The 72089-nt window shown below is 42.6% G+C and overlaps 1 protein-coding gene across 1 annotated transcript; it reads right to left on the bottom strand.

Moving 5' to 3' along the window:
• Nucleotides 1-20505: 20505 nt before the first annotated feature.
• LOC126994758 (zinc phosphodiesterase ELAC protein 1-like) lies at nucleotides 20506-68863 on the bottom strand. The gene is made up of 6 exons (XM_050854039.1): nucleotides 68195-68863; nucleotides 55667-55824; nucleotides 46853-46989; nucleotides 33870-34026; nucleotides 25826-26006; nucleotides 20506-21702 (listed from the first exon to the last, which is right to left on the bottom strand). The coding sequence occupies exons 1-6, from the start codon at nucleotides 68564-68566 to the stop codon at nucleotides 21583-21585; spliced, it is 1125 nt and encodes a 374-aa protein (XP_050709996.1). The 5' UTR covers nucleotides 68567-68863; the 3' UTR covers nucleotides 20506-21582.
• Between the last annotated feature and the right edge of the window lie 3226 nt (nucleotides 68864-72089).

The following is a 72089-nucleotide window of genomic DNA, read 5'->3' as shown; positions in this document are numbered from 1 at the left end:
CACATATGTGGGAAACTGTGGTCCAATGTGTCTCATGGTTCTGTTGTTTGTTAGATGGAAAAGCTGTCTGCCTTTGACATTGGTGGTTCTGTACCCCAGGAACGGATGGTTAGCGTTCAGATCGGTTATCATGTACACGGGGATGTGGCGTCGAAAGAGGGAGAAGAAATCTGGCACAGGGAGGTAGTCTCTCGCCGGCGGTTGGTAGAGGGTGGCTATGATGATTTTACCGGTGGAGGTTTGGATCTCTGCAGCAAGGACGTCTGACATGAAGTCATCAAGTATTCGGTGTTGCACTCCGTGTTTGATGGCTATGGCAGTGCCATCGTTGTGGGTGTTTGATTCGTTCTTTTTATGTATGACGTACCCGTGGATCTTTAAGGGTTCGTCGTTCTTCAAACCGTGGCTGTTGATTAGAATGACTTCCGGGTCTAATGATTTGTACATGTGTGTGAGACCGAATTTTCTGTTTCTCCAATGAAGTACGTTATGCTGAATTATTTTGATTTGTTCCATGTGTGTGAGTTAGGTTTCGGCTTTCTTTTTCTTTGTCTTCTTCTTGGGTTTCAGGCTCTGGGAAGGAATCTCTGGGAGGTTGATGGTGCGGGTAGTAGCGTGTGATGTGGAGGTGGAGGGCTTGTTACTGCCGCTCACTTCTTGTGTGCTTGAGCGTGTCACAGGATGGGGTGTTGGTGTGTTGACCTCGTTCTTGCTGGAAGTGGGGAGTTGTTGTTGCTGAGAGCCGTCTGCGCCCTCATCGTCGTCGCTGGAGGTCTCTGGAGCATCGCTGTCGTCTTCTGAGTCGGTAGTACTTGCAGGAGATTGGGGCATGTCACTCGCGGTAGGTGTTGGGGTGATATGTTGAGAGGGGATTGTTTTCTGGATGATCTTGCTTGAGTCGGGAGGGTTAGGGATCACTGGTGGGAGTCCGTTGGCTGTGAGGGTGTCATGGAGTTCCTGGGCGTATGTTCCTGGGGATCCAAGATCAGCAACTAGAGAATGCAAGATGCATGTCATGATTTTTGTTGTTTTTTTCTGGTTCCAGGAAAATGGCTGGTGGTGAGGATGGAAGGAGGTTGGTGGATGCGACGGAGCCGTATGATTGTGTCTTCTTTTGCGTCAGGGCTTCTTTCACTCGCTGAGTGGCTGCCTTGCGTACGGGGCACTTGTGGGCTAGTGATCTGTGCTCTCCTCCGCAGTTGATGCATTTCTTGGTGGTAGACTGACAAGCTTGCCAGACGTGACCCTCCGCGCTGCATTCTGAGCATATCTGGTAATTCTTGTCCTTGATGCAATTGCTTGTGTGGTGGTCTTCAACTTTGTAACATCGCATACATGTCTGTATCGGGATGTACTCCTCCTGCTTGATGTTATGGCCAGGGATCCGCAGATTGAATAGTTTGAGGCCACCTTCAATACACTTCTGGGCGGGTGGAGTTTCCAGGAATGTTATTTTCAGAACTGGGGCGTTGTTTGGGAATTTAGTGATTGTATCCACATTGTTGGCCGTGAACTCGTTGACTCGTTGTAGTTCCTCCTGTATTTCCCTCGGGGTGTGTTGGAGGATGTGTGTATCGACTCCAAACAAGAGGACTGTCCGTTTCGCCTTGATGTCTAGGGGCAGGACTGGGATGAACTGTTCTTCTGATAGGTCTTTCAACGTGGCTTGTTTGAAGAGGTTGTCGGCGTCTTGGGGGTCGTTGAGGATGGTGAGGAAGCCATCTCGTACAGGAATGGCTCTTGTTAGGTAGACGTTGTTCTTGCCGAGGATACGAAGGAGAGCAGCTTTCGTTTCGGTTGATTGGGGGTTAGAGTGTTTTATCTTTACTTTCGTCATCTTGCATCGTTCGTGAGTTGTTGTCAGAAGAAGAAGCCCTACCTACCTGCTCCCGTTTGTAAAAACCGGTGCCCCTACTTCTAAAAGCAGTCGTAGGCACCCAGGAACAGCTCCTATCCCTAAGAGTCCCTATTCGTGTGTGTATACCGGACCCGCACCTGCCGCTGGACCCGCACGATCACGGACTTCAGCAGGGCATCGCGGTTTGCCCCTGCTTCAGGGCTTCTGAGGGCTTTTAAGGTCCCCCAGGCCCCTCAACCAGGAGCGGAAAGGAATGAAAGATGTTAGGGGAAGGAAAAAGCCTGTCTTAACCACTCGCTTCCAGTAGTTCACAAGGAGACGTTCCTCAAGTCTAGGGGGTTACCTCCAGTCCGGACCCGTGTGGGAACGTCACTTGTGTCTACAGGAGCAAGCTCGAGACCGTAGTGGATTCTCTTTTGTGTCACCCAGTACGGGGACGGAGTGGCTGGATTGCCGGGTGGCTGCAGAAGCAGCAGCAGAAGATGCAGCAGCAGGGGAAGCAGCAGCAGCAACAGCAGCAGCAACAGAAGCAGCAGCAGCAGCAGCAGCAGCAACAAGCAGCAGCAGCAGCAGCAGAAGAAGTGAGACAGCTGCAGTATGGGTGGCAGCAGGAGAGGAATATAAGTGTTACCCCTCGCAGGTCTCGGCCGGGTGGCTGGAGCAGCGAGCCAATGAGAGAGCTCGATTGGCGAGGAGAGGAGACGAAGCTTAGCCTCTCAGCCGGAGTCCGCACGCAGCCTCTTGGGTGGCAGCCAATGGGATGGCATGCGGGGTCCTGGTCCGTCTTCTTTCTTCTTTCTTCTTCCTGGGAGCGCGGGGTGGAGGTCCTTCCTCTTCCAAGGCAGGAGCGGGAGTGGAGTTGAATGATGCCCGGGTTTTTTTTTTTTTTTTTTTTTTTTAGAGAGTGGGGGTGAAGGGAAGAAGAGGGGGGGTGGAGAAGGAAAGGGGAGAGAGAGAAGTACAGGAGGAGAAGTGGTCCCCATATACAAAAGTGGAAGGAAGGAAGAACCCCTGAACTACAGACCTGTATCATTGACCAGTGTAGTATGTAAAATATGTGAGAAAGTGATAAAGAAACAATGGACGCAATTTCTAGAGGAGCAAAATTTAATCACAAGTAAACAGTATTGATTTAGTAAAGGGCGCTCATGTGTGACAAATTTACTGAGCTTTTACTCAAGAGTGACAGATAAAATACAGGAAAGGGACGGATGGGTTGATTGCGTTTACCCAGACCTGAAGAAGGCGTTCGACAAAGTTCCAGATACAAGACTGCTATGGAAACTAGAAAATAAAGGAGGATTGAAAGGGAAAATGAAGAACTGGATGGAAAGCTACCTAAGGGGAAGAGAGATAAGAACAGTGGTTAAGGACTTAAAATCGGAATGGAGAACTGTAGAGAGTGGAGTGCCTCAGGGATCGGTATTGGCACCAATACTTTTCCTAGTATATATTAATGACGTGCCAGAGGGAGTAAATAGTTACATTAGCCTGTTCGCAGACGATGCAAAGCTGCTAATACATATAAGAAACAGTAAAGATTGCGAAATTCTGCAAGAAGACCTAAACAAGATTTGGAAGTGGAGTATGGAATGGGAGATGAAATTCAATGTAAAGAAATGTCATGTTATGGAAATGGGATAAAGTGAAGCAAGACCAAAATGGACATATAAAATGGGGGATGGTGAAACATTAAAGAAAGTACACGAAGAGAGAGATCTGGGAGTAATAATGCAAGATAACAAACAGCCAGAGAGTCATGTTAATCGAATATTCGGTGATACGTATAACATGGTGAGAAATATAGGAATAGCATTCCGCTACATGGATAAGGATATGATGAAAAAATTAATTACCACTATGATTAGACCAAAGTTGGAATATGCGGAGGCAGTGTGGTCTCCCCCATAAGTAGAAACACATAAAGAAACTAGAAAGAATACAATGGAACAAAAATGGTTCCAGAGCTGGAGGGATTGACATAAAAGGAAAGACTAAAAGAAATGGACTTACCAACACTAAAACAAAGAAGAGAAAGGGGAGACCCAATACAAATTTACAAATTATTGAGCAAAAAATTTACAAATTATTGAGCAAAATGGAAGAAGTAGATAACGAGGAGTTACTACTAAAAGAAGAAATTACCACCAGGAACACAAAAGGACATAGTAAAAAACTGAGGAAGGGAAGATGCTTGAGAGACAAAGAAATATAGCTTCCCGCAAAGAAATATAAAGGTCTGGAACAGACTAAGTGAGGATGTAGTATCGGCGAGGAGTGTGCAAAGCTTTAAGGAAAAGTTGGATAAATGTAGATACAGAGGAGCGTAAAGCCCAGGCCCTGTAAAACTACAGCTAGGTAAATACAACTAGGTAAATACACACACACACACACACACACACACACACACACACACACACACACACACACACACACACACACACTTGTCCGTCAGGATTCCTACAATTTACTTTCCCCAAGTTTCCCCAGGTACCGGTTTAATGACCAACCCGAAAGGAAGGATGAACAGGAGCAATAGCTGGGTGGGCTGTGCGCCGAAGGCACCTAGGTAATTGGACTCGAACCGGTGCCCCGAGGAGAGGTAGGCGGTCACAGAAACCACTCGGCTACGGAGGTTTAGGGGCTGGAGTGTAGAGAAAGCCCATTTTAACTCTCACTCTGCCCGGGAATAGAACCCAATATCTCTATTCAACTGAGAAATTTCGGTTGCGAGCCGAGTGCCTAGTGCCCCCCCCCAAAAAAATATTTTCTAGATCCGCCACTGACTCTCTTTACCCTTAAGGCCAAGTTATTAATCCGAGATGTAGTTATGGAAGGTACTGGAAATCAACCAAGAGGATGGGATGGACCCATTAATGAAACTTTGTATAAGAGGACAAAATCACTATTAAAGGAAATGTTTCTGTTAGAAGATATGGAGTTTCACAATGTGTAAAACCATCAATGGCAGTGGGTCATCCAGAACTAATAATCTTCTGTGATGGCAGTAACAAAACATATGGAACTGTGGCCTACATCAGAAGGGAATTGTCTGATGGTTCAGTCAGCTCACTTATTGTGCTCTAATAACAATCTACTAGATAGATCAGTATGCCAAGACTAGAATTATGTGGGGCTGTTGTAGCTAGTCGTGTAAGATCTACAATTGAAAGTGAAATTAAATTTAATATATGGCTGAAATACAATCCCGGGCAGACCCAACAGAATGGTACTGGGTTCCATATGAAGATAATGTAGCGGACTTAACTACAAGGGGGTGGGCTCCGTCAGAATTAGGACCAGAATCTGTGTGGCAAAGAGGTCCAGAATTTCTTAACTTGGATCATAATAAATGGCCGTTGAAGCAAAACTTTGAGGAGGAATTGCCTGACACTGTGTTTGCAAAGGCGACTGCTAATGCATGTGAAGTTATGGATGTAAAGCCAATTATAGATATCAGTAAATTTAGCAGCTACAAGAAATTGCTGTTAGTTACAGCTCGGGTATTGCAAGTAGTGGAGACAAGGTCGTTCAAAGGATTGAGTGAAGAGCCTTCAGCTGAAGGCCTGCAAGTAGCTGAGAATTATTGGATCAGACAAGTGCTGAGTCCGGTCAATCCAGATTGGGAATAAAGATTTAAACGATTGGGGCCAAAACTCAATGATGAGAAAGTAATAGTGGTGGGAACCAGAATATCAAAATGGATGAAAGATAACTGGGTCTGTGATGAATTCATTCTTCTAACAGCAGATCACCCTTTCACCAAACTATACCTTAGGAAGATACATCAGGTAGATCATGCGGGTGTTGAGACATGTCAGACTGCAGCTGAAATTTTGGGTGCCAGGAGCTCGTAGAGTTCTTAAATATGTGAAACGACAGTACGTTACCTGTCGTATGATTGACAATAAATGTGCCTCTCAATGTATGGGTGAACTGCCAAAAGAGAGACTTGAGCCTTCACCTCCTTTTTTTTTTTTTTTTTTTTTTAATGTAGCCCTTGATCTTTTTGGACCTTTTGTTGTGTGCGACACCGTGAAGCGAAGAGTGAGAAAGGTATATGGAGTCATTTAACTGTATGGCTACTAGAGCTGTGTACCTCGATATTGCAAAAGGCTATATGATACTGAAAGGTTCCTTAAGGTATTTAAAAGGTTCACATCCATAAAAGGTTTTCCCCGAAAGGTGTTCTTGGACAATGGTACACAGTTGGTATCAGCCAATAAGGAACTGAGAAATATAATCTTCAATGGAATCTTAAGGAAACAACTAATTTTGGTCGATTTGAAGGCCTTTCCTGGGAATTCAACAAGTCCGCGGGTGCACCGTTGGAGGAAGGTTGCAGTGAGGCATTGATCAGATTAGTGAAGAGATCCCTGGGGAGAATTATCGGCTACTCTGTTTTGTCATATGGTGAGTTGCAAACGGTTATGTACGACCAATCTCCTAAATGAAAGACCAATTGGGTACAAGAAAATATCTGATCTCGATAGCGGTTCTGCCCTTCGTCCTAATGATCATCTTTTGGGTCGTTCCACAGTTGTAGTGCCTCCTGCACTGTGTGATGAAAGTACGTAGTAGTTTTAGTAAGAGATATGCATTTAAGGATAAGATAACTGATGCATTCTATAATAAATGGATACGCAACTACTTTCCCAGCCTTATAGTTTGGCAGAAATGACACGTTGATGTGCGAAATGCTCAATCTGGAGACATAATATTGGTAAACGATCCTAATGTTTTGAGGAGGAATGGAAAATTGCACAGGTAATAAATGCTCTCAGAAGTAAAGATGGAAAGGTTAGAGATGTTTTGCTTCGGTACATAATTAGTAAGCCAGGAAATGAATATTCAGGACAAGGATTTACATAGATAGATTTACATAGAAAATCAGACCACACAGACCCCATGGTCCAGACTTGGTGGTCTGTCCTTAAACCTAAGTGATTTTACATTAATCAGAAGACTCCAAAACGTTGCATTTCTACTCTAGTTGATATTAAGTTGAAGGAAGTGACGGTCGAGCTTATTTTTGAAGGAGTCAATCGTGTTACACTGGACCACTGATGATGGGATGGGATGGGATGATGGGATGGGTAATATAACTAGATCTGTTCATAGCTTAGTAATACTTCCTCCTGTAGAAGAGCAGTAATTAGTTGTAAGTTTGTGGTGGGGAGTGTATCGTGATTATGGTAAAATTCACGATATATATATTGAAAATTTACTTTTGAATACAGTTCATGTTATAATGCTGGGACCACACATCTGCGATTTTGCCTCTGCGGGTAACTGCGATACCGAAAACGTTGGAGTCTCAGCTCGGTCACCACCCGACAAGCGCGATTTGTTGCAACAAGAAAGATTTCGCGATCCATTACGACGTGTGCTCAATCTTCGCTCGCTTAGTCGTAGACCTTTGCCACCTCTTGGATTCTTTTTAGGAGCAGCAAGTAGTGGGCTTTTTTTATTATTGTTTCCTTTTTTTGTGCCCTTGAGCTGTCTCCTTTGTTGTAAAAAAAAAAAAAAATCATTGCAGGCGAAGTGAGGAAATATCGAGTGCGTATCGCAGCTTACTGAAATTATCACAAACTCATGCAGGGATTCATCGTGAGCACCTGCGACGTACACACGATTATTGCAATGGATAAAGAATGCTGCTCGACTGGCTCTCATTTCCAGTTTGACTTCGCAACGATGTACTGCAATTAATCGTGACCACCTGCTGGGTGTCTCCACAGGGATATGAATGAGGGGTGGGTCCACCTGCTTGTGCACTAACCAATCTACCTCTCCAGTAGCAACGCCAACACCATGAACCTCATTGACTTTATCGACTGTGACATTGTGAAGAATCCTCAGCTAGTTGCAGCTATAGTGGCCTTTGAGAGATTGCCCATAATAACCCTCCAATATGTTGAACAGCTGATACAGAAAAGGGAGAAAAGGAAAGCCCGAAGTACTTGGGTACGTGGATACCTGACACGACAAGCCACCAAAGGCCACTATCAAAACCTGATGCGTGAGCTGGCTGACGAGGACCCTCTGCTCTTCCAGAACTTCATCTGAATCACTGAGACCATGTTTAACGAGATAGTAGAGCGTGTTCGACCCTACATCGAAAAGAAGACAACGTTCTGGAGGAAGCCCTTGGACCCTGGCTTACGTGTTGCTTTAACCCTCAGATTCCTCGCAACAGGGAATTCCTACAAGAGCCTTGGTTATGCATTCCGTGTGGCACCCAACACCATCTTCCTTGTTGTTCCTGAGATGTGCAGAGCCATAGTTGCTGCGTTTGGAGATGAATTCCTGCAAATGCCAGACTCAGTGGAGGGTTGGAAGGAGATTGCCAGTGGGTTCCAAGAAAGCTGGAATTTCCCCCACACCCTGGGTGCAATAACGGGAAACACATACGCATCAGGAATCAGGAATCCTCCGATCACAATCTTATTTCTGCATCCTGTCCTATCGCTCCTGTACACCCTCTGGACCCACCGAAGAGGCGATGCTTCTGGCATTTTGCTTCAGCTCGGTGGGACGACCTGAGGATGTACTTTTCCGATTTCCCGTGGAATGATTATTGCTTCCAGGATAGAGACCCCTCTGTGTGTGCTCAGCGCATCACAGAGGTGATTGTCTCTGGAATGGAGGCATACATTCCTCGTTCTTTCTCTACTCCTCACGCTAAAAAGCCTTGGTTTAATCACGCTTGTTCTCGTGCTGTCAATGATAGAGAGGTAGCTCACAAAAGATACCAGAGCCTTCAAACTAATGCTAATTATGAACTTTACATTTCTGCCCGAAATCGTGCCAAATCTATTCTCCGACTAACCAAAATTCTTTCATTAATAGAAAATGTCAAAACCTTGCTTTCTCTAACTCTTCCCGTGACTTCTGGCATCTAGCCAAAAACATCTCCTCCAACTTCACTTCTTCATCTTTCCCTCCACTCCTCAGTCCTGACGGCAACACTGCCGTCTCATCTATCTCTAAGGCTGAACTCTTCTCTCAAACTTTCACTGAAAACTCCACACTGGACGATTCTGGGCATATTCCTCTACTCATCCCCCGTCTGACTCCTTTATGCATTTTATTAAGATTCTTAGAAATGATGTTTTCTACGCCCTCTCTGGCCTCATTCCTCAGAAGGCTTATGAACCTGATGAAGTGCCTCCTATTGTCCTTAAAAACTGTGCCTCCGTGCTGTCACCCTGCCTGGTCAAACTCTTTCGCCTCTGCCTGTCAACATCTACCTTTCCTTCTTGCTGGAAGTATGCCTTCATACAGCCTGTACCTAAGAAGGGTGACCGCTCCAATCCCTCAAACTACCGTCCTATTGCTTTACTTTCTTGTCTATCTAAAGCTTTTGAATCAATCCTTAACCGGAAGATTCAAAAGCACCTTTCCACTTCTGACCTTCTATCTGATCGCCAGTATGGGTTCCGCAAAGGGCGTTCTACTGGTGATCTCCTAGCCTTCTTAACTGACTCTTGGTCATCCTCTCTTAGCCGTTTCGGTGAAACTTTTGCTATTGCGCTGGACATATCAAAAGCTTTTGATAGGGTCTGGCACAAATCTTTGCTTTCTAAACTACCCTCCTACGGTTTCTATCCTTCTCTCTGTACCTTTATCTCCAGTTTCCTTTCTGACCGTTCTATTTCTGCCGTGGTAGACGGTCAATGTTCTTCCCCTAAATCTATTAACAGTGGTGTCCCACAGGGTTCTGTCCTATCTCCCACTCTTTTTCTGTTGTTCATTGATGATCTTCTTTCCAAAACGAACTGTCCTATCCATTCCTACGCCGATGATTCCACTCTGCATTATTCAACTTCTTTTAATAGAAGACCCACCCTTCAGGAACTTAACGACTCAAGGCTGGAGGCTGCAGAACGCTTAGCCTCAGACCTTACTATTATTTCCGATTGAGCAAGAAGAACCTGGTGTCCTTCAACGCCTCAAAAACACAGTTTCTCCACCTATCCACTCGACACAATCTTCCAAACAACTATCCCCTATTCTTTGACAACACCCAGCTATCACCTTCCTCAACACTAAACATCCTCGGTCTATCCTTAACTCAAAATCTCAACTGGAAACTTCATATCTCATCTCTTACTAAATCAGCTTCCTCGAGGCTGGGCGTTCTGTACCGTCTCCGCCAGTTCTTCTCCCTGCACAGTTGCTGTCCATATACAGGGCCTTGTCCGCCCTCGTATGGAGTATGCATCTCATGTGTGGGGGGGCTCCACTCACACAGCTCTTCTGGACAGAGTGGAGGCAAAGGCTCTTCGTCTCATCAGCTCTCCTCCTCATACTGATAGTCTTCTACCTCTTAAATTCCGCCGCAATGTTGCCTCTCTTTCTATCTTCTATCAAAATCTCAACTGGAAACTTCATATCTCATCTCTTACTAAATCAGCTTCCTCGAGGCTGGGCGTTCTGTACCGTCTCCGCCAGTTCTTCTCCCCTGCACAGTTGCTGTCCATATACAGGGGCCTTGTCCGCCCTCGTATGGAGTATGCATCTCATGTGTGGGGGCTCCCACTCACACAGCTCTTCTGGACAGAGTGGAGGCAAAGGCTCTTCGTCTCATCAGCTCTCCTCCTCATACTGATAGTCTTCTACCTCTTAAATTCCGCCGCAATGTTGCCTCTCTTTCTATCTTCTATCGATATTTCCACGCTGACTGCTCTTCTGAACTTGCTAACTGCATGCCTCCCCCTCCCGGCCCGCTGCACTCGACTTTCTACTCATGCTCATCTCTATACTGTCCAAACCCCTTATGCAAGAGTTAACCAGCATCTTCACTCTTTCATCCCTCACGCTGGTAAACTCTGGAACAATCTTCCTTCATCTGTATTTCCTCCTGCCTACGACTTGAACTCTTTCAAGAGGAGGGTATCAGGACACCTCTCTTCCCGAAACTGACCTATCTTTCGGCCACCTCTTTGGATTCTTTTTAGGAGCAGCGAGTAGCGGGCTTTTTTTTTTATTAATGTTTACTTTTTTGTGCCCTTGAGCTGTCTTCTTTGCTGTAAAAAAAAAAAAAAAAATCCAGAGTTTAGTGGTTCACACTACTATAATTACAAGAAGTTCTTTTCGGTGGTCCTGCTGGCTGTTGTGGATGCAGATTATACATTTATGTTCGTGGACGTGAGAGCTGTTGGCTCGGAGTCTTTGCTCAGTCCCAGCAGCCATTTCCCCAGCTCCCTCTCAACCTCTGCCGGAAGGGACAGTGGCCTCACCCTCTTTCCACATGCAGCCTGGCCCTCTGATGGTAATTTTTCTTCTTCTTCTTCGTCGGCGTCTTCCTCCTCACTTTCTTCTTGGACAGGCCACTCTGGATCGGACTCATTTTGTTCCTGTAAAACAGGTGCTGGTGGGGGTGGAGGAGCTGGCAGCGCCTGTATAACTTCCTGTGGATTCCCGATTACTTCCACAGAATGGTAGGTGGCCAATATCTCCACAGCAGGCAGGCTGGTCTTCAGGTGTTGAGGGTGTGTTGGACGATGTTGACGATGATGGTGGTGGTTTGGGGCTTGGTGGATTGGTAAGTGTGGGGGCTGGTGGAGAGACTTTGATCTTCTTGGTCTTTTGGGGGGTTTGAACATAAGAAGAACATAAGAACGCAGGACTCTGCAAGAGGCCGGTAGGCCTGAACAAGGCAGCTCCTTTGAACCTAAGCTCCCATGTATCTAACCCCACCTAATATCGCTGTCCATGAATTTATCTAATCTATTTTTGAATGTGACAATTGTATTGGCACTCACCACATGACTGCTAAGCCTATTCCACTCATCCACCACCCTGTTAGTAAACCAATTTTTGCCTATGTCCCTGTTGAATCTGAATTTATCCAGTTTAAACTCATTACTTCGTATCCTACCCGGTTCTCTTACCAACAAAACCTTATGAATATCCCCCTTATTAAAGCCCTTCATCTATTTATAAACCTCGATCATGTCTCCACGCACCCTTCGCCTTTCTAGAGAATGCAAGTTTAACTGTTTGAGTCTTTCCTCGTATGGCAAGTTTCTCAACCCCTGAGTCATCTTAGTCATCCTCCTCTGCACTGATTCTAACATTTTGATATCCATTCGAAAGTAAGGTGACCAGAACTGAACTGCGTAGTCAAGATGAGGTCTAACTAATGCTAAATATAGTTTGAAGAAGACTTCGGCGCTTTTGTTGCTTACGCTCCTTGAAATATATCCCAGTACCCTATTTGCTCGATTTCTAGCTTGAATGCATTGTGCCCTTGGACGGAGATCAGAGCTCACTAAGACCCTTAAATCTCTCTCGCACCCAGACCTGCTCATAAGAGTGTCATTTAAGCAATAGTTATGAGAGGGTTTGTTCCTACCTACACTCAGAATACTGCACTTCCCTACATTGAACTCCATCTGCCATTTATCAGCCCAGTCATACAATCTGTTTAGTTCATCCTGGAGAATACTAGCGTCCTGATCCGACTCAATTACTCTACCGATCTTGGTATCATCTGCAAACTTACTGACATCACTACTAATTCCTGTATCTTAAGTCATTGATATAAATAATAAACAAAAGTGGACCTAATACCAAACCTTGTGGGACCCCACTCGTAACACATCTCCAGTCAGATCTTTTACCATTGATTTGCACTCTTTGCTTCCTATTGCTAAGTCACGCCTTGACCCAGTTCAAAACTTTACCCTCTACTCCGTGAGCCTGTAATTTAAGCAACAGTCGTTGGTGAGAAACTTTGTCAAACGCTTTACTAAAATCAAGATGGATTACATCATGATTTTCATCTCTGTCTACTGCCTCAAATACTTTATTGTAGAAGGACAAGAGATTGGTGAGGCATGACCTACCTTTCGTGAACCTGTGCTGTGAGTCGTGAATTAAGCTATGTTTCTGTAGATGCTCACGAATATTCCTGGCTATTATGGACTCCAGCATCTTTCCTATAACCGATGTTAAGCTAATTGGGCGATAGTGTGAAGCAGCTGACCTGTCCCCCTTTTTTAAAATCGGCGTCACATTAGCTACTTTCCATAGGCTGGGCACATAAACAGTATTTACCGACATCTTAAAGATGTCGGTTAGTGGGTCACTGAGTACATCACCTAATTCCTTTAATACCCTCGGAAATATCCCGTCAGGACCTGGCGACTTATTCTTCTTAAGCTTATCTATCTCATCCTGAACTACTTGCCTGGTAATTATTATATTCCTCAATTTATCGCCATCCCCGCCCTCGTACACCTGAACCCTTTCCGGAATAGTCGTTCGATCCTCTTGTGTGAATACTAAAAGGAAGTAATCGTTCAGCAATGTGCTCATATTTTCGTAATTTTCCACTAGCTCCCCTGCGTTTGTTTTCAGCGGTCCAATTTTCTCCCGTGTTTTTGTTCTATACATCTGAAAGAAGCCCCTAGGATTACTTTTCGCCTCATTTGCTAGTTTGATCTCATGACTCCTTTTTGCTATCCTGGTGTTTTTCTTCACTAATCTAGATAGTTCGACATATCGGCCCCTGAGATGTGTTTCACTATTCTTTATTTTCTGATAAATTCCCTTCTTTAACCCTATCTCGTGTTTTAGTCCACGAGTCATCCACTTAGGGTCATTGTTTTCTTTTCTAAGTGTTCGCTGTGGTATATGCTGTCCTTGCCCCTCTACTATTACTCTAACTAAATTATTGTAAGACATTTCTACCTGGTTCTCCTGGCTCTCCAACCCACAGTTCTGGCCCTAATGAATCCTTAAATTATCCTAGTTTACCCCTTCAAGATGTCTTCGAAGCCCCTCGTAATTTGCTCTTCTAAAATCTGGTACTAACACTGGGTTTGGTTCGCGGGTTACCGTCCAATCTAAGCTAAAACGAACCGTTCTGTGGTCGCTATTTCCTATCTCTCCGCCCACCTCCAACTCATGTAGCAAGTTTCCATTATTAGTTAGGACTAAGTATTATATGTTATCTCCTCTGGTAGGCTCAGTAACTACCTGCTTAAGGAAATTATCTTGTATAACTTCAAGAAAGTCCTCGGCTTTCAGGTCACCCACTAGGCCTTCCCAGTCTATATTCCTATAATTAAAGTCCCCCATTACGCAGACATTTCTACTCCTACTCGCCCTGCCAATCTTCTGTAGTAATATACTCGTGTCCTGCCTGTTAAGGTTGGGTGGCCTGTACTGAACTCCTAGAGTTAGTTTTTCTTTCCCTTTGTAAACGTCCACCCAAACTGATTCTGAATCCATGTTAGTTTTGACTGAATGGTTAACTAAACATTTAAGTGAGTCTTTAACATACAGCGCAACTCCACCTCTCTTTCTGCCCCTTCTGTCTTTGTGAAACATCTGATAACCTGTGATTTCAAATTCCGATCTAAAATTTCTATTGGCAGTGTCTATCCATGTCTCAGTGATCGCTATTATGTCAAAAATTTCTGAACAAGCTTCACCCCTTAGTAAGTCTATCTTGTTTCTGAGGCTACTGCTGTTAGTATAGAAGATTCTTAGCCCGCCCTCTGTTACTCCCCTATAATTACTTCTAAGCTGTCTGGTTGTATTATGAGCTAGATGTCCTCTCCCATTACTCCTCCCCCCCCTCGTCTATACTAAAAAATCCCTCAGGGTACTAAATGTTCGCTCAAGGGAGTCTAAGAGAGCCTCAACACCCTTGAACGTCAAATGTATCCCGTCACGGGCGTAGAGGGCGTCGTTGCCAAAGAAGAGGTCCCAATTGTCGACGAACAGCCACCCATTGCGCTCACAGTGCTCAGCAAGTCTGCTGTTCACTTCTGTCGCCCTGGACAGCCATCCATCGCCAACGCCCCTCCTTGGCAGAACGCCACACACTACTGGCGACCCACCAGCATCTCGTATCCTACCTAACAATTCCCTAACACGCCTGAGAAGGTCCTCGCTTGGCACACGGGAAACTTCGTTTCCGCCACAGCTGAGAAAGACGATGAGGTTCGATCCCTCGTTTGCCATACACGTCTCAATCCTGTCTGATATATGGCCCACCCCTGCCCCTGGGAAACACACCCTCGTCCTGTTCTTATCCTTGGAGCAAAAATACCTGTCAACATAACGTTTCTGACTATCACCAACAACAAGCACCCGGCGGCCAGGAGAGGGACCAGAAGGAGGGGTGGGTGAAGGGGGGAGGGGAGAGCGGGAAGGGAGGGGAGGGACCTGCTGTGAAGAACGAGAAGAAATTGTGGAAGAGGTGGAAGGTGGAGAGGAGGAGGAGAAGAAAGAGGAAACATGGAAACATGGAAATGCAGGCAACAGAAAGCCTATTGGCTCATTACGAGGTCGCCCGCTTTGGTGATTTAATCTGCTCGACCGCCACTTGGGGCTTCATGAGCAGATGAAAGCGCCTCGATATTGAGGAGCAGATGAAAGCCCCTCGTTATTCAGTTTACTCCCGACGCAGCGAAATGACGGTCGATACTATATTTGAAGGAGTTGATGGTATTCGCATTTACTACTTCTGAGGGAAGATTGTTCCAGTGACGGATGACTCGGTTTGAAAAGAAACTCCTTCCAATGTCTGTGTTACATCGACTCGACTGAAGGAGGAGGAGGAGAAAGGGAGGGTGAGGGAGGAACGGACGAGGAGAGGGAGGAGGAAGAGGGGGAAAGGGAAGGTGAGGGACAGGTGTGGGAGGGAGGGACGAACGAGGAGGAGAAAGAGGGAGAGGAGGAGGAGGAGGGGGGTGGGAAGAGGGGAGAGGGGGGACGGAAGAGGAAAGCGGGGAGGAGGAGGAGGAGGAGAAGGAAGAGGAGAAGGAGAGGTGGGAAGAGGGGAGAGTGGAAATGGTCGAGGAGGAGGATGGGAGGGGCTGCTGTGTGGGAGAAGAGAATACCAAAGCCGTTGATGGAGGGGAGGAGGACGAGGAAGAAGAGGAAGAGGAAGAGGAAGGGGAAGAGGAGGAGGCGGGGGCTTGTTGGGAAGAGGGGAGAGTGGATATGGTCGAGGAGGATGGGAGGGGCTGCTGTGTGGGAAAAGAGAATACAAAAGCCGGTGATGGAGGGGAGGAGGACGAGGTAGAAGAGGAAGAGGAAGAGGAAGAGGAAGGGGAAGAGGAGGAGGCGGGGCTTGTTTCTGCTGCACTAACTAATATGTCTACCTGGGCGGCGAGAGTCGTAACCCTATGCTTTAACTCTATGATCATCTGATCATCCTTCTGAGTCTTAACGCAGAACCTACAAACGTCCTTGAAAAGAAAGTACTGCTTGGCGATACGAAGGCCACACTCGGAACAGCGCTTGAGGGACGGCATGGTGAAGATATGGGCGAGGCAAGACGAAAATAATTTGGCGCGTTAGGACAATAACAAAAGTCCGCAGCTGCGGTGAGGTCGTCAGGTCAAATCTGTTGGGAAAAACGTGTATCTAGGAAAACAAACCAGCAGCTGCTGTCAGGTCGCTGTACTTCCTCTCCTTCAGCATGATGTAGAAGGGGTCCTGAAGGGGACAAGACGTTGTGGGGCACACTGTGGGCGGGAGCGGTGGCTGGCAGAGCGAGAGGCAGTTGGGACTCCGGAGGCAGTCGTCACCAGAGCACGGCAGTGTGAAAATCAAGCGAGGGAGCGTCTTCTTCTTCTTCTTCTTCTTAGTGATTTATCCCCTAGGGGGAAACGGGCCTTTGCCACTTTGGACGGCCCGTGAGCTGATGTGGCGAAATGTTATCGGGGGGTTTACCTCGGGGGCTCACATGTGGTAATGAGACGCACCAGAGCTTCATCATTGAGGGCCATGATGAGCTCCGGTGCCGGCAGCCCGTCCGGGTTGTGGAGGAGATGGCGTGTCCCCCCACACTCGAGGAGGTAGTGGAGGAGCGGCTGGATGACCTCCTCCTCGCAGTAAGGGCACTCCACCGGGACCGGGTCGTCTAGGTCCAGGAGCGAGGCACACCTGTACCCGAGGCGCAGGCGGTGGAGGTTGGAACCCACTCGCCTGGGGGCGCCTAATGGGACCTGACGTCTGCCGGAGCCCGTCGCCGAGGTATACCAGTGCGCAGAAGGTGAGCCGGCCGCCAGGGCCTCTTCAAGGTCCCTGACGACACCCGCCGAGGCATGGGCTGCCATGCCACGCTTGAGCAGTGACATGCTCGGAGGAACGAGGCACGTTACGTTGGGGAGCAGAGTGGCCTCGCCGGCAGCGCGGTCTGCAGCGTCATTGCCCACCACGCCTGCATGGCTGGGCAACCAGTTTAAATGCACTGAGGGAGCGTCTCCTTCTTCTTCTTTAGGATTTACCCCCTAAATAGGGGGACAGGGCGAGGGAGCGTCGCTCGCCCAGCTTATTTATAGGAGACGCCGCTGCGATACCTCATTGCCACATCTCGTGATGAGAAAGTTGCTAGATTCGCCAACGACTTGTAGTAAGCCACTGCAATCATTGCAACGATATCGTTGCCGAGTCGCAGTGTGCTGCGATTTCACTGCGTTCACACTGCGATCACGCTGCAATGAGTCGAGCGATAAGGGAATCGCAGAGGCAGTTGCGATCTGTTTTGAACATTACAAAACAAATCGCAGCGGTGGCCGCATTGCGCGATCACCCGCAATACGTGGCGACTCTGCTTCGTTTCGGAAAGAGTCTCTGCGATTCTTGTTACGATTGTTGCAGCAAGAGTGCAGTAGATTGCGATTTCACCACTTTTTTTCACATTTTCGGTATCGCAGTAAGTCGCAGAGGCAAAATCGCAGATGTGTGATCCCAGCATAACTAAGTATCACAGAGTATGTGGAACCACCTGCGCGTGGTCTATTTACGTGTTGTATTACGAAGTTTTGGTTATAGTTTTGCGCGCCATTGATGCTTATATTGGACCATAAAATTACTTGTAGTAGATATGCAAATTTAGAGATTCTGTGATTAATTGTTCATTAATACTCAGATTAAGGCTTTAATAGGGTTTATGTTACTTGAACTGTATAGAGGGCGTTGCTGTTGACGTGTCAGAGGTGGGGCGCCGCTGGGTCCCACCGTCTCAGTGGAGCCCAGCTGGAGCCTGGAGGTTTTGAGCATACGCATTAAAGGTATGTCCTAAGTTTGCATTTTGTGCAAAGAATTTTTCTATAGATTAGTCATGTGTCAGCCTTGGACTTGGATCATCAATAGGGTTCATTTGTACGGGTGTTAGTGTTCATTCCATTACTGGAGAGCGGAATAAGTGAAACATATGGCGCATCACCGACAGAAAGTTTTTCGCCGTTTTATTCCAGTGATGAGATTTTATTATAGTTTGTGAACAGTTATTAGGATTATGATGTTACATTTCAGCAGTGTGTGGAGTGGCTGCTGTCTTGTTTCCCTTATGTCTCTGAGGGAGGACTATACTGGTTGATGTTTGTCTCTGTGGGGGACTCTGCTAGTGATGTTATTCGGGTCTGTGTGGACAGACAGTGCGGCCATGTTGTGAGTTTTTTTTTATTTTATACTGAATTATGTAAAATTTACATGACTTACATTTCTTCCATATATTTATTGCAAATTTTGTGAATGTTATTGTTTCTGGTTGTGATTTCCTGGTTTGCTTATTGCAAATGAATGTTAATAGGTTGAATCAGCAAAGGGATCCGATACCGCAAAGTGGTTTATTCAACCGAACCCGAGTAACACTACAATGCTGAACTACTCTCTGGTGATAATGAGACAATAGGGAAACGGAAAGTGAGGACACGGGAAGAGTCTTCGATAGGCTTGCAGCTCCCACCTCGCTTCCTGTATATACCTCACCGGGAGTGACTTACCCCCGTTTCGGTAGGTGTCTCTCTACTCTAGGAGGAAAAAGAGTTGAGATTACTGTCAGTAGCCTCAGAAACCGTCACAAATTCGTGTCACTAGTAAAAATGAAACAAGCAATTTTAAGTTTTGCCACCATGAAATATACACAAATAGATAAATATGAAAGCTCACGAAGTCACAATAAGTGACATCACCTGCTTTGCGCAGTAAAAGTATGCTGTTTTAGGTATCTGATACCCGCAATATGGCACGCTGCTGCTGCCTCGGCCACAGATTATTGCCAGATTGTCATACTCAGCCGATTATATTTCCCAACTTCCTGCCCCAAAACTGTCTTCTGGACTCCAAAAACGAAACTAATTTATAGTTATCGTTCAACGAGTAGATCCTGATGTTTCTTGGCAATAGTTAGGCGTCAGAAACCGTTAAATACAATGCTCTGAGTACGACAATCCGGCAAGGGTGGCTATACGTATTTTCAGATTATTGTTCTGTTGTTTATTGAATGTTATGTTAAAGAAAAAGAATACTCAAATTTTAGTTAGTTTTTGGTAATAGGGATTCTTTACGAAATACAAGTATAACATTACCTTCTTTCACTTAGGAAACGTCCTGAATCCTGGATCGGCTATGGTATTGTTAGGTGCGCCTATTCAAGCAGTAAAGATTACACCAAAAATATATAAATTTCGGGAAATTGTACATTGTCATTGTTCTTTAACCCGTACATATTTCTGAGCATTTCAAGAACTTTTTTTTTTTTCAAAATTGTTGTCTTAAAGTTTGGGGTGCGCGTTATACGCCGCAAAATACGGCATTTATTTTTCGACAGAAACATACCTCTTGTTTGATTTATATTGATTTTGATTTACGCGACCTCTTCAAGGACGCAATACTCGCGTAAATCGAAAGTAACCGGGTTAAATAAATTATCAGTAATCTGTGAGATACAGGACACTAGTCATGTACTGATATGCAACTTCCTTTTATAGTGTCAATTTATGATGTGGAAAAATACTTAGCTCTCTAAAATGATGAGCACACTGAAGCATATTGAATGTGAGCTGGGATAATGAGTCGGTAATTACAACAATAATTCCTAAAGGAAGGGCGAGACTTTTGAGGTAGGCATATACATACTTTGGGAAAAAAAAATATTCAGACACTATCGTAGTTCACAGCTTAAAAAGATATTTTAATTGATTGATTATATTAGTTTTCTTATAGTTTCAAATTTGTTGAGCAGTTTGTGAAGGAATTAAGAAACTGATAAAAATAAGCTTAAGGAAAGAAGACGCCTTCCACTTAGAGGCTGACATTCATTTTTTTAAGATCGATATGAAATTTGGTACGTAAATGTCTTAGTAGGTTAACTGTACAGTATCCAAGTATCACTCAGATCCGATCATTAGGTGACGAGAAATAAATTATAATGTGCTGGGTAAATGCCAATAAATGCTGTTGGCATTAATCAAAATTACTCAGGGTTTTTTCTTCTTAATGTCTTGAGAATCAGTCTGTACAATCCAGATACATGTAGCTTTAATTCTGTAGTTTTAGATTTTCATTTTCGCATTGCATATTCGAAAAAAAAAATCTACAAAATCATGATGACAAAACTTTAGCTTTTTTTTGGAAAAAAATTATACCGAGATTTACATACATTTTTTCAAAAATCTAAATCTACAGAAAAATTCTCCTTTCTTTCCTCTGTCTTAACATACCTTTATGTCTGCAGTCAGTTGAAAACCTCACACCGTGATTTTGCCCTAAAGGTCAAAAACCTTACTTTTGAGATACGAGCCATTTTCTTCTGAGTAGTGCATATCATCATATTTACAAGCTTTATGTGGCATAATTGTACATATATTGGGATAATAACAGCAATTAAAGGTAATTCAATGTTTATTTTAGTGTTTAGGCTTTAAGGTACCTGGTCCCTTCCTGTATACAGGATATTACTCACTCGCAGGTGAGGACACGTGATAGTGACGGTTGAGTCAAAACAGTTACGAGTCAGCTGAAGCGTCTTTCTCTCCCAGCATTTTGTGCATGCTGTTGAAATAAGGCTTTCCAGTTGTTTGCGACTAAGTATAAGTCTTTCTTCATCTTCATGAGGAGGAAAAACTCCTTATTGAACAGCTGGCATCACAAAGATGTCCGTGTTACTTCTGGTGCTATGGTAGTCACTTATGATGGTGGAGGTGAATGCTGGGAGGTTGAGGGTACTGGGTTAGGCAGTGGTGATGACTCAGGTCATGAGGTGGTGGCTGGCTGGGGGGCAGGAGATAGGGCTTGCTCACCCGAAGCTACGCTCTCTTCCCTTCTCCTGCTCCTCCTCTCAGTCATTTTCATAACTTTTTCTAGGTGCGTTTTCCTGAGCTTAGATGGGCAACCCATGGCTTCAAATCCTCTTAAATTCAGGAACAGCTTCGCAAAACGAGAAAGACGCTTGGGAGCTGAGCACATGACATCCTCCTCTCAAGGAGTCAGAGGGGACACTACAGTTACAAATGTGACTCACTCCTCCTACTACTCTCTCGCTCTCTCGATGTTGCCCTATGATAGCCAAAAGGGATAAAGCACTAAAAAATGCCCCCCAAAAAGCAGAAAAAAGCTTCAATATCATCAAAACAATAAGCAATAGCAATAACACGTGGCTTGGAGCGCACGGGGCATTTAAATAATGGTAAACATAGGCGATTTAAAAATATAAGGAATAATGGCATCAACTTGCAGCTTTCACAGAAGATGCCAGACATTTCAAGGGTGATTATGATGTTAATAACTCAATATTGACCTCTGGGTCGAAAAATATTTTTTAGGGATCTTGTCCCCTGTTTGCAAAGGAGATGCTGAATTAGATTACAGAATTGCTCAATACAGAAATTATATTCTTTATGGTCTAAGTTATGTTTTAGAGAGTAAAATTAAATGATTACACTCTCCCAGTATGTAACAGATCAACATCACTCGTCTTGATGGTTATTTGGTACTTCAAAAACAAATAAATCCTCAGCACATTGCACATGAAGGGTAGAGTCAGCTGCTGCCTCTGCCTGCTCCTGCAGAATGGCCACGCTGGGTCTCTGTGAGGAAGAATAACATAGCATCACATTTCTATAATTTTTTGTGTATTTTGGGCATGAAAGATCTCGATACACAACCGAATTTAATATTTCTATACATTTTAATGTTTACAATTGAACGTAAGTCCTGTGTTTTCTTATTCATTATTATTAAAATCAACTGAGCTATTGATACTTTGATACACATTTTTTTTTAAATCCAGTGCAAATTCCAAACCCTGGATAGCAGTATCTATGCAAGGGTCAACCCCACAAGTTTGGTTTAAAAAAAAAATATATATTCTACTGTTAACCCTTTCACGCAACCCTTTCATGCACCAAAACTTTAATATGTTTCTCCTTCCGCTGCGACATACATCTGGGGCTCCCTGGAGGGCCTCGCAGAATGGCCTGACCGTGCAGCGATTTTTTTTTATCATGTTATCAATCTCACCCATGAATATTCTTTTTTCCTGGCATTATTATATATCATTGATTTTGGAAGAGTTATTCTGCCTTGTGAAAGAAAAAATACCAAGAAATGCAAATAAATAGCGAAGTTTACCGACTCCAAAAAAAACAATGATAACGATTAATAAGAAATGCTTACGTTCACCACCTAGTAGCTCAAAACTTCCTGAGTTGCAATAAAAGGGGGTTTTTATGATGATTCCAACGCTATCATTGGAATTTTCATACGGCCAGTAGTTCTTGAGAAAATGGAGGAAAACTATATTTTTCTATCTATTCTGTTCTCTCCAGTAGAAGAAACAGGTCAAGGGCAGCAAAGAAAACACAACAGGTAGGTCAAAATAGAAGTCAATTTTGTCAAGAACAGAGTTTTGATAATAATAATAACAAACATGATTATTAGCTGTCTGGAAGAACTTCGCTAGACGTAATAATAATCATAATAAATACCACCTAGTCTCTCTCGCTAACACTCTGCTGGAGGTTGTTTTTTTCACACTTTCCATCATCACCATCACTTTCATTTTTTTTATTTTATAGGTCTAGCTTGGATCTTTGACGCGATTCTGAAAGATACTTTATTTTTGGCGAATGTTTAGAAGTTTTTTTATGCGATTCGAGTCAAAAGCTCAGATGTAGACAATTCCGTTTTGATGCGAATCACGTCATGGTGCGTGAAAGGGTTAAAAATGCTTTCTTATCGATCTACTTGTTGGTAGTCTCTGGGCCATATCTCATTCTACAAGCTAACAGGCAACACTATACAGCATCAACGAGTCAATCAGTTAATCGGGGCATACAGATGGGGGAGTCACGTAGCCTTACTAACCCTACAACGCCAAACCCGGGGACCCTCTGAGGAAGTCTCCATGTATGCCCCCTTTCCATCTTCAGTACCTCATGGCAGAATCCGTGACTTGCTCAAGCCACGAGTTTTGTAAGTTTCCTTTTGGCCTCCTACACTCGGGATTGTCTCTTAACAGGAGTGAAAACAGTGAGCAGTGTCAACGTTGGGTAGCATGCCACATGCCAATGAACCCTATACTATGGAACACACACTTGCCGCAGCCCTGTCATTAAGCCGTGAATTTTGGAAAATCCACCGCTTTGGTGCGAATCGCCATAACTTCCTTATTTCTCGGGCTACAAAAGTTTTTGGTGTCAATCGACAGCAAAATGAAAGGGCTATATTTTTTAATTAGCGACCGGGCTCAAAAAACGATTCAAAAGGGTCAAAAATCGAATAAATCTGCAAAAACGACTCAGGGGAAAAAAAGCTATTTTTGAGTTCCCATCCTTGAAACCCGGTCATTTTTTGAGAATTTCAAAAAACTTATGTAACAAATGATTTAGCCCTGCCAATGTGCTTTCCAATATGGTGCATAAGATTTCCCTACTCCCAGTAGTTTCATGGTTAGATCTCGAAACGTAAACCCTATCGAGAGCGATTTTGATGAACTCCAGACACTTTGCCGTTTTCGTCTAGTGTGGCATTGCTGTTGCCTCTAGAAGGCTGTAATTTGGCATGTAGCCCCTCTTGGCAATGTAGTATGACCAACTTGAAGGATTTTTTGATAGCTCAATTCCAAGTTTGTTATTGAGCCGTCACAAAATAGCCTGTTTTTCGGCCCTTTTGCCACGATTTGGACATGTCCTAATATTTCTGCTCATAACTCTTTTTATTTATTTAGTGCTTACCAGTTTTTTTTTCTTATTATTAATCTGTATTAACAGAGCTTTCATTTGCCACCAAGCACGCCTTCCTAGCTTCAGTAGTTTTCGCTTGAGCTCGACCAGAAGTTGCGACGAACATTCGCCGAATCTGACTCATTTCACGCGCCGCGACGAAAAACCTTCCTGACGCCACAAAAATTTATATATCTGCATAAGAAATCATATATGAACACTTCAATATGTTGAACCATTTTAACCATTTTAAGATATCTATATAAAAAGTTGCTATTATTATAATATAATAATAGCAACAAACAAACAAAAAAAAAAAAAAAAAAAAAAAAACATGTATAATAAGGCACTTAATATAGGTTGATTTATATAGTGAAATGATTATATTATAATCATTTCACTATATAAATCAACCTATATTAAGTGCCTTATTATACATGTTTTTTTTTTGTATTCAACCAAAGTGCTTGGAGTTCGTCAAAATCGCTCCCGACAGGGTTTACGTTTCGAGCTCTAGCAACAAAACTACTGGGAGTAAGGAAATGTTATGCACCATTTTGGAAAACACATTGGCAGGGCTAAATCACTTGTAAATACATTTTTCTTAAGTTCTCAAAAAATGAGTGGGTTTCAAGGTTGGGAACTCAAAAATAGGTGTTTTACAGTCGTTTTTTGCGAATTTATTCATTTTTTGACCCTTTCGAGTCAGTTTTCGAGCCTGGTTGCTAATTTAGAAATAGCCCTTTCATTTTGCCGTCGATTGATACCAAAAACTTTTCTGTAGCCCCAGAAAAAAGGGAGTTATGGCGATTCGCACCAAAGCGGTTGATTTTCCAAAATTTGCGACTTAATGACAAGGGCACTGCAAAATCAAAAGAGTAAGCCGTCCATTACTTGAGATGTCACTGCACATGCTCATATAGCAGAGTTAGCCTTTATGGATTATGCAGGTAATAGGCCTCCTTTTAATCTCAAGAAGCTTTGGCCAGTTTGGAACAGTCACTCCAGGAATATCACATGACGCTACATAGCTGCTTATTACGGAAGACATCAATTCGCCTCCTCAAGTTACTATCTAGTCTTTGTCTCATATCCATACACTGACAGCAATGATTAGTCATGCCGTCTAAAAAATTACGCTGAGTGACTAATTTCAGTTAGTCTTGGCCCGTGGACTAATTGCCGTAATTTCAGTTAGTCTTGGCCCTTGGACTAATTGCCGTAATTTCAGTTAGTCTTGGCCCGTGGACTAATTGCCGTAATTTCAGTTAGTCTTGGCCCGTGGACTAATTGCCGACTAATTTTCAACAGGCTAGGCTTCGAGCAATCTTAGAACAATGAGTAACCTATGATTCTCAAAAATAAAATGCTAGTTAAAATTAGTCAGATACCCTAGAAAGTTAGTCTAGTTGACCAACATAGCTGTCAAAGTCATTATGATACATTTCTGTACTCCTGCCACAATAGAGGCTATCTCATGTGAATACTTTTAACAAAAATCCCGGATGATAATATCAATAGTGTAATAATAATCTTGAGTAGGCGCCAGTTCAACAAGCGAAAGTATTCTTCAGCCGTTTGACGGCGCCACCGCCATCCGGTTACAATGGGAAGCCTCGGAATGGGTCATCTTATCATTTATAAGACATGACATAATAAGACATTATCCTTACGGAGCAATAACTTGAAACATGAACGACTAAAATGTCGGTGAATATAGTATAATACTTTATTTCAAAACATGTATTGTTGTAGAACATCTTTCACTCATGTTTTTGTAGGAGGAAAAACTCAAGCAAGGGCTTGGAATGAATATCATCAAACATTATTTTGATTCACAAAGGTTTACATAGGTCTTGCTACTCAATGTCTGAATTTTAGGGGCTTAATCCATACATATAGAAATAGTTGCCTATATTCTTTTTTCAGTTCTTTGGTAATCAGTGGAACAATTATCATTATTAGTTTCTTCACTACATAAACTAACCTTGGAGTTTTCCTGTTGGGCAGGAAAATATCTCTGCGAAAAATGGTTCAGTAGAAGAGTTTTTGCTCCAACACTGATGGCAAAATTGACAGCTTGTGATGGTGTGGAATGGCCAAACTCCTCTGCTTTGCTCTTCAGTGTGTCATCTAACGTTGCCTCATGAACTATTACATCACATCCACTGAAATAGAAGATTTAGTAATGTAGGTGTATTGTCTCATATCATTAACTATAAATCTTTCATATTTTCATCATATGATATTCTAAGCTGAAAGTATAAAGGACAAAGTAAAGTCTAAGGCTCTTTGTCTCATCAACTCCTCTCCTCACACTGACAGTCTTCTACCTCTTAAATTCCGCCGCTATGTTGCCTCTCTTTTTATTTTCTATCGATATTTTCATGCTGACTGCTCTTTGGAACTTGCTAACTGCATGCCTCTAGCGCCGGTATTCTTTCTTGATTAGGCTTGTTGGACGGCTTTAACACGTAATAGCACAGACAGGTGATATATTCCTGCGTCATCTTGCTTGGCTAATGCTATCACCCCCCCCTCCACCAGAGCTCATCCTTGATCCCCTCTAGAGTTTATCTAGAGTCTGGGTTGATAAATGGTCTTCAGGACAGCATTTGGCTAGCCTTAGACCATGCGGCGTGGACTGAAACTTGTCAGCTAGTAGCTGCGAACAGGACTTAAAAACCCGACTCCTCCAGGATACCTCACCCGCACTTTGATCACTTGGCCACCGCCTCCTACCCCCCCCCCCCCTTCTCTCTCTCTCTCTCTCTCTCTCTCTCTCTCTCTCTCTCTCTCTCTCTCTCTTTGTGTGTGTGTGTGTGTGTGTGTGTAATTATTTGCATTTACCTATTTGTGGAAAAGGAACGTCTTCCTTTCACCATTACTGTTAGCTGTCTCCTTCTTCCTCGCCTCCTACAGCGCCCCGAGCGCCCATCATACATGTCGAATCATCAAAAATGCACATGTGTGGATGCGTCAACCCTGCCCCCTGAGTCAGCGAGGGCATTCATCTGTTCTTCTGCTATCGAGACGATACAGAAATGCTGGCTTGGCACCTTCAACACCGAGCAGCCGTGACACACCATGACACACCACAGCCAAACTCTACACCATCATTTACTCCTCACCTTATTTATCTGATCTTATTCTTCATACTTTCCCTTTCACCTTCCTCCAATCATTCGTTCCGCCTTCTGGCGGTAACACTGTCCCAAAAGGAATTACAAGACACTAGACTGGAGGCTGCAGAAAGCTTAACTTCAGACCTTGCTATCATTTCTGATTGGGGTATGAGGAACCTGGTGTCCTTCAACACCCCAAAAACTCAATCTCTTCACCTATCAACCCGACACAATTTTCCAAACACCTGTCTCCTATTCTTGAACAACACTCAGCTGTCACCTTCTACACTAAACATCCTCGGTCTATCCTTAACTCAAAAAACTGGAAACTTCATATTCCCTCTCTTACTAAGTTAGCTTCAACGAGGTTAGCCGTTCTGTATCGTCTCCACCAGTTCTCCCTTCTACAGATGCTGTCCTTTTTTTTTTTTTTTTTTTTTTTTTCGTCTTGGCCTATTGCGCCGGTAGGCTTCTTCCCGGTGGATCCTGATGGTCGGTCCAAGGCTTCTTCCCGGTAGGTCCTGATGGTCGTCCCAGCCCGTTCTGGCGCAGGCGAGTGTTTATAGTGGCGCCATCTTGCATTGGCTCATGCTGCCCTCCCGGAGCTCATCTTTATTCCTAGAATCTAGAGTCCGGGTTGATAGGTGGTCTTCTGGACAGCATGTGGGTAGTTTTAAGCCACTCGGCGGCGGCTGAAAAATCCCAGCTTGGTGGCACCGGTCGGGGACTGAACTCGCGTCCTCCTGAACCCAAGGGTTTTGTCCGCCCTTTTATGAAGTATGCATCTTAAGTGTGGGGGGCTCCACACATACAGCTCTCTTGGACAGAGTAGGGTCTAAGGCTCTTCGTCTCATCAATTTCTCCCCTTTTACTCAGTCTCTTACCCCTTAAATTCTGCGGCAATAACGCAATTTTTTTTTTTTTTTTTATTACAACAAAGGAGGCAGCTCAAGGGCACAAAAAAAGAAAACAATAATAAAAAAAAAAGCTTGTTACTCGCTGCTCCCAAAAAAAAATTAAAAGAGGTGGCCAAAAGAAAGGTCAATTTCAGGAGGAGAGGTGTCCTGATACCCTCCTCCTGAAAGAGTTCAAGTCGTAGGCAGGAGGAAATACAGATGAAGGAAGGTTGTTTCAGAGTTTACCAGCGTGAGGGATGAAAAAGTGAAGATGCTGGTTAACTCTTGCATAAGGGGTTTGGACAGTATAGGGATGAGCATGAGTAGAAAGTCGTGTGCAGCGGGGCCGCAGGAGGGGGGGAGGCATGCAGTTAGCAAGTTCTGAAAAGCAGTCAGCGTGGAAATATCGATAGAAGATAGAAAGAGAAGCAACATCGCTGCGGAATTTAAGAGGTAGAAGACTATCAGTAGGAGGAGGAGAGCTGATGAGACGAAGAGCCTTAGACTCCACTCTGTCCAGAAGAGCTGTGTGAGTGGAGCCCCCTCACACGTGAGATGCATACTCCATACGAGGGCGGACAAGGCCCCTGTATATGGATAGTAACTGGCGGAGACGATACAGAACGCCCAACCTCGAGGAAGCTGATTTAACAAGAGAGGAGATATGAAGTTTCCAGTTGAGATTTTGAGTTAAGGATAGACCGAGGATGTTTAGTGTTGAAGAAGGTGACAGCTGAGTGTTGTCGAAGAATAGGGGATAGGTGTTTGGAAGATTGTGTCGAGTTGATAGGTGGAGAAATTGAGTTTTTGAGGCATTGAAGGACACAAGGTTCCTTCTGCCCCAATCGGAAATGATAGCAAGGTCTGAGGTTAAGCGTTCTGCAGCCACCAGTCTGGAGTCGTGTATTTCCTGAGTTGATGGTCTTCTATTGAAAGAGGTTGAATAATGCAGAGTGGAGTCGTCGGCGTATGAATGGACAGGACAGTTTGTTATGGAAAGAAGATCATTGATGAATAACAGGAAGAGAGTGGGTGATAGGACAGAGCCCTGTGGAACGCCACTGTTGATAGGTTTAGGGGAAGAGCAGTGACCGTCTACCACTGCAGATATAGAACGGCCGGAAAGGAAACTGGAGATAAAGGAACAGAGAGAGGGATAGAATACGAAAGAGGGCAGTTTAGAAAGCAAAGACTGGTGCCAGACTCTATCGAAGGCTTTCGATATGTCTAGCGCAACAGAGAAAGTTTCACTGAAACGGCTAAGAGAGAATGACCAAGAGTCAGTTAAGAGAGCAAGAAGATCGCCAGTAGAACGCCCCTTGCGGAATCCATAATGGCGATCAGATAGAAGGTTAGAAGTGGAAAGGTGCTTTTGAATCTTCCGGTTAAGGATTGATTCAAAAGCTTTAGATAGACAGGAAAGTAAAGCTATAGGGCGGTAGTTTGAGAGATTGGAACGGTCACCCTTCTTAGGAACAGGCTGTACAAAGGCATACTTCCAGCAGGAAGGAAAGATAGATGTTGATAGGCAGAGACAAAAGAGTTTGACCAGGTAGGGTGTCAGCACAGAAGCACAGTTTTTAAGGACAATAGGAGGCACTCCATCAGGTCCATAAGCCTTCTGAGAGTTGAGGCCAGAGAGGGCATAGAAAATATCATTTGGAAGGATCTTAATAACAGGCATAAAGGAGTCAGAGGGGGGATGAGTAGGAGGAATATGCCCAGAATCGTCCAGGGTGGAGTTCTTACAGAAAGTTTGAGCGAAGAGTTCTATCTTCTATACCAATATTTTCATGCTGACTGCTCTTCTGAACTTTCTAACTGCATGCCTCCCACCTTCCTGCAGCCTCGCTACACTCGATTTTCTACTCTTGTTCACCCCTATACTGTCCAAATCCCTTATGCAATAGTTAACCAGTACAGTCACCTCTTGATTAACACGAGGGTTGCGTTCCTGGAGATGTCGTGTTATTTAAAATGGCGTTATTTGAACATAATTTCCCCATAAGAAACAATAGTAATAAGGGGGGTTACCTTCCTGGACACTGGGAAAGTCTGCACGCACTTTTTTTCACTCAGAAAATGGCAAAAAAATTACCCCAGTGCAGTACATGCCTAGGGTACAAATTTTTATTGATTTAAATAATGAATAGTGAGATGCAATAGAAAAGAAAAGTGTGAATAAGCAGAAGAGGAGGAAACGTGCAGCGATAAAACCGTACAGGTAACAAGAAGATGCGCACACATGCACACAAGACACAACACCGCCACAGCGCACCAGTCACCAGTGTGCTGGGTACCTTGGCGGTGATGGTTAAAGCAGCTATTACTCAGGAACAATATTGGTGGAGCAGGGTGTTTCCTGACATGACTGTTCGGCAATTGTGGGGCGGACTTGGACGGATTAGTCTGGGGCTAGTATTTCTGTTGTGTAGCGGCCCGGTCAGCTGACGTTTTCTGTGGTATATGTTCAAAAGAGCGGATATCCGTGGATGACTAAAGTGCTTAATGTAACCGCATTTTTGTTTCTCATTATAAAAATAACTGTTATATAATATGATTGAAAGAAATTAATCAACATCTATTTCTACTTGAAAGTAGGTATACAGTCCCTGAAATCTCAAGATCAAGACCAAGATTGCCCATTGAACGTAGCATTTCTGTGTGATTAGTTCCCTCAGTACCTCGGAGAAAGTTACCGCCTGCACACTGCGCAGTGAGTGAATCTACCAACCAACCCTTTTGTTTACCATTTCAAAGTCACAGCTGCTCGGGGTAAGAGCAGCGTACTTCTTCAACCAACAGTGGAACACTATGAACACAGAGAAGGACACAAGACAACATACGGTGTCATAGTCATAATTATTGTAAGTAAGGTGGCCACATGGAATACTGAATACACATTAAGTTTAGGGAAAATGTGGAGTTTTTCAGCGCAGTTCCCACCAGAAATAGTGTGGGTGCGCGTGACGTCATCGAGCGCAACGTCATCAATTAAACACGCGTTAAATTGAAAATATCACGTTAGTTATTCGTATCTCCATAGATATAAACTCGTGTTCAATAAAAAACGTGTTGTTTAAACTCGTGTTGATCAAGAGGTGACTGTACCTTCAATTTTTTTATCCTTTCCATTGGTAAACTTGGGTATCGCTGGGATGACTTTGTGTTGAACCAGCGACTACTTTGTGACACTGAATCAAGGTCTGTTACTAGCTTAGTCCGTGAATGCATACTCCGGTTATATGGGCACGTGGCGCGCCTTCCGGACGTCGATCCTGCTCACAGGGATGTTTCATTATGAGACAACGCTGAGTGGAGGAGACCAAAGCGACGTCCTCATTATTCATGACCGGGACATGACAGCAATCCTGCAGGGAGGGACTTGGGATGGACAGGTCAGTTGCATGGGAGCTTGCTCGGGAGGACCGCCGGGTATATGGAAGGCGAGTGAGTTAAGCGACACACCCCCAGGCGTATGCTCCCCATTAGTTAGTTAGTTTTCTCATAGACTCATTGACACATGGAATAAATTGGATAAGTAAAGTTCAAATCAAACTAATTATGAAATTAAAGCACAGCTTAATGATGAACTGAGATTTCGAGACGGGATCCCACAAGTGTAGCTTGATCCTTGTGTATCACAACTCTGTAAAAAAACAACACGCACATACAAGCACAAACAACTCCTCCCCCCCACACACATGCACCTAATCATACATGTCGAATCATCAAAAATGCACGTGTGTGGATGCGTCAACCCTGCCCCCCCGAGTCAGCAAGGGCATTCATCTCTTCTTCGTTTGCTATCGAGACGATACAGAAATGCTGGCTTGGCACCTTCAACACCAAGCAGCCCAAAATACCCCCCCCCCACAAACACGCACCTAATCAAACAATACCCCCACCCCCCACACACACATCTAATCAAACAATACCCCCACCCCCCACACACCTAATCAAACAATACCTCCACCCCCCCCACACACACACACGCACCTAATCAAACAATACCCCCCACACACACACGCACCTAATCAAACAATACCCCCACCCCACACACCTAATCAAACAATACCTCCACCCCACACACACACGCACCTAATCAAACAATACCCCACACACACACACCTAATCAAACAATACCCCCACCCCCACACACCTAATCAAACAATACCTCCACCCCCCCCCCACACGCACCTAATCAAACAATACCCCCCACACACGCACCTAATCAAACAATACCCCCACCCCACACACCTAATCAAACAATACCTCCACCCCCACACACACACGCACCTAATCAAACAATACCCCCACACACACACGCACCTAATCAAACAATACCCCACCCCCACACACACACCTAATCAAACAATACCCCACCCCCACACACATCTAATCAAACAATACCCCCCACCCCCACACCTAATCAAACAATACCTCCACCCCCCACACACACGCACCTAATCAAACAATACCCCCCACACACACGCACCTAATCAAACAATACCCCACCCACACACACACACCTAATCAAACAATACCCCACACACACACACATGCACCTAATCAAACAATACCCCACCCACACACACACGCACCTAATCAAACAATACCACACCCCACACACACACACACCTACTCAAACAATACCCCCACCCCACACACACACGCACCTAATCAAACAATACCCACACCCCCCACACACACACACCTAATCAAACAATAACCCACCCCCACACACACACCTAATCAAACAATACCCCACCCCCACACACAAGCACCTAATCAAACAATACCCCCACCCCACACACACGCACCTAATCAAACAATACCCCCCCCACACACACGCACCTAATCAAACAATACCGCCACCCCCCCCACACACGCACCTAATCAAACAATACCCCCACCCCCCACACACGCACCTAATCAAACAATACCCCCCCCCACACACGCACCTAATCAAACAATACCTCCACCCCCCCACACACGCCCCGAATCAAACACTCCCCCCCCCACACACACGCACCTAATCAAACAATACCCACACCACACACACACACCTAATCAAACAATACCCCACACACACCTAATCACAATACCTCCCATACACACACACACACCTAATTAAACAATACCCCACCCCCCCACACACGCACCTAATCAAACAATACCCCCCACACACACACCTAATCAAACAATACCCCCCACACACACACATAATCAAACAATACCCCATTCCCCCCACACACACACACATAATCAAACAATACCCCATCCCCCCACACACATAATCAAACAATACCCCATCCCCCCCACACACACACACACATAATCAAACAATACCCCATTCCCCCCCACACACACACACACATAATCAAACAATACCCCATCCCCCCCACACACATAATCAAACAATACCCCATCCCCCACACACACACACTTAATCAAACCCCCACCCCCACACACGAGCACCTAATCAAACAAAACCCCCATCCCCACAAACACACACACACACACACACACACACACACACACACACACACACACACTCAAAATCAAACAAAACCCCCACACACACGCACGCCTAATCAGGGTTTGGGTAGGCGGGGGCAGACCAGATAGCAAGAGGGCCCCGCGTTCAGGAGGGCGCGAGTTCAATCCCGACCGGTGCCACCAAGCTGGGATTTTTCAGCCGCCGCCGAGTGGCTTAAAACTACCCACATGCTGTCCAGAAGACCACCTATCAACCCGGACTCTAGATTCTAGGATTAAAGATGAGCTCTGGGAGGGCAGCATGAGCCAATGCAAGATGGCGCCACTATAAACACTCACCTGCGCCAGAACGGGCTGGGCCGACCATCAGGGCCCACCGGGAAGAAGCCTTGGACCGACCATCAGGATCCACCAGGAAAAAGCCTACCGGCGCAATAGGCCAAGACGTAGAAAAAAAAAAAAAACATGCACCTAATCAAACAATACCCCCACCCCCACACACACGCACCTAAGGAGGTGGGACAGAGGGCTGGCATCTTTTGTGTCTCCAATAATGACTACGGTTCTCCCAGGAATAGCAAGACCTGTCACCTCCTGCGGCTGCACTACCCTTCCGTCGCTCATTGTCACACTACGCCCAGCCTTCAGCTGGCCATATACTGGTCCTATGTGAGCAAAGAGACAGAAAACAGATAGTGTATCTTTCCTTTCATACATTGTAAAACTTAAGATAAAAATTGTGGTATAATGTAAATAAATAAGAATACTGAACCAAACTGAACTGAACAATGTACTTATTCATTTGAAAAAAATAAGTCCTTTCTAAACATATGGAAGCTCTCCAATAACTATAAGTGAAGTGGAAATGACTAGTCTTACACAATTAAAATGATATACAAAAATACCATCCATACTGCACAACATAATTAAAAATCTATACAATCATACTTTTTGATTCAAGTGAAAACATCATCCATGCTAAACAACATATTTAAAAATTCCTACAATCATACACTGAATGCAAGTGAAAATGTAACCAATTCTGTACAATCATACTCCTTGAATGCAAGTGAAAATATCACCTTAGCTATACATTTTTTATCAATTTTTTGCAATCATACTCTTATCAAGCAAAGCAAATATCACCCATACTGTAAGACATTTTTTTCTAATCCAAACAATCATACTTGGCTCTGCATCCATGTTATGTTCTGGAAAACAGGATACTTTGTCACCCAGACATTAAGTGATTGGTTTGAGTATATATATATATATATATATATATATATATATATATATATATATATATATATATATATATATATATATATATATATATATATATATATATATATATATATATATATATATATATATATATATATATATATATATATATATATATATATATATATATATATATATATATATATATATATATATATATATATATATATATATATATATATATATATATATATATATATATATATATATATATATATATATATATATATATATATATATATATATATATATATATATATATATATATATATATATATATATATATATATATATATATATATATATATATATATATATATATATATATATATATATATATATATATATATATATATATATATATATATATATATATATATATATATATATATATATATATATACAGTAAAAACTTCGATATCTGAAAGCCGAAAAACCAAAAACAAAATTGATCTGGATAATGCAATATAATGCAATAAAAATTCTATACTAAAACGTTATAAAACATCAAAATAAATAAAAGTAACTACATATGTACTATATTAACACATTTAAAATTGATAAGAACAGTTAAAATGAATATTTTAACCGAAATAGCTTGTAACGAATAGATCAATGTATTAGACAAAAAACATTAAACAAACTCTCAACAACACCACGTCCGCACCTTCGCCCCAGCAAGAACGTGGGTGCGGCGAACGAACAAACTACTCTCACACCTTACTCTCTAGACAACGACACAAACACGACTCCCCTCTCCACTCCATGCCACATTCCCCTTCCAACATACGAGTTGCGCGATAATATGAGTCATCATACTGTGTCTCCACCTGCACGATGCATCAAGGTCACACTTGCAAGCTTGCACAACCATTCACAATCGCACTCTGCAACATTCACAATTCAGATCTGCAACGCTCACAAGTATCAACATACACTGGTCCAGACAAGGAGACACACAGACAAACATACAATAAAACATTTACATCACATGTTTTAAGCGTACTACTTTGTTTAGCGTAGCGTGTGTTTGTTTGGTTTCATTGTTTACATCGTCAGTCGGCGGCAGTCGCAACGCCACAATGCCGACGATCAAACTGGCGGCGATCAAAATGGCGGCGATCAAAATGGCGGCCATAAATCCGGATTATCGAAAAATCGGCTTATCCGAAGAGAGGCTCCCCTTCCTTCCATTTTAATATATAATCGGGGTTTTACTTTAACAGATATATAGAGAGTACATATTTATATATATATATAAATGCAGTTATATATATATCTAGATATAGATATATATATATATATATATATATATATATATATATATATATATATATATATATATATATATATATATATATATATATATATATATATATATATATATATATATATATATATATATATATATATATATATATATATATATATATATATATATATATATATATATATATATATATATATATATATATATATATATATATATATATATATATATATATATATATATATATATATATATATATATATATATATTAAAGGGGGAAGGGTGGTCCGTTGCTTGAAAATACGGTTTTAACGTTTCTAAAGCCGGTGTCACACCGGACAAATCTATCCAGCCTCCCTTCTAGCTTGGAACATTTATATTTATTTATTTATTTATTTTTTTTTTTGTTATGATCCGGGCTGCCAGGCGCATGCGTGCAGACACCCCCAGCCATGCGCCGGGCCCGGCCCCGAACAGCTGACGGGCGCCTGATGACGGTGATGGCGATGATGAGCATTGGCGGCGAGGCCACCGCATCGGCGGCACCCGAACGGCATCTCCATCAGGGCGAGGCCCGGCCCGGCACGCGGGCTTGAGCATCTGACAGGCGTGACCCCCTCATCGACACCGCCCGGGCAGTGCTTTCAGTGGGGCCCGTGTGTGTGTGTGTGTGGTTGTGTTTATTGTGGGCCTGGGGTCCTCTATTTGCTAATTCTTGTTTTCCTCATGTTGCGTGGGACTTCTTCCTTTTCTTCCATCTCTTCTTTTTGAAAAAGAAGAGATGGAAGCAGGGAAAGGGGTCCCGTGCAACATGTGGAGGATGGGAATTGACAAATTGAGAAGCCCAAACCCATAATAAACACAGCCACACACGCGCAGGCACCGATGGGGATGCCGTTCAGGTGCCGCCGATGCGGGGGCCTCGCCGCCGACGCTCAGCATCACCATCACCGTCATCAGCCGCCCGTCAGCTGTTCGGGGCTGGGCCCGGCGCACGGCCAGGGCTGTCTGCACGCGTGCGCTTGGCCAACCACATGGGTGGCCAAGCGCAAAATGTCGACGGTTTTCAATTTTCCCCATTGAGGCAGACACACACTATACGATGCGTCCTGTCTGGTGGCCTAAAAGTGGGCGGAGCTAGAGGCCATGAGGCAGTATCTGTGTGTGTAATTTGTGCAGCGCGGCCTCACGATACGGTCCGATGGCTTTCTGTTTAGGGTTTTGACGTTTCTAAAGCCGGTGTCACACCTGACAAATCTGTGTCCATTGAGGTTTTGTGGTCTGTTAAATCCGAAATTCGTTAACTGGAGACAAAAATATAGGCGATAACCGATACCCGATATATATCCACAATTCCGATACTAGCCTGCAATAAGTCCGACAGGCGAAAACGATACTATATTGATATTTCAAGTAAAAAACATAAATGAATTCAAATTTTCATCATATATATTTTAGAAAACTTACAAAACCTAAAAAACACATGTTGACACGTACCTATGGACGGTAATACTAGAAACGCCTGAACCGGTTTTGTGTTATTTGGCGTCCCCACTGTCAAAAGCTGGCGCTTTTGTTTACAAACACTGGTCTCTCGTGAACTGCACATGCTCAGACCAGCAAGCGTAGACCTGTAGAGTCTCACAAAGCTTTTTAACCGTAAGTAAGAGTTGCTGGAAAGCGGAATCAGACATACGGTACCACTACCACCATTCCCGCTGTTTCTAGAACGACACTCTGTACGAGTTGTATTTATATGTACAGAGTCACGTTCTAGAAACAGCGAGGATGGTGGTACTGTATGTCTGAATCAGCCTTCCACCAACTCTTAATGTGTTAAAAAGGTTTGTGAGACTGGAAAGGGCTACGCTTATTGGTCTGAACATGCGCAGCTCATGAGAGAGCAGTGTTTGTAAACAAAAGCACCAGACTTTGATGATGGGACACCAAATAACACAACACCGGGTACCTTCAATACCATGACATGCTCACAAACGAATATGGAATATCAAATTTGAGGCAGTGAATAATAATTTGGGGGGACAAAGTTTAATGATTTTTCTCTTTGATATATTGATTTTTGAGTCTAACATAAAAAATAACCTAGTATTTTAATGTGATGATCTAAGTATGAAATCTCTTCACCGAAGATATTTCATACCCCGAAGTCTTTTTCATACAACACCGGGCGCCCGGGCCACGCATGCGCAGTAGGGAGGACGTTTTTTTTCTTCTTTTTAAAAAAAGAAGCGGTAATCGCTAGTTTGGTTACAAAAGTAACGAAGATACCGATATATATTTAAATAAGTAGCGGATGGCCGATAATCTGATTTAGTTATCAGCGATAAAGTATCGCGATAACGCCCAGCGTTTATATATATATATATATATATATATATATATATATATATATATATATATATATATATATATATATATATATATATATATATATATATATATATATATATATATATATATATATATATATATATATATATATATATATATATATATATATATATATATATATATATATATATATATATATATATATTTAATGAGGATTGCAACTTATGTACATTTTACTATTGTACAAATTTTGTTTCGAGAAATATTCATACATACAAATTCATATTTATTAAGTTTCTATTTTCTTGACTTTTATATTATATACATAAAAAATACATATACACTGAAAAATTGGTTAGCTTTCAATTGATTTAGGATACTATAAACATGAATTATTTTTTTTATAGAAATGAAAGGGCTATGTAGTAAAATAATCGAAAACACGAAATTATGAGGCAGGAGCTGTGCGCATGCACTGAAAGGCAGCATATCGTACTCCACTTGGGTACGCGTTGACTGAGTGGATAGTGTGATCACCCAATGTGACAACGCGGGTTCGCGCCCCACCCGGCACCACGAGTAAGGGTTTTTCAATCACCACGGAGTCACCCAAGACTACACACATGGTGTCCAGAAGACCACCTATTAATCTACTCTAGATTATCTCTAAAAGAGAGGACAAATGATGAGCTTCGGGGGGCCGCATGACTTAGCAAGATGGCGTCACTATAAACACTTGCCTACGCCACAATGGGCTAGGGCCTACCATCAAGCCCTACCAAAAAAGACTACCTGCGCCACAGGCGTCGAAATAAATATATATTTTTTTAAATTAATGATCAAATTCTTGAGCAGTATACACAGCAGCAGAACTGTTGAGCCTCGATGGGCAGGCTGGCAGACTGATTCAGCAACTGCATAGCTAAATTGAGGGCCCCAGGAACATAGGGGCTCAAGCGCCTACTCCCCGAATATGGAGATATTCATATGAAAAGAACTGGCAACTCTTCCTCTGTCTGGCTATGGCGTTTGCAACACTGTTTTGCGGCTTCAATAAGGTTAAAAGTCTTGTATTACCTAGTGAAGTCACTACTTAATCGACTTGGGAAGCACGTGTTGTGTTTAAGTGTTTAGTGGTTGAGCCCAATGGTGTGTCCGTTCAAGACCAGAGGCCCAAGTTCAGCGAGAGGGAGCCAGCCAATGAGAGCATAAGACGCATAGCCTATAGCCATCTCTCGTCCAATCAGCGTTTTTTTCCATAAGAAACGCATCACCGTGCTGCTAACTAGCCTTCCTCCCCCTTCCTCCCCCAGTCCTCCTTAACCTGTTGACTGCGAATTTCCTACAAGAAGACCTCACCAAGCTACAGGAATGGATCAAAAAGTGTCTGCTACAACTCAATGAAGAAAAATGCAAAGTCCTGCACCTAGGGAGGGGATATAAAGCAAACCAATACCACATGGGAAACACTCCACTATCCACCACAGAGGCAGAGAAAGACATGGGACTGTATGTTATCAGGCTACCTGTGAAAGCCAAAGTTGTTCCAATCGCAGCAGACGGGTTAAACCTCGTTGTAGTAGGATGCGCTGGTTCTTGTGTTCACAGATTCTCTTTGTTTACCCCATTACATTACGATAATGGCCTCAAGTAGCAGTGAAAGTGAAGCAAGTGATGCCCTTGGTCTGTCTCGTGGGCGTAAACGTACAAGAAACCCATTTGAATGGAAGAAACATAGCGTGAAACTGCTATGAGACGCTGGCCAACCTTACACAAGCCGATCAACAGGTTTGAACATGGAAGCCAGGAAGACTGGGCCTCCGTGTCATGATGGATGTTTCAGAAAACTTACAGTGCCTGTGGTGGAAGAACTTTTCGCAGACAATTATGGTCTGGCCGATTACGATAAGCAGACTGCTGACATACAGTCATTGGTGTCCTCCAAGCCTGTGAAAAGATGACGTGTACCGCAAGGGCAAGACGCTCCTGTGCGTAGCCAGACACATGAGTACACTCGGCCCTTGATTTAATGGATTAAAAGGGGGCAATGGTGGTCCACTGCTTGAAAATACTTACATACAATAAATACCGGTATACAAAAAAAATACTTTAAAAATTATCTTAACCACTTTTCATGTCTTTTCTTGGGGCTACTTTTCCACTTTTACTAGAGGACGCATCAACATAATAACTCGCGGCATACTGTTGTAGCTTTTGTTTACTGTTATGAATATCGGAAACTGTTTGTTTCTTAACACCATATTCATCACACACGCTCGCTACACTCAACCCACATTCTAGTTTCTCTATCAAATCAAATTTCTGCATCACTGTTAGATTCACACGTTTACATTTTCTTGTTTGGGAGGCATCTTGGCACAAAACAAACACCAGAATCAAAGCAGCAACGGACATTAACATGGTGCAATCTACCGCTACGTATATCATCATCATCATCATTTCATCGACGCCTACTCCTAGGAGCTCCCACCAGGGGATGGCCACAGCAGAAGAGCTTCCAACTTTCTCTATTCAGACACTCCCTCCTTGCCTGCTCAAAGTTTCTCAAAGATCTTTCCCCCCTCTCCCTAATGTACTCTTGCACCCTATCCCTCCATTTCACTGGAGGTCATCCTCTAGCATTCCCTTCCTCTATCTCACTCACATACACCCTTCTGGTCATCTTACTCTCCTCCATTCACTCAATGTGGCCAAACCACTTTAAAGTCTGTCGCTTCACTTCTTCCACCACTCCACACTTCTTCCATTCACCCCTGTGACACATTCCAAAATGCTCATACACACTGTCATTACTCATTCCATCTATTCTACTCACACCACAAGCACTCCTCAAATAACTCATTTCCACTGCCTGCACTCTAGACCTCAGACTTTCATTCCAGGCCCACATTTATATATATGTATGTATATATATATATATATATATATATCTATCTATATCTCTATATATATATATATATATATATATATATATATATATATATATATATATATATATATATATATATAGGTAGCTACTTGCAAACATAGTTAGCCTTCATTGTCACCTACCTAGAATGACTGCTATTCCTGTAGATTTGAAGTGTTGTAGATGTCAGCTGTCATAAGTTCCAGCAATGCATGCAAGCTTTTCTCTACAAACACTAGGCATATCAAGAACACTAACTATATGTTTTGCACTTTCAACTATCTTATGTTTTGCCCCAGCAGCATGCCTTTCTATTTCTGATTTACCCGCCTTTCCATCAGAATTACACAATTTAGAATGGAAATGCATTGGCCCCTTCCCGCTTCTTGTCAGCCAACTTTTAAACAATGGGTCACTTTCCCATTTTTCTGTGTATTTCTGCGTGTACAGCTGTCATTTCCGCTTGGCTGGAGGACTAGACATGACTACTGTGTATAGTAACAAAAATGAGAACTTAACTGAGTGACAGTGTGAGACAGACTGAGGGAGAATATCTGGTAAGAAGCGGCCAGGGTGAATACGCGTCTCGGTCTCGTAGATTCAGCGAGCTAGCAGGGGCGAGGGAGGGAATGGGAGGGATGGTATACGGGTCTCATATAAGTCATGACACCATTAGAGGATGAGGGAAGGAAGAGTGAATGGTAGGGGAAGGATATAGTGATCGAGAGAGGCCTCACAAGTAGGTTGAAACGCAATTGACCTGTACCATACACGTCAGACAAACAGGAACGAAGATTTGTAACTTGAAAGAAACAATAACTTATTTCTGATGATGGATTTAAGATTGTTCAGCATATTATTCAAAGAATACAAATACTATTCCCAAGTATTCGAATACGCATGCGAATACTTTGATGTCAGATGACAAGTATTCAAATACGAATACACCCAAATACTGTATTCGAAAGTATTCGAATACGAATACCGAATACGAATACCCCATCCCTGGTGGGAGAAAAGCTTGGAGGAAGAATACGGTGTATTATTCCTCCAAGGAGAAAAGAATACAGCAGTAAAACATAAATGAAAAGAACAAGTGTAATAGTAGAAAACAAACAAAAGGATGGAAAAGGGAAAAGCAGAAAGACCAAGGTAGGCTAAAGTAAAAGGAAAATAAAATAGAAAAGCAATGCACCATGTAGGCAAAGTGTACGGAAAAACAGAGCTCAGAGCAGAGTGAAGTATCTAGGTGTGTATCTAGTATTTGAGTCTAAATAACCAAGAAGGACCTAAGAAGCGATTCAAAGCGGTACAGGTCTTCCTCTTCTTCAGCCATTGGTGGACCTGACAGCTGATTCTACAACATTATAATCCATCCCCGCTGTAGCATATCGGTTTTAAGGGGGGCGCCTACGGGGTATTTTTTGACGAATATATTTAAAATTGGACGAGTACATCCTTTTCACTCAGCGTGGCCGGGAAACCTTAAATTACCCTGTGGTGAGGTTTGTTTTCGTAAAATTAAAACCCCTCCCCACTGGGGGGGCTTTTGCATCATAGTCGGACATGCGCGTCATAAGAGGCTCATGTCAACATATGCGGTATCATTCGTATATACGTAAAAATTGCATTAGAATATTTTATTTCTTCGTAAATTTTGTCATCTGTCATCCTCTCTTCTTCGCGCGGAGAGGCAGGGGAGGAAGAGAGGTGCCACCGCGCCAGTGCCAAGCGAGAGACAGATGGGAAGAGTGTCGTACTTTTCTCTCCTCTCCAGCCAAAAAACGTCCTTACAAATGATGTACAAGCGCAAGGCAACCAGAAAAAGAGTCACCAACATCAAGAGGGCTTATGGAGCGGCCAAACCTCAGAAAACAAGCAAGAGAGTAGCGTAGAAGCAAGGCACTCCCATGGCACTCGCGCTACGCGGGAGTGCCGCGGGCCCAGATGCCTGATCATTCTCCAGTAAGTCAACAAGATATACACAATAATGTGAAAATCTCATCCCAATCAAATAAATGCAAATGGCAAGACAGGAATGAAATGTAAAAAAATCTTTAGGAGCCAATATCTCGAAGATTAGTTTTTTAAATTTAAAATAATTTCACAAAATCAGTAAAAAGTCTGATCGACTTTTGTTAGGTATCAGTTGAGACTACAACTAAAGGGCAATTTTTTGTTGGAAATAGACTTTCAATAATGTCAAAAGAAAACGGGACACAGAGAGGAGAAAATAATAATTGACAAAAGATTGTAATTTTTTTTCTTCAAAGACAAAACAAAAAATCAAAAAGTTACTTCCAACAAAATGTAGATGAGTAAACAAAGTTTTTATGGTATTTTTTTTCAAAACGATTAACTGAAAAATAAAGCCTGTGAAACAAAAAAACAAAAAATACGCTTTGTTTGAGTCTCACCCGAATTTGATGAAATTCACAGAATAACATACCTTTACAGTAACAAACGCACCATACAATTTTTTTCATTCTTGGTCAATAAAATTCTGAAGGGCAGGGCTTTCGTCTGAAGCTTGTTTGAAATCAATATCTTTCTTAGAAGTGAAGTTATTGTTGATAAACTTTAGATGCAGTTTTCTAAGTTTTTAAAAAATGGCGCTTGAGCCCCTATGGTCATGGGGCCCTCAATTAAGGTTTTCTTAACTGCTCTGGGACTAGAAATGAGAAAGCCAAGAAGAAGTAGATATATGTTCATGGGCCTAACAACATAAGTTGACATAACTTCCCTCTATCATGTCACTGGGGTAACTGAATATGAATGAGTTTAAGAGAGTCTTGCACTCACTGCTCAGAGGTGGGTGATGGTAATGTCAAGAGAGCTTGGGACACGTGGCAGGGCGTTAAGCTTGGTGTAGCCACAAGTGAATTAGTCGTACACCTAACATCTTGCACACGACGCCGTCTCCAGATATTCTAGCATCTCTAAATATTCTACTATATCGGCAAAAATAATCGATTTCTAAATGTATCCTTAGCTGCGACCATACTGCAAGTCTGGTGTTGCACACAGACACTTCATTCCAGCAAAAAGAAATGTAATTGCAATCTTGCTATCTATTCTAATTTTCCTCTATTGTCTAAAACGTTACTTTGAAAATCTTTGTTGGCAAAATCCTAGTGTAAGTTTGTTTGTTTTCAACAAAGATACTTACTGGTTATGATCTTTCGCCTTTGTCTGATGATGGTCACTGGGAGCTTAACGATTGAATGAAAGTAGAGAGGAGAGGAGGTGGCAGCCCAGCCAATAAAACCCAGCTGGATCGGCAGGCAGGCACGGATCCATGAAAAAAGTTTGGGGGGGCCTGATGCCAGGATTTTTGCGGGTGGAAGGGGCATTAGCATAATTGGTTCGCCATTCTCGGCAGTCCTGCTCCTGAATAACTGGTGGACTGACCTGAATCAATGAGCATAACAACTGGTCTTGGTGCCAAAGCATTCCTGGGTGTTTCTCTTCGAATCCGAATGAGACGGCCGAAACCTCTGAGAAAAAGCACTGTTATAGCTGCAGCGTGTTTTGAGCTAGTGTTTCTGTATCCACTCAGGACCATGGGGGGGCCCGGGCTCCCATGACCCCCCCTGGATCCGCCAATGTTGGCAGGCTGGTGGCCGGGAGGAAGTCTCGAACCCGATTCGAATAATGAAATATTGAAATTGCGGAAAGTGAATGTCGAAACAACAAGCGTAATGAAAGTTGTAAACATTCACATGACAGTAATTACTTCTGAGAAATATGTGAACAGCTTTCACTCAAGGAAAGATATGGCTAAAAGACAACTACAGTACCCTCTTGAGTTTCGCGATCCTCGAGTTTAGCGCTTACATAGTCCTAAATTCTTACCATCACGACTTTCGCGCATTACTGCCAAGAGTTTCACGTTGCTTTGACATGTCTGGGTCACGTCTACCTACCGTCGGCGTCATGCGTGCTGCCTTAAAAGGCGGTGTCCAGCCATTGGGGCTATGGGCAACCACAGTTGCTCATATGCCCAACCGGGAGCGAGTTGTTGGTTGTCCTTATGAATGGAAAACGGTTGTGAGTACGAGCGTGGGTACGTGGGTACCAAACGGCTGCATGTAAACAAACAGACGATGGCAGTGGCTGAGGAGTGAGGAGCAGTGGAAGATGGTCCACCAAAAGATTTGTAAAATGGACTGGCAGAGCTGCTTTGTTTACTAACTGATTAACAAAATAAGAGAACACCCCGTGCTGGGGAACCACAGTCCAAAAATCTTTTTCTCAAGTCTGTGAAAATTGTAGATCTCTCAGTGTTGTTTTCCTTTTCTTCTTCTTCTTCTTCTTCTTCTTCTTTTGACCTGTAATGCATGGCAGCGACAGTGAAAAGTAGTGAAAAATTGCAAAAGGGCATAGAAAAGCAAAATCAGGAAAAGAAAAGGACAGAAAATCACCTAAGTTCAGGGTGAAGTGTATTAGTGCGCACTGTTAAGTAACTAAGGGCCGCTTTCACAGTCATTTTGTTTGTTTTGATCGTTACCAATGGTGGCGATCGCTTCTTAGTATTTCACGTGAAACTGGCTGATGGGGTAGTGGCGGCTGCAGACGAAGCGAGAGATGTTGAGTGTATGGTAAGTGCGGGGCTAGGCTAACCCCGCAGCCGCCACTACCCGATCGGCCAGTTTCACGTGGAAATGCTATAGCGGCGACCGCCGCCACTGGTAACGATCAAAACAAACAAAATGACTGTGAAAGCGGCCCTAAGTGCATGTTTTGAAGTATAAAAGTGTGGAGAAGGAGGACCTAAGAAGCGATACAAAGCGTTACAGGTCAAAAGAAGAATGTCCACTACACTGGCCGGTGTTGCGAGAAATATCTCCCCGATGAAATTAATCATTCTCCTGTCCACCATGCATGCGCGCTGTGGGAATACACAGCATTAAAAGTATTAATTTGCCTGGTTTTGTTCTAGTCTGTCCGCTTGTGATCTTTGAGAGCGCTGAGGGAAATATGGAAACAGTAAACAAGTTGAACCTCTCTGCGAGCTATTTTGCGGTGGCGGCAGCAGTTTACATTCAATAGGCATTGAAAAGTCAATCATGATATTAGTGATTTCATGTTATTTTAACAGAAAGAGTTAGCAGATTTTTTCATAACACACAGAAAACTACCAAAAAAATATAGGTTTGTCCAACTGTTCCATGGGAGACCACGAGCGACCGCCCTTACTTTAGCAGACAACACCACGTGGATCACAAGCGTGTATTCAGAACTGCCAGCCAATTGTAAGGCAGCCACCTTCATCTGTGGCTTAAAAACAAACTGTTCTTACCTCCTATTTTCTGCCGATTAACAAGGTACGTATTTTGAGATAACAAGGGAGCAAAGTCGAAAAAATTGTGATAACAAGGGAGTAAAGTCAGAAAGTCATTATTTTACATGGGTTGGAACCAATAAGCGCTTTTAAATGTTTTTCAATACCTCGAGTTTCACGATCCTTGAGTTTAGCACCATACCTTCGGAATGAAGCAAACGCAGAACTGGAGAGGGTACTGTATATCAATCATTAGGCCAACATTACTATACACATTTGTAATCTAGAAGCTACGTTTCAAGAAACACATTGATTCATCTTGTAACTCAAGGTATGTACCTTAATTTGTATCAAAGAAAACACACTTACCTGGAGGAATTCCAAGAGAAAGTAACTTGGTTGTGTTGAGCGAGCCAGGTTTATTTCTTTCCCTAATAACAAACCCATAGGTTGGGACTCTGTGATGGACCCATCCTGCTTCCACACGCCAGAATTCGTCATCTCTCCTAGAACAATTATAATTACAATAAAAACTCTTGCAAATGTCCATAAACAAAATTAAAATGTATCAGACTTATGAATGTACCAATGTACCAAATGTACCAGTTTCAAGGACATAATATTATGTATGTAAGGAAAAAAAGAAATGTCTATAGTACCAAATCTTTAAAATACAGAGAAATTTATAAATATGTACTTTTTAAGGAATCAGTTTGACATGAGTGGAACAAAAAATATGACTATAGTCCAACCAAATTGTCGAGTCCGTTTGGGCGTAGGCTCCCGCGGGTCCATTTTTCCCCTCTGCTCTGCCACACAGTCCCAACACCTATTTTTTCCTATCATAAGTTACCTTTACTTTACATATGAGAGGAAGAGATATGTGTTGGGACTGTGTGGCAGAGCAGAGGAGCCTCCGCCCAAACGGACTCGACAATTTGGTTGGACTATAGGTACGTAATAGCAAAATAGCTGATTACTTGGTTCTGGAAGCCATGCTGTTTCTACGAAGGGGTATAGAAAGAAACAGCTTTGAGAAAGTTTAAAGGAAGATTATTAGCTAGGTTCATTTAATGCATGTGAATGAAAAACAGCATGAGCTAAATGAAATTTGCTGGGTAGACATTTTGGGACTAGGTACTAGGCAGAGTTACGGACCAGGGTCATTGTGGAGCATCTACTGGCAATATCTGGGTCACTGATCTAGTTTTTCCTGATAATGCAGTAACCCTTGCGGAGTCGCTGGAGGTCTGATGATGGCGTTTGAGGCACTGTACGAGAAGGCGAAGCACTTGGGATTGCACGTCTCCTGGACGAAGACCGAGTTACAGGTCTTTGGAGGCATAAACAGTTCTTGCGTGTGGCAAAGACAATGAGATCTCGGAAAATTTAACATAGTGTAGTTCAGAACTACGGTGGGTCTCGCCAGGAATCCCTTATGCAAGCATTAACCAGCATCTGCATGGAGTCTGCTACGAGCGTTCTACTTGTTATTTTGCTTTCATAACTGCCTCCTGATCATCTCTTTGACATTTTGGTGAAACTTTTGCTGTTGCCTTAAATATCTCAAAAGCTTTTGACTAAGTCTGGCAAATGTCATTGCTTTCTAAACTACCCTCCTATGGATTGTATCACACTATCTGTACTTTTATCTTTAGTTTCCTTTCAGGCCAATCTATCTGCTGTGCAAGAAGGTCACTATTCTACCCTTAAACTTATCTGCAGGGCCTGTTCTCTATCCTACTTTTTTTCTATTGTCCATTTACATTTCCTTAAGACAAACTGCTCTATTCATCCTTATTGGGATAACTTTACTCTGCATTACTCAACACTTTTTAATGAAAGTCCCTCTCAACAGGAATTACTCCTCGAGGCAGGACACAACAGAACGTCAATCTTACTATCATTTTGGAATGTGGAAAGACTTTCAATGCCTCGAAAACTCAATTTTTCAACCTGGCACAACTCGGCACAATCTTCCTGACATCTATCCCCACTTCCTTGATAACATTCAGCTGTCCCCTTCAACACTACATGCAAATATATTTGGTCTATCCTTAACTCAAAATCTCAACTGGAAACTTCAGAATTCATCTCCTAATAAATCAGCTTCCTCAAGGTTAGGCATTCCATATTGTCTCCACCAGCTTTTTACCCCCTCCTATAAAATATCCATATACAGGTGAGATCGACATAGACTGCAAAGTATCCCCTGCCAAAACTCACGTCGGCAAAGTGATAGGATACGGTTAATTGTTGACTTGCTGGGCGTGAACCAGGATTGCTCAGGTCTCTGAAACTTTAACAGTTGAGATCAAACTTGCATTAGCAGCAGATGAGCAAATACCTTGCCCGGAACACTGAGCAGTGTAATACCACGGTAATTGTTGCAGTCCTATCGGTCCCCTTTCCCTTTCCAGATAGGGACAACCAACCCCCTTTTCCAGTCAAAGGAATGGCACCGAACTGCTACATGGCAGACAGCACCGCATGCAACAAACGGATCACGGCTTCATCCCCAACTTTCATCATCTCTGTGCTGATATTGCAGATCCCAACTACCTCTCCACCCTTCAACTTCCTCACAGCCTCTCACAATTCCACAAGAAAGGGTGGAGCTTCATCTACTGGTGGATCAGCAGTCCCCATCTGCAACACAGCCAGAGAAAGCCGTCTGCTTAGCAGGGTTGGTGATTTAAACCAAATGGTTTAAGCCATGGTTTAAACCAATAAAAAACAATGGTTTAAACCAACTAATAAAAACTTTTTTTTTTCTTTTGTGTGTATCTTTGTTAGTTTCATCAGTATTGTGGTTTTAACTATATATAAGATTTTAATTATGTACAGCAGGGTTGGCGGTTTAAACCAGGGGTGTCAAACTCAAAACCCTTCGAGGGCCAATTCATACTCTGAAGTGCCGTCATGGGGGCCAACAAGGGCAGAAAATACATTGACAAGATTGAAGTTACTGTGATACCGCGGGCCATTTATGACTATCCCGCGGGCCATGAGTTTGACACCCCTGGTTTAAACCAAAAACCCATCAATGAAACCAATGTTTTTTGTGAATCCTTCTTAGTTTCATCAGGTATTGTGGTTTTAATTATGTGGTTTTAAAATCTTTATTATGCACAGTCATTTTACTAACACCAGGATGAAAACGTCAGTTGGCAAACTCAAATCTCTATTCAAATGCTGTAACTTCAAAGTAACTGAAAACAACTTGCTGTAATGACTCTTCATTTGTACTATTTGTCCTTCCATTGCTTTACGGCAATTTTTACAAATTGCTCGGCAGCCTTTTCTGCCTTCAACAACCTTTTTTTTTTTAAATTAAAAATATAGTCTGGTTTTCTGCCTGTCATATTGATGAATAGTTCAAGACTAGGTTAATCACCAACAGTTTCAACTTTGTTTCTAATAACTTGAGTCTTGATAGTTAATGGTTTGATCACTGCATTATAATAATATCTCTGTGCCTGTTTGAATAGAATACAGTAAAACCCCGATTATCCGAAATGGAAGGGGGGAAGCCTCTTTCGGATAAGCCGATTTTTCGGATAATCCGGATTTATGGCCGCCATTTTGATCGCCGCCAGTTTGATCGTCGGCATTGTGTTCTGCTGTATGGTAAGGACGACTTTCTTCCTTTTCCCGGTTTCTTTCGGCATGGTGATGTAGAAATAAGTGAGGCCGAAGCACAGGTAGAACGCGATGCGACTGCCCAGTGTGAAGTGTGTGACGCGACTGCCGCCGACTGACGATGTAAACAATGAAACCAAACAAACACACGCTACGCTAAACAAAGTAGTACGCTTGAAACATGTGATGTAAATGTTTTATTGTATGTTTGTCTGTGTGTCTCCTTGTCTGGACCAGTGTATGTTGATACTTGTGAGCGTTGCAGATCTGAATTGTGAATGTTGCAGAGTGCGATTGTGAATGGTTGTGCAAGCTTGCAAGTGTGACCTTGATGCATCGTGCAGGTGGAGACACAGTATGATGACTCATATTATCGCGCAACTCGTATGTTGGAAGGGGAATGTGGCATGGAGTGGAGAGGGGAGTCGTGTTTGTGTCGTTGTCTTGAGAGTACGGTGTGAGAGTAGTCGTGCAGTAGTTTGTTCGTTCGCCGCACCTACGTCCTTGCTGGGGCGAAGGTGCGGACGTGGTGTTGTTGAGAGTTTGTTTAATGTTTTTTGTCTAATACATTGATCTATTCGTTACAAGCTATTTCGGCAATACGTATTAGAAAGCATATTCATTTTAACTGTTCTTATCAATTTTAAATGTGTTAATATAGTACATATGTAGTTACTTTTATTTATTTTTGATGTTTTATAACGTTTTAGTATAGAAAAAAATTAAATTTTAATTGCATTATCCAGATCAATTTCGGATAATCCGGTTTTTCGGATAATCCGCTTTCGGATAATCGGGGTTTTACTGTATAATCAATAAAATTTCTAATATTTTTCATAGTTCAAGATAAAGATTAAAACACAATCATACTCACTTTTCTATACATTATTTGCTCTGTTTCTGTAATTAAGTATGTTCAGTATACAGTATGTATCAATTTAAATTACATGGTAGTTCAGCATATGCGTATCTATATATTTTCGGCGTTATGAGGTGACACGAGAAGGATTTAGCGCGTCATCTTATCCTCCCACTCACCCTCACATCACCTTCGCTGTATAGCACTGTTCAAGCACTGGAATGGTAGACACACGCACATGTTGCATTATTTCAAGACTTAAGACTTGCACATCTTTCAAATGTGTATTACCTTAGCCTTTTCTTGGGAGTTACAAGCCAAGACCCCTTACATAGGACCCGTTTTCGCACCAAACTTGCGCATCCCTCACAGCGGTCTCCCTCACTCTAGCTTAGTTAAAACACAAATTTGGTCTTTCACAACTTGTTTCCAATCAAGCACTGTCCACTCCCTCCACATTCCACACCATCACATCACCGACGCCCCTGTAACTAATGTGTGCAGCAGTAGATTACAAGGATGCAGAGGAGTTCTTTGACTCAGAAACCGACGCCTATCAGCACATTTTAAAGATTTCTGGCTTCCTTTCTTTGATGCCACACTGTGAGGGGAGAATACGATACGAACGGCTTTATTTACTCCTAAAATCACATTAAAATGGCTTCTCAGGGTCTATATAAGCGCATAAAAATGTGATGCTGCAGCGTTTCCGCCATATTCGTCGATGCCTCCGAGGAACACGCCACAAATACTTCCAAGTTTTTGTGGCTCACAGCCTTTACTGCAGGTCAGGAACGGATCCTAGCACACTCTGATACTTAAGTCCACTTGTAAGACACAATAACACAGCTGGGATAGCGTAAGTCCTCGTAAAGTAGCGTACAATCCTGGGCACTGCTGGGCAGCGGAGGTCACTTTCTCCTTTCCCGCACAGACCCGCAGACTAGTAACTGAACACGAACAATACGCATTCTGCGGTGATCAGGAACTTTAGGTCCTGAAACGGTACCAAGAGGAGCGGTACCTTCATCTGATGTGTATAATGCTTTTTTCTGATGTTTTATTCACTAGATATATTATAGAATCTGGTCAACGTCTTTAACTTCCAGCACCTTACTATGAATATAAATGAAATATTAAAAATACCCCTCAATATATCAAAAATTATGCCAAATGAAGTTAGGCATAAAACTAAATTTCCAGTATGCCAACCAGGCCTGGAATATACCAAATTGGTATAATTATGCCAAACCTGGCAACCCTGGTGGGAAGGGAAAGAGTGCCTCACGATTCTAGTCATTCAGAGCTGCGAGCTGCGGTCGGGAGCAAGCTGCAAAGTGATAATGTTGTGTACCGGTAGTGTATTACTATAGCAGCGAGGTATAGTGTACAGGTAACTCTCAATTTACGCGAGTTTGGTTTACGCGTTTTTTAAATAACGCAGGGTCCAAAATCCAAAGAAATGTTTAATTTACACTTTTTTTCACTTATAAGCGATATTTTATGGATTGGCCACCAGATGTCTCACGCAACTGGACTCACACAGCGCCGCAGCCACACAGCTGAGCTCAGTTCTTTCCGCGCGCCACTTGAACAACAATACAGTACCCATGCTGCCACGCTACTCAACAATAGGGGTGGACAGGTACCGGTACTAATGGTACCAGCTATACGGTACGGTACCGGTACCAATACTAGCCAGTCGCTCATAGTGTCCCTCACTTCTTCCTCACACGAGTGAGGCTGAGACTGAGTGGATATCTCGGCGATATGGATACTCTCTCTCTCTCTCTCTCTCTCTCTCTCTCTCACCACCACTTGAACAACAATACAGTACCCACGCTGTCACGCTACTCAACAATAGGGGTAGGCAGGTACCAGTACTAACAGTACCAGCTATACAGTATGGTACCGGTACCAGACTGCTCGGTACCAGTACCAATACTAGCCAGTCGCTCATGGTGTCCTTCATTTCTTCCTCACACGAGTGAGGCTGAGACTGAGTGCCTGAGTGGATATTTTGGCGATATGGATATTCTCTCTCTCTTTCTCTCTCGCCACTGAATGAAGTGAATATTTTTTTTTTGATACAAACCTACCTCTTGTTTGATTTACATTGTTTTTGATTTATGCGACCTCTTCAAAAACACAATACTCACGTAAATCGAAAGTTACCTGTATATATATATATATATATATATATATATATATATATATATATATATATATATATATATATATATATATATATATACCTACATATATATATCGAGCTTGCACAAGGTATTCTGAACTGCCACAGGGCTTCCCGGCCTGTGAGACTGTTTTTCTTTATTAGGTTACTTTATTCCAATTCATGGGAAATAAAACAGCGTCGCTTCCCTACGTTATTGATCCATATCAAAGAAACTGCCTCTTTCATGCTTACCCTACGAAATTGATCGATATCAAACGTAATTATTTATTCTTTCATGATTAGCCTACGCAACTGATCCATATACGTTTAATGAAGAGATTTTCTATTCTCTTTTTCTATTACTCTCTCTGTCCCACACGTCCTCTGCGTGTATCAAAACACACGAGAAATTAATCACAACAAGGAGAGGGTGTTCCCCGGCTGCCTGGGATTGAACCTGCGACCAGCGTGACGGGAGAGCCACTCCTTACCGAGTCGGCCAAAGAGGTACCCCATTCGCTGAATGGGTTATGGGAGGCTCACTCATCAGGCCGTCGCCGCACTACATATGAACATATAAGAACATAAGGAGTCTGCAGGAGAGTGGTTTGCCAATACAAGGCAGCTTTCATTTCTTTCCTTTCCTTTCCTCTTTCATGCTTAGCCTACGACATTGATCCATATAAAAAGTATGCTTTCTTTGTTCATGCTTGGCCTACGTAGTTGATCCATATCAAAGAAAAGGCTTTCCTCTATCATGCTTAGCCTATGGAATTTGACCATATCAAAGAAAAGATTTCCTCTTTCATGATTAGCCTACGACACTGATCCTTATCAAAGAAATATACTTTCTTTTCTATGCTTAGCCTACATAATTGATCCGTATCAAGGAGAAGACTTTCTTTTTCCATGTTGCCGGGGAGGGGCCATTCATCATTCATGTCATTAGCAAGGGATGCAGTGCACTGTCTCACATAACTGGTGGTGAGAGACCGCGTGTTACGGGTAGCTGGGTTCGGGTTGAAAGGCGCGTGTGACTCATTGTGTGTGAGAGTCAGTGTTACCAACGTACAGAATGCCTTCCTTATGAATTCCTAACAAATTGTTATTTTTTCTCATCTTCTGCTTCTTTTTATGCATGAACTTTGATGTCATTGTGTGTATATCTATATTGACAATGTAACAGAGAAGAGACAGTGAGTAGACTAATGAATTCAGTGACTCTATAGGCTTCCCATACAAATACCTTTATCACTCTTGACAGACGACAAAGTAATGACAAGATATGCATGACGAAAAATGAAACAAGACTCTATGCTAACTAGGAAAAAAAGATTCGAGAGTGTACAAGGCTCAGCAGTTTTATAGAAGCAATATAAAAATTGCGCTTCCAAGAGGCGTACAGCATGTTCCCGGAGAAGCCGCCTCAGAGGCGTACCGCAGTTTACGGGTTAATATTCCCCAGCGTCTCCACCGAAGCAAATCGACTCCTAGATCTCAGGCGCTTTCCAATGCATTCCCTGGCAGCCCATAGAGTTTTACGTTTGAAGGTACTCCACAGTCCTACAGGGTCCTCAACGGTACTGAGCACATTGGACCGATTTGAAACTGTCACTACATACTCATGAGTACATGCCAGCAGGTCTTTCAGCCTCTCAAGACGGAACACAGTGTTGTTGCATCTTGAGATTCTTCTTGGCCTGACATGAAGCTTGAGTGTTGCAACAAGTCTATGATCAGTTCCAAAGGACTCAGCGCTCCGGTCTAAGGTCATTTGTATTTAGACAAACCTCGACTTCCTCAGCAGGACCTCTGACGTACAAGAAGGGTTCTAGACCTTTGCGAGTCTGGTATCGTTCCGAGTTGCCTGGCAGCTTGGCAGAATGAATCTCTTCTATATTCTCCAGTGTCTCCCTCGAGACAACGCTACTCCTAGACTTTGGGCGCTCTCCAATGCACTCCTCAACAGCATTGCAAGTTTCACGCTTAAAGGTATCCCACAACTCTCAAGGGTCCACCAAATTACCAAGCACTTCGAACAGATTTGAGATTGCCACTGCATACCCGAGCTCATGCCTGGTCCCTCAGTTTCTCAAGATGGAAACCTTGATGAAACATTTTGATAATTTTTTTAACCTGATGCGTATCCTCAGTTTTGTAGTTTTGTGGTCAGTCGCAACCATTAAAATTTAAAGTACGTCTCATTAAATAGAATCATTGTTTGGCTTATCTCCAAACTTCACATGGTTTGAGGTGCACCTTGCATGTAGCAAAGAAAGCAATGTTTTCAGTTAATAGAATTCAGTTGTAACAAAACCACAGATACCTCTAACATTACAGGTTCCTAAGTCACTCTGGCAAGCCTAATAATGTATCTGATTTTGGGAATGGGGAACCAACAATTCACAACTTTCTTTCTTAATATTGCAGAAAAATTAAGGGAACTATTTTTAATGTCATTTGATGAGACACCAATGCATATGTGGAATGCAATCATTACACTTACAAAAGCCATGATGCATTTCCTTGTGAGTCTTTGGTAGCCCTGATATGGATCCCTGGTAGCTGGTTGGGGAGGAGGGGGGAATTCCTTTCTCTGGAGCCCTCCTCAAACACTTGGCACTCCTCAGTCACTTGCTCTGGTTCCGGTAAAAGTTCATGTATCTGTGGAAAATGCTTCAATATTATTACTGTCACTAGTGCTAACAATATTGATTATTGTAATTGTATGACTTTTCTTTTAAGTTCAGGCTCATAGTCTTGGATATCTTGTAGGAACTTCTCATGTTTATGCCCTCCCTCAGTAATGCAAATTAAAATGATTTTTTTTTTTTTTTAAATTCATTGATTTAAATCTTGATACAGGACAACAAAATGGAAGGGAAAAATAAACAAAGGAAATACATTATCTTGGCTGACTTGAGTTCATGAGCAAAACAGAACATACTGAAGTTTTTCCTTTTTAACGTGACAACAAAAAAGTACAACATTCTATTTTTTTTCACACAAAAACATAATATAAAAAATAAACTCAGGAAGTCCAACAATTTTTTGATGGACTGTACTTCTTATTGTAAGCTATTTTTCTCAGATGTGGAGTAAAAATTAAAACAATTCTAGCCTACACTTAGGTAAATTATATAAACAATTTAAAAACATCTTACTTCTTACTGTTGACAGCGCATCAGCAGATAGTAGTTGTTGCACTGATAAAATGATATCACTGGCCAATACACTTGAATGTGATTTCTTCCATTCAGTAGCTGACAGTCTTGGCCACAGAATTAATAAACTCAGATGCACGAAAAGGTGATGATTTTGCTTGAAATTTCATAAAGACAGACATGTGAGGGAAGCTTTTCATTGTACTAGTATTTTGCTGTTCTCCACTATATGCTTTTCCTTGCAGTGATGGATGAATGAGGTTCACAAAAAGATGAGGTTTTGTTATTGCAATTGCTTTGTTTCCAACGCGTCATTTTTTGGACAAATATTTATAAAAAAATCACAAAAAAATAATTGTTAACCCACCCTAGCCAAAAGTAATTAATTCCAAGATTCATTGTTGTTAAGTTTTAGTTGGTCTTTAAAATTGAACAGCAATTCTGCAATTATCAAATCTGAAGATTGGTTAGCTCTCAATAAGATCTTAACCCGTAAGAGGTAAGCATTGATTTACCCACCTTATACCCGTCCAGGTTACTAAAAATGCAATTTTCTTTTTTATCTCATATAACTCAAAATGGTTACAAAAAAAAAAAAGTTAAAGTTCAAAATCGGCATTTTTAAACGTCCCGCTGGGGCTTTAAATTTGGCTCGCTCAGTGATGCTGCCAGACGTACGATTTTGGAGCGAGGCTACATTTTTTTTTTTTTGTATCGTTTTATCAATATTTTTTTTCATCTACGAAATACATGTGTATAATGGATACTTATTCATAAAGAAAAACACATGTTTTCATACAAAAATTATTCAATATGCAAAATTTGAGTACTCTTTCACAAATTTATTTTAATTTTTTTATACTTACATACTCTACCCAAGCTTCTCAGAATTGCAGCAGGGTATGATATTCTTCAAAACAAGGCTCAATGCATAGAGGTATATCATACTCATGGCTGTAGTAGCGAGTGTCGCTCCATTTTCTTGGTCGTCTTTTTGTGTGACTGTTTTCATCCCAGGAATAATTGTAAAATTCACACTCCTGGCTATCTGCTCTGAGTGCTTGCACTTTTATTCCCGAGCTTGACTCGTCAAAATTGTAAACTTGTGGCTCAAAATCTGTCCCATCTATCCAGTCCCATCTGCCAGCAGGCCTAACTTGGTTAGGTGCAGCAGATACCCTTCCCCTATCCCGGCAAAGTGGTGTTTTGTGTCGGGTGGATAACAAAGGGCGAGTTATGTTTGCCTGTGTGCCGCATGTCTCATCACTGCCTGGCTGCTGTGTGGATGTACTACTTGAGTCAAGGTCATCAAACTCATTATCATCATCTTCACTTGGGACAACAGGTGAATGTTGCCTACCACATGAAAATAGCTTAGACTCCCTTCTTTTATTCCTCACGCTGGGTGCATACAGCCAGTTAGATGTAGTGGAAGGGGCAGATAAGGTAGAGGCATGTGACGGCCCAGCAGTGGGAGAGGGTGGAGTGTGTGGAGGTGGCGGGAACACACCAAAGTATTCTGCCCCAAGTTCATCCTCCTCCTCCTCCATAATACATAAGTCAGGATCAGCATCATTATCATCAATGCTGATATCACTGTTTTGATCAACAATAGATTCTTCAAAAGATAATTGCTCAATAATTTCAGCGCAAGTTAGAGAGCAGAGACGCCTGCCTGCCATCGGAACTCAGAGCCAGAGGCAAGTGACGGGCCCGGGTTGGCGCCAAGGTGGGGCGGCAGAAAGCAGGAGGGAGGGGGTGGGGGTGATGGCTTCCCATGTGTCAAAATGGCAGGAAACTGTGCTGATATATGCTAGACACTTCAAGGAACATAATTAGTGTAGCTAGAGGGAATTTCAAAGGCGTAGGAAACTAGAAAGGGAAGAACGTACTTATACGTGATTGACCACAGATAGTAACCACGGGTTTCACGTACATGTACGTGGTTGACCTTACGGGTTAAAATCACCTTCCCTAATATTAAGTCCCTTATCCCTTGCATGATTCCTAATTACTGAAAACCCTGAGGCCATTATTGGCCTACCTGTTTAATATCACAGCCCCTTGTGCTCAAAGATTCTAAATCTTAGGTTCCTGTGTTCAACCCACATACCCGAGTTGGCATTCAGAAAACAAAACGAGAAACCACCTGAGCACAAGTGGCTGGGCAATCAATCTTTATATCTAAAAAAGGAACCAACTGTGCTAGAATTTATAAAAATAAACCTAAAAGACAATTGTGGGAAATGCTTGTGAAGAAGGGCTAGCAGATTTCTTCAAATTTGGTTACAAGTATTCTTGAAATGGTAATGTTATATACACTTGGCCCTTGATTTAATGGATGAAAAGGGGGGAAGGGTGGTCCATTGCTTGAAAAAGTCCGTTGCTTGAAAATACGGTTTTGACGTTTCTAAAGCTGGTGTCACACAGGACAAATCTACCCAGCCTCCCTTCAAGCACAGAACTTTTTTTTTTTTTTTTTTTTTTTTTTAATGATCCGGGCGGCCAGGCGCATGTGTGCGAGTGGCCCCAGCCGCGCGCCGGGCTTGAGCAGCTGACGGGCGGCTGATGATGGTGGTGGTAATGATGGGTGTCGGCGGCGTGACCCCCACATCGGCGCCGCTGGTGCAGTGCTTTCGTCGGGGCCCGTGTGTGTGTATGGTTGTGTTTATTGTGGGCCTGGGCTCCTCAATTTTCTAATTCTTGTTTTCCACACGTTGTGCGGGATTTCTTTCTTTCCTTCCATCTCTTCTTTTTCATGTATATATATATATATATATATATATATATATATATATATATATATATATATATATATATATATATATATATATATATATATATATATATATATATATATGTCAGATGTACAAGCGTTAATTACTCCATTAGGAATGAATCTTAACACCCGCGTCCTTGGAGCCATGGCAGGTGCTGACCAGAGCCCCGCAATGCCCCGACAATTTTTCTTACGTTAAGTCACTAATTATCGTTTGCAAGAGACGCCACAATGCCCACACATTCACTGTGGATGGGGAAAGGCTTGCCTACACTGGCGTTAGCGTAGATAATGTAATATTGCAGAAAACAAGGTAAAACATTCTCGGGGCGGCGGGGCAAGGTGGGAAGTTTGAGGCAACCCGGAACATTTTTTCGTTTTTACGGCTATAATACATCCTTCCTGCACTTGTTTCATATATCCACACGTGCAGGCGTAAAGGGCTGACGTGGGCGTACAGACGTGAGCTTAAGTAGCTCCGTTTGTGAGATAAGGATATATTTTCTCAGGGCGAGCGGGGCGGGGTGTCGGCGGCGCTGCTGAAATGCAAACCGTAACATTTTTTTTATTATTTTTTTTACAGCTATAACATATCGTCCCTGCACTCGTTTCATATATACACGTATGCGCGGGCGTGGAAGGCTGTCGTGGGCTTACAGGCGTGATCTTAAGTAGCTTCGTTTGTGCCAATGATATATTAAGTTTCAATAAGTTTTCTTTTCCGCGCTCATTTCAAACATCGGGTTTCTCGTCGGTCGAGGCAGATTTTTTTAGCGCGCCGAAAAAATGTTTCTCAGCTACTTTCTTCCCCCAAACCAGCATTTATCATTATACAAAATATATCAATGGCTTTCTTATTTGTTGTAGTTTTTCATGAATCAATAAAGAAATAACAAGAATAATCATAGGACCGTTTATGGACATGGAATAATTTGCACATAAACAATTTTTCTACTTAGGTCATGTTCCCACCTCCATAACTTAAAACTTTGTGGGTCAACTTTTCAAGGCAGATATATTTATAATAGTAGAATTTTATCAGGATTCTTATGGTTCCTTCAAATCTCCCATCGGACAATTAGCACCATGAAATATTTGCGGAGAAGTAAAAATATTGAAAAAAGTCCGTCTTTCATTTGCTTACGTAATTCACAAAATATAATATGCTACTGCCTGTAAAGAGAAAAGAATACAAATTACACCCAATCAAATCAATGTATGTCACTATATAACACTATTATCACTGTTATGCGGTGGGCGGCACGGGCTCGCGCAAGCCCACAGCAGCGAGACGTGCAGATTGACTGCTGAGAGTGACTGAAAACTTTCTTTGTTTCCTCAACCGCGCTCAAATCTGTGCACGCGGCGAGTGTTGCCAATTCGTTCATTTCAGAGAGGGTGAGGAAACATACCCTCAAAAAAAAATGACGCCATTGGAGTGAATATAGCTATTTAAAAGTAATATTTTTGTTCAAATGGACGCCAATGGTGTCCCGGTGCACTTCGGCCCTAAAAAATTTTACACACCATTGGCGTCCCGGTGCGTGAGAGGGTTAAACGCGGTAAGCGAAAACAGGGTTTTCGGGTCCATAGACTTAACCTACACCATAACCGGGTTTTTCCCACATCCGGGTGCCCCCGTGGTTCTATTAACCCGGATACCAGAGGGTTTACTGTATAATTCAAACCTAACCATGTAAATGCACCCTGCCTATACGTATCCGTGACAAAACCATTCACATCATTCTATTCAGTGACAGGGGGAGGCGGTGGCTGAGTGGTAGCGTGCCGGCCTTGCATTCGGAGCGCTGTCCATGATGTGGGTTCGAATCCGCCACTAACCACCTGGTATTTTTCAGTCACCGCTGAGTGGCTTAAGACTACCCACATGCTGTCCTGAAGACGACCCATCAACCCGGACTCTAGAAGAAGCTGTACAGTGCAAGTGAAATCAAGAGCTCCAGGGGGCAGCAAGAGCCAGTAATAATGGCGCCACTAAAAACAATTGCCTGCACAATTATGGGCTCGGGCCGACCATCAGGCCAGACACAATCGCTTTTATTTTTTATGTCTTCACCTGTGGCGCCAGTAGGCTTTCGTAGTAGGGATTGATGGTCGGCCCCAGCCCGTTGTGGCACGGGCAAGTGTTAATACTGACGCCATCTTGCATTGGCTCATGCTGTCCCACGGAGGGAGCTCATCTTTGATTCTAAATAAAATCTAGAGTCTGGGTTGATTAGACAACATGTGGGTAGGGGTGAGCAGGTACCGATACCAGTACCGGTACTAACGATACCAGATATAGGGTACGGTAGCAGTACTAGACTGCTCGGTACCGGTACCGATACTGACCAGTCGCTCATGTTGTCTCTCATTTCTTCCTCACACGAGTGAGAGGCTGAGACCGAGCGCCTGAGTGGATATCTCGGAGATATGGATATTTCTCTCTCTCTCTCTCTCTCTCTCTCTCTCTCTCTCTCTCTCTCTCTCTCTCTCTCCTGAATGAAGTGAATATTTATTTTTTCGATAAAAGGATTAGCATGTATAGTTATTATGGATGGACTCAGTCTAATAACAATAACAGTATATATTAAGGACATAAGAATGTAAGGCTATACAAGGTAGCTCCTGTAAGCCTAACCCGACCTTAAATCCATGAATTTATCCAACCTCTTCTTGAATATATCTATGGTATTGGCATTCACTACATGAGTGCCAAGCCTGTTCCACTCATCCACTATATATATATATATATATATATATATATATATATATATATATATATATATATATATATATATATATATATATATATATATATATATATATATATATATATATACTCTACTGGTAAACTAATTCTTGCCTATGTCTTTGTTGAATCTGAATTTATCTAACTTAAGACCATTGCTACGTGTCCTACCTGACTCGTTTACAACCAAAACCCTATTAACATCCCCTTATTAAAGTCCTTCGTCGATGAATAAACTTTGATCAAGTCTCCTCGTAACCTTCGCCTTTCTAGAGAATGTAGATTTAAATACTTCAGCCTATCCTCATACGGCAAGTTTCTCACACATTAATTTTTGTCATCCGCCGCTGTAGATATTCTAACATCTTGATATCCATTCTATAGTAGGGTAACCAAAACTAGACTGCATAATCAAGATGAAATCTAACTATAGTCTGTTCAGAGCATGAAGGTGGTTCAAGGTGTGGCAGATTCCGGAATCCCCATGAGTGCGGCGCTGCCAGTTCGACGGCCAATTATCAGATTAATACCGTGTCCTTACCTACCCACCCACAACCCACCTGTTTATCTCTCTTTCTCTCCCTCTCGACCTGGGGGAGGGACCTAGGGGGACATCCCGACCACCACCACCACCACAACGTGGCAACATGGGAAAAAATCGCTGCCACATGTCATAGAATTTATACAAATCGTTGTTATAATCCTAAACATCGACACTCATTGTACTATGTAGCTTCCTTTACTATATACAGAATATATAAAATATCACTCAAATAGCACATGGATGGGAAATAAGAGAGAGAGACATGTACGAAGGTTGATTTGGCAGAATGGCTAGAGGTAAACGACGATACCAGCTCCACCCTGAACCCCCTTCATGCTCTTAACAGACTATAGTACTAAGTAAAGCTTTAAGATGACTTCAGTGCTCCAATTGCTTAAAGAGCGTCGCATGTTTTTCGCTCAGCATGACCTGGAAAGCCTAAATTCCCAGGTGGTGAGGTTTGCTTTCATAAAATTAAACCCCTCCCCCCTGGAGGGGCTGTTGCGTCATAGCCGGACATACGCATCAACATATGCGGTATCATTCAATTCTTCTGTACGTATATGTAAAAATTGCATTAGAATACAGTCACCTCTCGATTAACACGAGTTTAAATAAAGCATTTTGATTTAAAACGAGTTGATATTTAAGGAGATATGTTTAACAAACGCGATATATTCGATTTAACACGTTTCATTGATGATGTCATCGAGCGTGACGTCAACGATGAAACATTATTGATACATTAGTGGGGCACGGAAGCAGCAAAAACGCACACTCCCACTCTACTAAAATTTGCTCCTCCCCGCCCCGCGCCCCCACCACCAGCCACTCCCCTCACCTCCGCCGCCCCGCCTCGCCTGCCTCCCTCCTCTTCCCCCGACCGCCCATGCTGTTGGTGACAAGGAGTTGGAGTTTTCTAAAGAAAGAATTCCTGCACCACACTTCCAGGTCGCTGACACAACAAAGACGCGTCACCGGTCGCCGCCGCCGTCCGCCAGGCCCCCGCCCCACCCCATCCTTTCACCTCCTCACGCCGTCCGCCGGGGCTCCGCCCCGCCCTCCCCCTCCCTCCACACATAAGAACATAAGAACATAAGAACGCAGGAGTCTGCAAGAGGCCGGTAGGCCTGTACGAGGCAGCTCCTTTGACCCTAAGCTCCCGTGTATCTAACCCCACCTAATATCGCTGTCCATGAATTTATCTAGTCTATTTTTGAATGTGACAATTGTATTGGCACTCACCACATGACTGCTAAGCCTATTCCACTCATCCACCACCCTGTTAGTAAACCAATTTTTGCCTATGTCCCTGTTGAATCTGAATTTATCCAGTTTAAACCCGTTACTTCGTGTCCTACCCGGTTCTCTTACCAACAAAACCTTATGAATGTCTCCCTTATTAAAGCCCTTCATCCATTTATAAACCTCGATCATGTCTCCACGCACCCTTCGCCTTTCTAGAGAATGCAAGTTTAACTGTTTGAGTCTTTCCTCGTATGGCAAGTTTCTCAACCCCTGAATCATCTTAGTCATCCTCCTCTGCACCGATTCTAACATTTTGATATCCATTCTATAGTAGGGTGACCAGAACTGAACTGCATAGTCAAGATGAGGTCTAACTAATGCTAAATATAGTTTGAGGAAGACTTCGGGGCTTCTGTTGCTTACGCTCCTTGAAATAAATCCCAGTACCCTATTAGCTCGATTTCTAGCTTGAATGCATTGTGCCCTTGGACGGAGATCAGAGCTCACTAAGACCCCTAAATCCCTCTCGCACCCAGACCTACTTATGAGAGTGTCATTTAAGCAATAGTTATGTGAGGGGTTGTTCCTACCTACACTCAGAATACTGCACTTCCCTACATTGAACTCCATCTGCCATTTATCCGCCCAGTCATATAATCTGTTGAGTTCACCTTGGAGAATACTAGCGTCCTGATCCGACTCAAATTACTCTACCGATCTTGGTATCATCTGCAAATTTACTAACATCACTACTAATTCCTGTGTCTAAGTCATTGATATAAATAATAAACAAAAGTGGACCTAATACCGAACCTTGTGGGACCCCACTCGTAACACATAACACACCCCATCCTTCCACCTCCTCACCGGCGGACGGCAGCGGTGCATCAGCAGGGCGGTGATGATGAGTGCGGGGACGTGTCTTTGTTGTGTCGGCAACTCACAAATGCTATGCAGCAATTCTTTCTATGGAATACTCCAACTAAAAGGAGTCATCCTTGTCACCGACAGCATGGGGGGTCGGGGGAGGGGGGGAGGCGGGCGGGGCAGGGTGGCAGAGGTGAGGGGAGTGGCCGGTGGCTGGGGCGCGGAGGCCGGCGCAGGTGAGGAGCAAATTTAAATAAAATGAGAGCGTGCGCCCTTGCTGTTTCCGTGACCCACTAATGTATTGGTAATGTGTTTCTTTTTTAAAGGTTAGAGTAACAAAATCCCCAAAATAGGCAGACTTTCCCAGTGTCCAGAAACGTAACCCCCCCCTATTACCATTGTTTCCTATGGGGAAATTACGTTTAAATAACGCGACATCTCCAGGAACGTAACCCTCGCGTTAATCGAGAGGTGACTTTTCGGTATTATTCTAGTGTTTGCCCATACTCACCCCCCGCAACCAAAATTTGCTAGGGGTCCTTTGAGACTGCAGGGAATGTGGTGGTAAACATGAAATGCATCGCAAATACATAGTTTTTAAGTTATGGTGGGTTGAAAAATACCCTAGATGTAGGAAAATTCCTTACATTTACCTAGATGTAGGGATATTCCATAAATTCTGGGATTTTTTTACCACGTACAGAAACCACGCTATTTCACTCAGTTTCTATTTGAGTCGTGTGCAGCGGGGCCACGGGAGGGGGCATCCAGTTAGCAGGTTCAGAAGAGCAGTCGGCATGAAAATATCGATAGAAGATAGAAAGAGAAGCAACAGGGCGGCAGAATTTAAGAGGTAGAAGGCTGTCAATAAGAGGAGAGCTGATGAGACGAAGAGACTTAGACTCCACTCTATCCAGAAGAGGATATAGTATATATATATATATATATATATATATATATATATATATATATATATATATATATATATATATATATATATATATATATACATGGAAATGCTTTCTAAGAAGTCCGTCTCCCCCTCCGCCACTCCAGCCCCCCTACCCCCCAAGACAAGCCTGGGGAACTGTGAGGAACCGGGGTTTGGGGGGGAAGCCAAAATCACTGAAAAATGGGCTTCCAAAATTTTCCCCCCCAAAATCCCTAAATTAAGTAAAATTCCCTACATGTGGGGGGAGTCCAGGGGGGGCTCAGCCCCCCCTGTTATGGTTGGAGTAGTTTAAATATGCTCCCCACCCAAAAAAAAAAAAAAATTTCCGGCGCATCATACATGTGGGGGGGTTCAGAGGGGGGCGCAGCCACCCTTGGTTAGCAGGGGGCGAGGGGGGCTGTTAAGTAATAAAGTTAGGACTTTCCTTACTTACGAGACAAGGGAATTTTCCTTCATTTAGGGATTTTTCTAGGGAAATTTTGGAAGTGATTTTGGCTTCCCCCCCAAACCCCGGCCGTCGCCAGAGTAGGCGACGCACTTTCGTATACATTATCACCTATTTTCACGTAAAAAAAAGTCCTTGAATTGGATTTTCAAAGCGTTTCCATGACTGTTGAAGGTTTGTAGAAAAGATATATGAAGAGATACTGATGTTTCATAAGGAAGGTAATGAGATACTATATATATATATATATATATATATATATATATATATATATATATATATATATATATATATATATATATATATATATATATATATATATATATATATATATATATATATATATATATATATATATATATATATATATATATATATATATATATATATATATATATATATATATATATATATATATATATATATATATATATATATATACATATATATTTCTCAATGGTGACAGGGGCCGACTGAGCCACCGGTAGTAAGGGCCGAATGAGGCACGAAGTGTCCAAATCAGCCCGAGCCAAATGAGCCAAGGTCCGAAAAAGCCAGGCCCCGGCATAACTTGAAAAGAGGCATAACTCGAAAAGCAGACACTTGCGACGGAAATGAGGTACAAAATCATGCAATTCACTACATTTATCACCAGAAAAACATGAACCACGTGAGAAAATCGTTGGTTGGGAGAAACTGTAAATTGACACTAGAATTTTACCCAACAATCTTATATTATTCGGTAAAATTCTAGTGTTTGCCCATACTCCCCCCTCCCCCCCATACAAGCCTGGGGACCTGGTGGGAATGCGGGGTTTCGGGTGGGGGACACGAAATCCGTCGCATTCGCGTATTTTTTTAGTGTGGGGGGGGGGATAAAAACTCCCTAGATCTAGGGAAATTCCCTAAATTTAGGGAATTTTCCGTCCCACCACCACCACTAAAATAAGCGTTTGCAACGAATTTAGTGTTTCCCATACGAAAACCACGCACTCAGTGGATCCCCAAGCTTGTTTTGGGAGAGAAGCGTAGTGAACCCACCAAACGATGCTCACCTCACCATCTGGCGTGGCACCGGCGGCCATATGTGCTCACATAAACCGCTTACACCACACTCATGCCCTCTCTCTAGTAGGTTGTCACCTCATCGCAAGGTTTCTGTCCTCCAAGTAGAGTCCGTGGCACCAAACACAGTGTATCTTCATTGTTTATCACTGACACAAGTAAAACCACCGGCTAGCCGGGATCCATCCAACACCGCGCCTTTAACATTACTGCGGCTTGTGCAGAAAATGCAGGCTCTCGAACCTCTTGCCCGAGCTGTTCGAACACGTGAATCCTTACTGACCGGATTTTGAATCTGTTTCACGGGCTCATATTCCCAGTATACAAGGTGATTGTGGATATTGACTCCGCACCTCCAGAATACAATAATACGTCTCCATATATCATAGTTAAAAAAAACAAAGTACTTAAAAGTAAAGAAGCCGAATTAATCCCCTTCCCCCAACAATCTTGGGGGACCTGCGTGAACTCAGGGTATTTGGGTAGGGGAGCATATTTAAACTACTCCAACCGAACTTTACGACCTGGTCTCACATGCGTGGGCTAATGGCTAACTAAGCGTACCATTGCTAACCAAGCGTACCATTGGTAATAGTATTAGGTAAAGGTGCGTGTTCTAAAAAAAATAAATAACCACACGTGGTGGACCTGGTCTCACATGCGTGGGCTAATGGCTAACTAAGCGTACCATCGCTAACCGAGCGTTCCATCGGAAATAGTATTATGTAAAGGTGCGTGTTCCAAAAAAATAAATAAATAAACACGCGTGGTGGACCTGGTCTCACCTAGCGTATCATTGCTAACTGGATCGTTGGCAACGCTGCTCATATTGCAATGGTGTTGCCATGTAAACGCATCGTCCGTATGTATAATATGCCCTTAAGTACAATATGGAGGCGTAATATCGTATTTTCGAGGTGCGGAGTGATTATTAATAATTACCTTGCGTGGTTTCCGTACGTTGTAAAAAAAAAAAACGGAATGTATGAAATTTCTCTACATCTAAGCAATTGTAAGGAATTTCCCTATATCTAGGGTATTTTTCAACCCCTCATAACTCAAAAACTATGCATTTGCGACGCATTTCATGTTTACCACCACATTCCCCGAAGTCTCAATGGCCCCCTAGCCAATTTTGGTTGCGAGGGGTGAGTATGGGCAAACACTAGAATAATACCTATTATTCACTACAATAGGACAGTAAAGCTGCTCACTTACCTTGAATTGAAAATCTAAAAGGCTCTGTGATATTGCCAAGGATGTTGTAATGAACCTGTCGATTCCCTCAGGACCATAAATGTTGACAACTGACGAGGTGTTTCCTTTCTTTATGTTTTCTGCAGGGGGTGTTTGTGATGACTTGGTGCACAGAAGCCCAGGTAAACCAAACAAATGGTCTCCATGCAGATGGGTGATGAAGATGTTAGTGATTCGATTAGTAGTTATAGAAGATCTTTGTAACTGTATCTGTGTCCCCTCACCACAGTCGAAAAGCCAAACACTTCCATCATCAAGTTGAACAGCAGTTGCTGATACTCCTCTTCTTATTGTAGGAGAGCTTGACCCTGTGCCTAGGAAATGGAGCTTCATTTTGTACTTGAATCTCACCGGTCTGGCGTGGCGGTCAGTTGCGTCCACATAAACCGCCTACAACACACTCACACCCACTCGCTAGCACCAGTCCTGCCCTCTGTCACTTTCCATAGACTATACGGACCTTTGTTTATTCACTGTTTGTCTATCCCACGATTATAAATGTCTCCGGGCAGTGTGTCACCTCATCGCAAGGTTTCTGGAGATTGTGAAAACTTCTGCTTGGGTGTTTTATGGGGCTAGTTGGTAGTCAGTGTTCTTCTTCGTGGGTGTTTGTTTTTGTTTGCCGCGTTACATCCTGTTGACAACGCTCGCGCCAGTGTTACCAAATCGTCAGGACAAAAATGCGCTAGACGTGCTGTGAAGATCTGCTAACTCTACCCAAAATGTACTAAATGTAATAATAAATTATGCTAAAATTATGCTGACTCATTTTTAGCTGAACATAATAAACCGAAAGATATATTAAAACAACAGTGCATGTTACTTAACACACTTTAATGGAAATATAATTGATATAACTCAGATAGCCTTTCAATAAAACTCAGATATTGAATTAAAGAAGAGCAGCTTCGCAACAGATGATGACAAGGAACTTAAGGCGGCTTTACACCTGGCAATTCCTAGTCGGGTCTGGGTCTGGGAGCCCTTCTCGCGGCAAGTTCTCTGCAGCTGAGCGCGTCCGTCTTGTATTTCCGACTGGCGGCTGAGTACAACATGTCGGCGACAATATAACAAGAAATGACAGATACAGACAACAAGATTTGGAGCCGGGAGGCCGAGGTGGCATTGCTAGAAGAAGTGAGGCAGCATAGATACTTGTGGGACCCACAAGATAAGCTGTATGAGAAGCTGAGTCTACGCAAAACAACTTTTGAGAGAGTGGCAGCAACATTACAATAAATGTTAATCTCTTTGCGAGATATCGAAGGAGGTAAGGAACGATTATTTTCGTGTATTATATAACCACACTATGCAATGCCTGGGGGTTGCGATGGGATGTTCCTCCCTTCTCTTTTGTTGTTAAATGCAACAATGAACAATCAATCAATCAGTCAATACTACTTATGATAAAACTCGTTTGCTTAAAGTATTTCTACAATATTAGGCTAATGGACCAAACTTATTGTGGTTTTAACCCTAGACAGGTAATCAAATAAATGCTGCTACTTTCCATACTTTGGGGGTTGATTGGACCCCAAGGGAAATAAAATCCACAGGAAATCAGGTAACGAATTTATTGAAAGACTTAAACTAGTTACTTGATGTTTAAGGCCTCCTCTGTAATTTCAACTTCTTTTTTAGTTGAAAACATAACTTTGAAATTCTGAAAAATATATTTTCCAAAAACTTTCTCATTTATTTAGTGACATTTTTAAAACACATGTATTACAATAATCCCGTGACCCAGGGGCATCCTTTGTCAAGGAACTCTAAGTGGAGGGATGAGGTAATCCACCTTGAAGACAGCAGCCAGCAGACCCTGTTGGAAGATAGTGGAAAAAGTGTTTTGAAAAATGGGATTTTTTTCTTCACTTTTTTTAGTAATCTCTTTTCTATTATTTTCAGCGCCTATAAACCCATATATTAGTGAATTTAAATGGATGAAAATAAAGATATATGCCAAATAAGGCATTAAAAACACCTTGGTTCATATTTTCATGATATTTACCTGGTCTTACCTGCAGTCATTGCAGAGAAGGTAGCTGTGGCGCATCCACTTATGGGGACGCAGTAATTAAGAGGCACAGGCGGACTTCACTTTGGTGTCATTACTTTTGGGGAAGAAGTAACACCTCCTTTTCTTCTTTTCCCCAGGGTCTTTCCTCATCCCCCCCACATATATGGGCCCCACGTCCCAATAAAAAAGGCATATATTCACTGTGCATATATACATATTTATCGGCACCAGAACGCCCTGTAACCACTTGTAAAATATTATATAGTCACTCTAGTTTTATAATAGTCACTTCAAGAACCATTGTTATACATATTTCGTCATGAAAATCTCCCTCACAAAAAAAGACCAAAAACGAGAAAAATCGTATATGGGACACCACTTGAAAGCGTACACAATCCACAGTTTACGGTCAATGGGGGTGCTGGTCATCCCCACGTCATCCCAAGAGCAACAGTTACCAAAAGAAATGCTCACACACTATAGTCAAGCAAGTGTGTTCGCAGAAATTCGAGTTTTGTCACAATAAGTCGGCCTTCTCTGTCCCTGAAAATTTAGCTACAATATTAGGGTTTGGGGGCGTCCTGCGCCCCCAGAGCAACCACAGAATTGCCTGGGGATAAGAGTGACGATGATGCCCACTCTCTCTCGTCAGACTAAAGCCATAATGACTAGAAAACACTCGCAGTGCGGCGTTCTTTCACATCTTTGTGGCGGGAAGAGGAAAACTTGCTTCAGCACGATGGCTGGGGGTGTCTGACACCCCCAGATTACCTATCTAGGGTTAATATATGGTAGCAGCATTTTGAGGTGTCTGTGATGATTTCATGCCCTTGCATTTACTAGCAGTTTACGTCTTGATGCTCCCGGCGGCTCCTCCCACGTGTGAACGTACTTGCTCCAGGGAGCACCCAGCTGGCCTAGCCGCTAGATCGTCGCGGCTGTATTGCTAACCAGGAATTGCCAGGTGTAAATTGCCGCCTTTAAACTATGCAAACTATGCAAAATTACCCATTAAAGTCGGGTTTCAAGAAAACTTTTTTCAAAGTAAAACTTATAAGGTCTTCAATTGGTCAAGTTCATTACTATTTACTGATCATTACGTACGCCACTGAGGGAATATATTCTTACCCATCGACTTGATCATGTCGTCTGAAGGCTCAAATTTTACGCACTCACTTTGTCTGATGCCCTCTCCATCTACAATTTCATTTCCCAGACTGCTGTTTTTGAGCCTGTTTCTTTTCTCTGTCTTTTTCAAAGTAACCATTGAAAATATTCTCTCACAGTCTGCATTAGATACTGGTATGGTTAATAATCCTTTAGCAGGTTTGGAGACTAGTGGGTATTTCCCTGTGTGACATATTTTAGACCAATTGACTTCAGTGTCAGTGTCAGTGGCAGCATTCTGTGAGAGAATATTCTTTGCATCATCAATTAGGATTAGTAACCTAGCTCCATTCATCATCCAACTTTTGTTCATCTTCATCTCTAACAATTTCAGGAATCTTGGCATTGATATTTGCAACAGACATATTATTACTTCCACGCATAATTTCCTCAGGATCAAGCATAACAGATATCAGAGAGAACTGTATTACTGAGATCGAAGTAAGCGCTGCTGAATTAAGCTGAATGGCCAGTTCTACCAGAAACTGAAGCAACCGTTCAAATATTTGATTGGTACTCCGGCCGCAATTAAGTCCCTCTTAAATGAAATAATGAAACCGAGTTTGAAAGAATGATATATGCTAAAATTTATTCCAGACAAATCAGAATTGTGCTAAAATTATGCTAAAAGATCAATTGTGCTTGAAATAATGCTAGATATTTAATTTGAGT

This window comes from Eriocheir sinensis, unplaced genomic scaffold (assembly GCF_024679095.1).
Source record: "Eriocheir sinensis breed Jianghai 21 unplaced genomic scaffold, ASM2467909v1 Scaffold869, whole genome shotgun sequence".
Lineage (NCBI taxonomy): Eukaryota > Metazoa > Arthropoda > Malacostraca > Decapoda > Varunidae > Eriocheir > Eriocheir sinensis.
Note: the sequence above shows the minus strand (reverse complement) of the source record. Positions and strands in the feature narration are given on the sequence as shown.

Excerpts from the sequence above, each read along its gene's own strand:
- LOC126994758 (XM_050854039.1), bottom strand. The coding sequence starts at position 68,566 with ATGAAGCTCCATTTCCTAGGCACAGGGTCAAGCTCTCCTACAATAAGA. Across the intron at positions 34,027-46,852 it reads TTCTCTTGGAATTCCTCCAG|GACCAGTATATGGCCAGCTG; the intron begins GTAAGTGTGTTT and ends TTGCTCACATAG. Across the intron at positions 26,007-33,869 it reads CCTCTGTCCCACCTCCTTAG|TGGATGTGATGTAATAGTTC; the intron begins GTGCGTGTGTGT and ends CTTCTATTTCAG.